Genomic DNA, 72,089 nt, shown 5'->3' with positions numbered 1-72,089 from the left:
CCATACAAAGGTCTTACCTGTACCACCATATCCATATAAAAAATATACACCACCAGAGCAACTTTCAACACTGTTCATAATCTTTTCGTACACAGACAATTGTTCTGAGGTCATCTGTTTAATCAATGTATTGTGCTCTATATGCAAGGAGCTTCTATCATATCCAAGCTCGTCAACTATCAAACGATTCAATGAATTAGAATAAGGATCCCAACTCGACATATTGTCTGAAGGAAAGGGCATCGTATCCCAATCTTTTAAGCTCCTGTTGTTAATGTTCAAAATTTTCTCAATTTCAATAAGGGTAAGGGTTTCAACTTGAGAAGTGGTTAATTGCAAGCCTGTAGAAAATAAAATTATGTTAAATCTATATCCATATAAAATGATATCTAAATAATATAATTAGAAACAAATTAGTAATTGGTTGATTAGCATGGTAAAATTATAATTAATCCATATAAGTTATGAATACCTGGATGGTTAAGTAGTTTCCTTTGATGGTGGAGGATGTCCTCAGATAATAACATCTTTGTTTCTTCCCATACATATTCAGGTCGTTCAATTGATTTTGAGAATAACAATGTAGCAAATAGATTTCTTAAGTAAGGAGCAGCACCCCACTGACTGGCTTCTTTTATTGCATCAATGTATTCCTTGTCATCATCCAACAAACCTCGTGCATAACATGCATCTCTGAAAGAACCATGAGTGATACCATTGTGAAAACGAATGTCTGTATAACATGTGGGTCCCTTTACCAAATTAAGAAGAACTCTTAGGTAATACAACTCTCCAGATGAAGGTGGCACAAAAAAAATACGACCTATGACATTGTGCGAACGCCTGGGCGTCCATTCCCTCTCTTTAGCGTTCCATACAAACTTTGAGGGAAACTCAACATAAGTGAGTTCCTTTGCAGAATCGTACTTCTTGTTTGCTTCAAACCATGCTAAGAACATTGACTCTTTGACAGTTGCCTTTTCTTGCACTTTATCGAGAGTGACGTTGTCATCAAAAACTACCGTTTGTTCCTCTGGAAGATGAAATGATAGTCGAACAACAGAAGGATCTCTATAGTGGATATCATATCCAATGATCCTCCATGCAGCTTCGCATGGAGAAATGTATCTACAATCATAATATATGCTGATCTCATCTATAGTATCCTGGTTGATATCTTGTGAAGAACTCTGATAAAAGGAAGCGGTTACCCGATCATTTCCTTTGTTTACATACTTGAATAGATATTTGATTGATCTTGATTGGTTACACCACTCAACATTTATGTGAGCACCATACCTCATAAGTAACAACCTATTGTGAGGAACAACATAGCGATTGTCTAGATCGACACCATTTATGTTGATAAATCGACCATCATCTCTGCGACGATATACCGGATATCCTTCATCGTCAAGGGTGGTAGATTCAACATACCTCTTGGGAAAGTTACGAATGCATCTTCCATCTTCCATGCAAGGGGAGTCTTTGCGAATGATGCCACATGGTCCGTGCATCATAAGGGTCTTGACAGCTTCATAATACTCAGGGTCTGCTGTTTGATGTGGTATTTCTGCTGAAATGATTTGATCAATATCTGTACCAGTAGGGTATTTGTCTTGCTGATGAAGGAATAATAGAATGTGTGCATGTGGGAGACCACGCTTCTGGAACTCAATGGTGTATACAACTGTTGAAATGAATAGTAGATAAGTAATTGATAATTAATAAATGAAATAAGGGAATTATAATATATGGTTAATGTATAATTAAGAGTTTATTATTACAGATACTCACGTGCACGGACTCTACCAAAAAGCTTGTTGACACGAAAGTCCCGTAGCATGTGGTCAAGCTTAGCCTTAAAAACCCTGCATACGATGTCTGGACGATCTCCTGCCTTTAATCCACGATTGCAAACATGATCTTGGATTTCTTGCCACTTAGGATTGCATGTAAGTGTGATGAACAAATCAGGGTAGCCTACCACTCTACATATAGCCATGGCATCTTGATAATTTTGGATCATATATCTAGCTCCACCTGTGAAGGAAGCTGGAAGCACTATACGCTTACCCCTAGAAGCAGGTTCAGTCTCTCCATTCAGAACTGCTTCACGAATGCCTTTATACATATCACAACGAAGTTCTTTTTGTTTGTACCTAATATAATTCAAACGACATGTCTCAATCATTGTATAGGCATCTACTATGAACTGTTGGAACAACCTTCCAGAATATAGTAGAGGGGACGCGTCTGCAAACCTATCTTGTATCCTATATGCAAACCACTCCCGCATTGTAACATACTTGTCATCTTGGTCATCCTTTTTATTAGGAGTATTCTTCACTATATTCTCTCTAAATCCGTCGTCACCGTAGGGAAAAAGCAATGGGTATTGCAGAGGCAGGTAAGCTGGGTGTAGCTCGGTTATCCGCTTGAGCGCTCCAGAACGGGACTCAACTACTATGTCCCTCTCTAGTCTGGATGAATCGAAATCTCCAACAATTAATGCTGCAACTTCTGATACGGTCGGTAAGTTGTATCTCCTTCCATCCTTCCGTCTTTTTCCAATGAGTTTTAACTTGATGTTTGTTTGTTGACCATTATGTAGTGAATCTCGAACCATGCGAAAAGACTTAACTAACACATTGGTATTGTCTAATGTCTCCTTAAGAGACTGCACAATAGATGCATGGATCGTGTTTGATGTTGTTGACTCACTGCATATAAAAGAAAGAATCATTATAGTAACTATGCATTCGTGCATTAGAATAAAGCTTTTATAGTAAATAAGTATTTTTTAGGTGTGTACCCCATGACATGCATTCGATTCTCGATCTCATTCTCTGTATCATATATATACAGTTGTGCAAATTTAGCAGGTGATCCTTCAGGTGGTAATAAGCTACCCATGAGGTGGTAATTCTGACCACCTAAAATGAAAGTTGGTGGTCCTTTACTTTTTCTCGTCCCTTTCTGAACTCTACCACCCATAGATGTAAATGCAAACATGCTATTGTACAATCTGACTTTCTCCCGAAAATGCTTGCTTGGTGTGTTACGACCAAAAAACAACTCGTTGAGAAACAGAGGGTGTTCCTTAAATGGAGGTAGTTTGACCTGACCACCCCTACAACAAAGAGTATATTTGGGATTGGTAGAGTTGGTATGTTTGCCAATGCGTTCCTCGTACCAAAAGAGTGCATTACAATGTTGACACTCATTTGTGGCTTGCCCCATGTGCCAATATTCTGCAAGTATAGATGGTCATAATTAATTAGTTTGTTATGTCATTTATGGAAAATAGTTAACAATGTGCCACAATATGTTTAGATCATTTGTACATATTGTAATTAACATGTTTAAATTAACTTTGTTTACCTGGGTTGTGGCGCTCCTGAAGTGGTTCATCTTTTTCCCCTTTAAGAACAAATTTCAAATATGAATTGATTGATTACTTTGAATAAATAATTGTTCTTGGATATTGTATGATTTATATTGATGCTAATCTAAGCTATTTATTTATATTTGTTGTTCCTAATTGTCTTCAATTGCTGCTAAAAATTGATCAATCGATGAAATAACAGAAACAATTTGAAAATTATAATATAATGTTTTATGTAATATAATTTTATGATTTTTTGTTAACTATGAATGTGATATGTTGTGAAATAAAATTAGGAAAATACCTGGATCATTACAATATTCATCTTCCTCGTTAATCTCTTCTGTGGCCATAATGTCATTGAAGTAAAATTTGTTAATAATAATATAGCAAAATAGCTGGTTATTTTTTCTTCAATAATAACTCTTAAAATAATAAGCAGAAGTTAGATAAAGTTACTTTGTATTTGGTTTGTGTGCATAAGCTAATGAAATGGAGAATTTAATGATAATTATAATAATATTATACCTATATGGTTCTATTTAGGCAAGTACATTTGGTTGTAAAAGTAAATACTTTTCTTTTTATAATGATTGACTGCCTTAAGATGTAAAGATACAGCACCAAGTTTATTTGTTATCCGTTCGGTGTAAATAGAACCTACATGGAAATATCAAATATATGATCTAATAATTCATGGGGGTTATTTACCTTGGTATAGATAGTCTACTTCATTGTTGTCCTCGTGCATAACGTGATCATGATCTTTTGGTGTTAGGTTATGAAAGCACAAAAAGATTTTCATTATTAAAAAGATTGATACTGGGTAGAAATATAAATGTAACTAAAGTTTTAAATAATATCTTAGTTGGCTGATTTAAAACACATTAAATTTAAAGTTTTAATTTATTCCACATGTTAATATTGATAGGAAGATTCAATTTATTTCCATTATATATAAACGAAATATCCTTTCAACATACCTGGCTCATTGCAATAGTCATCCTCCTCGTTGATCTCTTCTGTCACATTAATGTCATCAAAAAAATATTTGTTAAAAATTTTCCGTTAATAGAAATACAATATATAGCAAAATAGTTTGGTTAAGTACAATGAAGGACAACTCCTTTAAACTAATAAGCATAAATACTATTATGTAAAATACTTTGTCGAGGTAGTTTTTTTTACTAATGGGAAATAGTATAATTTCTGCAAATATGTATGAAATTGTAGGATATAATGCATGATAGTAGTGGTAATTATTTACCTTGATATACATAATTTGACTCATTGTGTTCATCGTCTATGTGGTCATCAATTTGATTTTCTGCTGTTAGATTATGAAAGCACATAAGTTTTCTGATTGTTAAAAGACGTGGTATCGTGTAGAGGTATATGTAACTAAAGTTTTATATAATATCGTGGTTAACTAAATTAAAGAACATAAAAAAAACTAAATGTTCTTTCTTTCAATTATATATAAATAGATATCTCATATAAATTTGGAAGGGTAACACCTGTTAGTGTATTTTTAGCAGTATGCATGTGTATAATATTCAATTATATAGATTTCATTGAAGAGTAATATCAAGAGTGCTACATAAAATAATGTCCGTATCTACGTTTATTCCTTTGTATAGAAAAAGCAAAATGATTAAGTATTTTAATAAGAATAATAGATTCTATAATAGAATCGAATAACCTTATTACAGACACTGAATTTTATATTCTTGTTTTGCTTTTAATTGAATATATTCATTTGAAAAGGTGTTTCTTTCTCTTGCCAAAATTTGTTTGACGTTTTTGAAAATTATAATCCACTTATATAATATTGTTTGAGGTAGGTATATATATTTGATACCTTGCCGTGTATTGGATTTGTCCCTATAAATTGGGGATTGTGAATCTGTAGCTTGGCCATCTAGTGGTTGGTAATGATACTGTATTATATTTCTGGAGCGAACATCACATGAGATAGTTTGACCAGAGATGTTCTTTGTAATTATGGAATGAGTGGATATGGAGTGTTGTCCTGGACTTAACTTTTTCATTCTTGATTCAATCTGGTTGATTAAATGATCACCAACGGTTCCTGAGTAGTATAGTCAAATTAGATTTTCTCTAATAAATTAGTTTTATATAGTTGCCACATTCTTAGGTGATAGATGGGACAATTAAAATGGTTGTTGAATTTGTATTGAAAATAACATATTAATAATATATAATCCATAATTAATGTTTGGTTAGACATGTAACCTATATTGAAAATAACCTGTTGTGTTGATGGCATGATCGTCAGTCCTCGAGTTACTGTTACGTCTCTTGGTTCGCCGCACATTTGCTCTAAATTGTCGAGCGTTCATACTTTCTGATTTCAAATATGCATTTGAATATGGAATTTACTTAGTTTATCAGAATTTGATAAGTTGGAGTTATAAGTGTTAAAGAAATGAAGTTGATTAACCTGATATAGTTATTTCGGCGACCGTGTGATTGTCTTCAATGGATTTAGTTACTGTTGTAAGTTTGTTTGAGTTAAACTCCTGACGCATAAATTTTGAAGAGGAAGTACTGGCATCATTCGGTAGCTTTGAACGTTGATGCATTGAGGGAATACATATTAACGTATTCTGGTGGTGACTCCTTAAAGGGATCAATGATTGTGTTAGGTCTATTGATCTTTTTCTTCTACCATTGTTAGATGCATTTGTATTCTCTTGACTATTCTGATCGAGCTCTGAGATAAAAAGTATGAAATATATTACAATAATAATGTCAGAGTATATGATGGCAAAAATTACAGGGGATAAATGTAAAATGGTTTATACTAATATCTGAAAATAAATTTTCTTTATTTAATTAATTAGTAGTACTGTAATAACTAATAGTAGTTTGAAATATACAACTAAGATGAGTATTGAGAGGTATCTAAGAAAGAATGACAGTACTAAAACAAAATAAAAGCATGTTTAGTCTTTTCATAAAAAGTGTAGTTCTATAAATCATAATTATATGTCTATTAAACTGAAATTTTGTGTATTGTTAAATATTCAATTTAATTTTTATATGAACAATATATAATATAGCTTATGGACAAATAATAAATTACATTTATTAGCCTTCAACTGGAGTACTGATTTTTTATATCTACAACATACTTTGTTTTTAGGTGTGATTGCTTAAGAATTCAGTTATGTTTTGTTTCGTCGTTGGCATATGTGGTTAGATAAATAGTTTTTTATGAGTTGTGAAAGATTGGTAATGGTTATTGAGTCACCTTAAAAAAATTTGATACTATGTTTTTAATATTATCCTCTTATATTAGAAGTTTGAAGTATGCTTAAAATAAGAAATTTATTTTTAGTTAGAAGTTTGGTAGTTTCTGAATCCAAAGTATAAAAAATCTATTATATTTGGTTGAGAACCCTTTAGTCGTTAATTGTTACTGAATTTTTACCGTCTAAATTTACGGAGCACCTAAGAAAAGATTAAGTACTTTGGTAATTGAAAGAATTTTAAATCTTATATATTTATAGTGGTTCAATTATGATAAATATTTACTTGTAGACTTTCTTGAGATGTTAAATATGTTGCTTAAATTCTTTTTTAGTGTTAGATACATTTATTTTTTTTTCAAATAATGGGATATATTTTAATAAACTATGAGAGATAGAATTTTGAATCCATATATTTTTGGTTGTGTTATCTTATTTCTAAATTAAAATTTGACATTAACGTAATATTTAAAGACTATGAGATTACCCATGTCTGACATATACGAATGTCTTTATGAAATTAAAATAATTGAATGATAAAAATGTCTAATTTTAAGAATCTAAAATAATTAAAAATGAAATTTCAGAGTATATAAATATAGTATTGTAATTAATTTTTTAAATATCTATATTCTTGATAGGATATATGTAAAATGGTTTATAAAGATCTTTGAATCATAGTAAATCCTTTATTTAATTAATTAGTGGTACTGTAATAAGTGATAGTAGTTTGAAATCTAAGAGTAAGCTGAGTATTAAGAGGTATGTAAGGTGAATGGCGTCAAAGAAAATAAAAATATGATTAGTCTTTTAATAAAAAGTGTAGTTCTAAATCTCACAATTATGTCTATTGAACTGGACTTTCGTGTATTATTAAATATTCACTTAATTTTTTATATGATCAATATCTAATATAGCTTATGGAATATTCTAAGTTTTTATAATATATTATATTTATTAACCTTCAACCGGAGGACTCCTTTTTTATACCTATAACATACTTTATTTTTTGTATTGGTTGCTTAAGCATGCAATTCTTATGTGTTGGTTACTCCTTATAAAAATATAGTACATCTTTTCTTTTGTTGAGAACTAAATTTTTGGACCGTCGAAGAAAACTTAAGTATTTTGATAATTGAAAGGATATAAAAATTTTATATATTTATAGTGGTTCAATTGTGATAAATATTTACTTGTAGATTTTGCTGATGTGTTAAATATGTAGCTTAAACTCTTTTTTTTTTTGTTTAAACTATGGTTTTTTTTCAATCGATTAACAGGAGATATTTTAATTAATTTTGAGATTAAAGGGTTTGAATCCATATATTTATGGCTCTGTTATCTTATTTATACCTTAGAATTTGACATTATGGTAAAAACTATTAGATTCCATTCATTTGACAATATAAATGTATTAATTCCATTTAAAATTATCTGCATGATAAAACTATCTAATTCCCATACAAAAAAAATTCACATCAAATATACATTAATTGAAGATAATAGATTCTATGATAAATAAATTACAAAATTTCATAGTATACAAATGTAGTACTGTAACTAATTTTTAAAATATCTATATTTAAGTTGAATAGATGGTGATGACTTTTATATATTACAAAATCTTTCACTCATTCATTTATCATAAGTTAAGAAATGTAGAAGTTTGTTATGTTCAATAACTTGAAGAAAAATGGAAATAAAAATAGATATTTAATAATTTGTCATCCTGGACTTCAGCTTCTTGTGAAGTGTGTTTCTTGGAGAGAGTGGAAGATGAGGTGTTTGGTTAGAGGTTTTAGAAGAATAAATTAGGCTAAAATATTTACCAACCTTCATTGTAGAAGAGTGTTGATATAGTAAATTCAGGTTGAAAAAATACAAAGTAAAAGTAATTTGTGGATGAAAAGTGTAATGTTCTTACTTCTTACACATGAAGGTTTGAGTTAAAGTTATTTGATACTTATATGGAAGAGTTGGAGTTATATTCTAATGATAATAGAATACTGATTTCTATATCTACAACATACCTTGTCTTGGTGTTGATTGCTTAAGCATGCAATTATTATGTGTTGGGGGCATTATATTAGTTGAGGAGCTAATGTCTCGAAATATCTTCCTTGTTTGAGCTGTTCTTGATGCTTCAATAAAAATTAAAGGGTATGTGAGAGATTAAGATAACAATTTAGAATAAAAAATAAAATATTCACCATACATGTCTTTTTTATTATGTTAAGAGTGAACTCAGGTAACTGAAAAAAAAATTCTTACATCGGGATATTGTAAGGTAGTTTCTTCGTTGTTTGATTATTGCCATTCTATTTTTGCGAGCAGTTCTAGTTACAGATGGATCCATTGGATTGGTTGAACTGGTGTTAGCAATATTGATGGAAAGAGTATAGTGTATGATTTATGCAGCAGATTTTAAATTGTATGGATTCAAGAGGGAGGGAAGATTGATGAGGGGATGTAAGAAAGGCATAGGCTTACTACAATAAAGGTAAAATGAAGATGAAATCTAACAAAAATTGAGTTCCAGCTAAGTTAAATTCTAAAAAAATATGAATTTAGATTTTAAAATTGATTGAAAAGAAACCTACCAATAGGGTGAATTTTTTAATAAATCACTAAAGCTACAGTTATTACTACCTAGCTTTTTAAGACATATAGACTTTTGAGGGAAAAAATATAATAAATAGTTGGGATAACCTAAGTTTGTGTTTGTTGATTATTTTTATTATAGTTATAGTAATAGTAATACTCCAGTAATAGTAATAGTAACATATAAACAATAAATAGATATAGGGAGTCATGTTTTTAATCAATATAAACATAGATGAGGATATATGTAATAGTAGTACTTGATACTGATTATTATAATCATGGGATAATATGGAAAGGATAAAATAAAACCATAAAAGACTATCAAGCAATATACTTTAAATCCGGATAATTAACACTGATCAATAAATACATTTCGTGCTTTGGATAGTGCATCATTAATTTGTGTTAGTTTGATGTCAAAGTTATAGTTCAAATCTTTTAAAATAAGAGGATAATATATTTATTTTATTGAGTTGAATTGTTAACGATATTTTAATATGTGAAAATATTTGAAAATTGAAATTATATAACATGATGCGAATATAATCAATAATTTGATATGAATCTATATGAAACATAAATATTGTTAAAAAAGAAAGATATAGGAGATATTAGCATGAACCCTTGTCAATATCATATTACCAATTGAAATTTAAAAAAGTGTGGGGTGTTTCGGTTGTTACCAATGCTTATATTTATATTCTTGTAAATAGTGATTAAAATATATGGCTAAAGTTATTTGTATGTATTAAATATATGGCTTTAACTAATCGGAGATATTCTATTATTGATCTGTTTTGAAAATGTAATAAGATGAGAAATGGTACGGTCACAGTTTTTTATATACATGCTTACTCAATGAGTGCCATAATGGAGCCTGAATTTCAAACTTGTGTATATTCTCTGGAATTTTAGTTTGGTTTATTACAAAGTTAAGCGATATATATATATTGGCATTATGTCTAGTGTTAATTACTTTATCTATTAATTATTTCGATATTTGACTGAAGTTTTTGTATGATTAAATATAAATTTTATTAACAAAGACATCATGACAAAATGACTGCAACTAATGATTTAAAATAGATGAAGGATAAATCTAAAACTATCACTAAATTGTAAAGACAATTGTTAACTATTTGGTAAAAATTACTTATAATTTGGGTCACCAAATATGTAGTTCAAAGGAACTAAAGCTTATAGTGAAAATAATCATAAATTTTAAAGCTAACATATATAATAGAAAGATGAGGAATGCAATAATATAAGGAAAGTACTACATTTGAGAGGGAAGGGTGATTGCATATATAGAAAGAGAATATTTTGAGTGCTTAAGGGTCAAACATTCCATGGCTATAGGGAACCAAAGTTTTGAGTTGAACTTGACGTTGCCAAAAGTTGTAGTACAACAACCTTCGATTCCACGAATTGCTATCTACCATAGTGATTGCAATTTCAGAGGTTGCTCTATCATTGGCTCTCTTGAGGCTTGAGTTATGCTCATGCACTAAGATGAGATCTGTGCCAAAGAATATGTCTGGATGGTCACGAATGGCAAGACCAGCAAGCATAGCATATCTCTCCCATACAACACCTTCCGGGGAATCATAGTAAATCTTCCATACCATAATGTCCCCAATTTCACTTGCATAGGAGATAAAGCATAATTCATCTGAGTAATTTGTAAGAAATTGGAACCTATTCTTTGCACATTCTGGAATATCCATCTTCACAAATATGTGATCAATAAGTGAAAATTTTACAACATGTTTTGGTATAGTGAAGTTCTCACCTACCCAATTGATCCAAAATGCATTTGCTCCATCAATGCATGTATTGTGTCCTAACTTCTTTATTTGAGGATCTTTTAGTGTGCCTATCTGCCATTGTTCCAGGTTAGAGTTATACAATCTGAAGTTGAGGAGATGTTGGTTGTTGTCTATCTTGTATACATGAAGAATGTAATAATTGATACAGCTAGGATCCCAGATGAAACTATAAAGATCAACATCATGGGGGAAGAATCTTTCAAATGGATCATTTATGTTTCTCGTGCGTCTTGTAAGTGGGTTCCAAGTAAGTATGTTGTTGCTTTCACCGTCTTCACTGTGTCGGAGAGCTACAATTCCATTTTTTGAACCAATTAACTTCCACCAACCAAGAGGGTGGTTAAACTCCAATGGAAATTGTGGAGGGACTTGTGAACCATTCGTAGTTCTTATCATGGTGATCCAATCTATACTTAATGTCCAGAATGGATATCCTAGTTGTAAAACCATATGCATGGTTTTGTTCTTGTTAAACCGAAAATTCTGGTTGTAGAAACCAATTGTAGATAGTCGGTAGTGCCAAGTCTTGTTGAGACACTTGCATCTTGCGGCTGTCTTGGGATCACACCTGACCATAACATTCCATATTATGTCATCATGGACTTCAGCTTCTTGTGATTTGTGTTTTTTGGAGAGTGAAAGATGAGGTGTTTGGTTAGAGATTTTAGAGAAATATAATAAGCTAAAATATTTACCAACCTTCATGGTAGAGAAGTGTTGATATAGTGAATTCAAATTCAAATCTAAAAAATAGAGTGAAAGTAATCTGTGAATGGAAAATGAATTGTTCTTAGAGATGATTTGAGTTAAAGTTGTATGATACTTATATGAAAGAATTGGAATTACATTCTAATAGCAGTTGAACAAAAAAGTTGGTAAAGTCTATATAAGTATAATAAATGCATATTTTATAATGTTTATTTTTCACTGATGAAAATATTAGTGAAACATTGAAATAATACAATAAAATATTAAGAGAAAAATCTAATAATACTGTTGGGTATCAAAGTGTAGAAGATCTTTTTTCTGTTGAGAATCATATACTCATTAATTATGATTGAATTGTTATAGGCTCAAATTTATAGAGCATCTGAAAAAAAAAAAGTAGGACCAGTGCTACACATGAAAAGATAATTTGTATTGGGTTAGTGGTATCAAGTGCGAGTTATTAAAATCTACATGTATGTGAACATAATTCAGATGCCCCAATATTTTCATGACTTTTGAAAAGCCAGTGAATATATAACATAAAATTAAGAACTTTTATATTTGAAACTATATAAATTTTATTTGTTTAGAGTGCTTCAATTCATATCAATATTTATATTTGTATTTTTCTGGAGGTGTTAAATATATCTCTTAAATCTTTTCTCAATTTTATACAATATTTTATTATTCTTTGATAATATTTGGTGATCTCATTTCTTTAGTGATAGTGCTATCATGTAATGCATCTTTATAACTTGGAGTAATGATTAAGACTAAACATAAAAAGTTAGAACCTCATATATAAGAAATAGATTGTGCTGTAATCTACCGTACTTTAAAATATATATGTCAAAATTTGTCACACAATTTGAATAAAGTTAGGAGCTATATATTCTTTAACATTTAATTATTTTTTAGTTCTGCATTCAATGTTATTTTTATTGAATCACATCAATTAAAGGCAAGATGAATGCTTAAAGCTGGCATGACATATGATAATCTAAAGAAAGATATTGTAGGATACTAAACAATATTATAGTATTTGACTCAAGATACTTATCAATAATCAATAAATGCATCTCATACTTGGATAGTACATGATTATGAGTGGACATTTGATTGCATTGAGCCTCAAAAAAAATTAAAAGTCTAGTGCCTTGGAAAACTTACTATGTGGTGATTTTATTGGTAGTATCTAAATTTCCTGGAGTTAATATCTAATATATTGATGGACTATCAATTAAGATACATCAAATTTTGGAAGTGCTTCCAATAAAGAATGCGAATATATTAAACTGACAATAGAATGCCATACCCTGTGTGATTAAATTAGTTTCTTCCTCCATTGGTTTTTTTATATAAATAATATATAGTAAAATATATTATATCTAATTGTACTTAATTTATATGTATTCAGATGTTATAAGGATTATAACCATAAGACACTCATTTATCTCACTGAATGACAATTAATTTGGTATAAGGATACATGGAATATACTATTGCACTTTACTTTATGAAAAGAAGAAAATAAAAAGAAAATATTAGATTCATCATACTATGTATATGTGACTTGATAATATTTGGTATTTGAATTAGCTTTCATAAATACATTATTATATCTATTTAATTCATTTATTAATTTTATATTTTAATGAAAATGGTTCATATTAAATTTTTGTCTTGACAATTATATTATAATAAAGATTATTGTCTGTTTGTTCAATTTTTAGTAGGAATCAATTTTTTTGAAAAGAATATTTGGCAAATGAATTAAATATTTAAAAATACTTTGGATATATTTCATTGCTTTTAAATAAAAAATATATCTAACACGTCTTTTAAATAATTGATTATTGTAGAAAAAAAATTGGATTAAATTATGAAAGCATAAAAGTTGTATTCCCTTCAAGTAAAATTTAACCACTAAATATCTATTCAGTTAGAGTAGTGCTTGGTTAGCTAAGGTTGCATATGTTTGTAGGCTAATGCTTGATCCAAAGACGTAAGGAATAATAATTCATATTCATAATAATTATTAAAATTAAATAGTGCATTATTCTTATTTTTAAATAATAATACCACTATTCTTTTGTTTTTTTCCATATATATTTTATAAATAATAGTTCATTATGTAGTCATTGAATGCTCTCTATTATTTTCATATATTTGTGTTTTTTTTTTATTTATGCTAATTTACTTGTTGCCAATTAATTTCATTAATTAATTTAATTGTACTAATATGAAATTACATAAGATAAAGATTTAAAAAGTGAAAAGTGTAGTTATATTTTGGTTGAGTTGGTTATATTGATGGTATTGTGATTATTATAATAAAAAAAGCAATGATTTAAAATAGATAATGAATCTAGATATCTAATTTTAAATTTATTTACATCTATTTAGTGGAATAGAAGATGTTTTGTTTAAAAGATATTTATTTTAGCTATAAGATGACAATTAAAGTAATATTATCTACATGGTTAATTTAAACATGTAGAGAAATTTGGTCAAAAGTTCTTTGAAGATGGAATGAAGTAATAGACATTGAGCAATTTTCTTTGGTATATGATTTTCTAATAAGCAATATTGATTCCATATATAATTAAAAAACCTAATGCATATATTCGATTTGAATAGCTTTATAAGATGGATTAACATGTAAAGTAAAAATGTATAACATTATAAATTTCATAAATTAAAATTTTTAAATAACACAAAAGCTGGTGATACAACATATTACAAAATCATTAGATATTAAAAGGAATAGATTAACATGAGAAATATAACTAAATCTATTCTAGATACCAAAAGTGAATATATAAGTATTTTTAATTTGTAATCCTAGTTTTTAAAGGTGAAATACAACTTAGTCCCATTAATACCATGACATATGTAGTGGAATAATCTTGTAGATTATGGAGTAAGTAGGCCATGATTATGCACTATTAGAGAATTCAGATGAACCTCTTCATGCCAATGCCTATAGAAGATGTGCTTTAATTCTTCTGTATATATATTTAGGGTAGTAAGAACAACTTCTGTGGTCTTTCTATCATTGGCTCTCATGAGATTTCCACTATGCTCATGAAGCAACAAAACATTATTACCAAGAAATAAATCTGGCTTGTCACCAATGCTAATCCCGCGAATCTGTAAATGCCTCTCCCATAAACCAATGGAACCTTCTTCAGGATTTACCTTCCACAGCGTCAGCGAGGAATTAGGGAGTCCAGTGGCATAAGATACATAGCACAAATAACCTCTAAATAATGTTATATAATTCAGTTGGTTCTTGGCAATACTTGGAATTCTAAACCTCTCTATAGTCCTGTACTTCAAATTGAACATCACAATTGAATGAGGGGTATTGAATGATGGACCAACCCAGTTAATCCATACTGCATGTCCCTTGTACATCAAAGTTGTCGGCCCAAGCTTTTGGATACTATGTTGATCAAGAGAGCCATCCTCCCAAAGATCATCGATGGAGTTATAGACTCGCCAATTGAGCTCGTGATCAATGTTTGTGTTCTTGTAGACATGGCAAATATAGTAGGCCTGTGAGTCTAGATCATATGTGAAACCAAAGTTGTTTGTATCCATTTGTATATCCCTCCCAAAAGGATCAGCTATATGCCTTTGTGCACCAGTTAAAGGATTCCATATGAGAAAATCAGAGCCAACACCATCAGTGCTGTAGTTGATGGCAATAAGACCCTTGTCAGAACCAATGATGGACCAATCAAAGATATGAGGCCCCTGTATTGGGAGTTGAGCATCAAGTGGCACTCCGGATTCTGCATATAACATGCTGATCCAATTAATAAGTTGTATGAAGTTAGGATACCCGAACTGTAGGACAATGATCGTATTGTTGTGAGCATTATGAGTAGTGCTTTGTTTGGCAAACTCAGGTGATGATATTGATTGATTCCAGACTGAATTTAGAACCTTACATCTACTTGCAGTCTTGGGCTCACACCTCACAAGGATCTGCCATATGATTTCATCGGGCAATTCTGGCAGTTCTGTGAGATGGCTTGTGGATGGAGTATTAGTCATCTTTGGAAGAATGCAGCAAAAGTTCAGAAGTTTATTATATTTCATAGTGTATTAGAAAATGTTTGTTAGGAAAGTTGGAGGATTTAGTGTAGTGAGAGTGAGTTAAAAAACTATGAACTTGTGATGTTTAGAGGACATAATGGAGAATTGTGGATAGCATCTGATGGTATCTTTATAGGGAAAAGTTATATAAAATTCACCCATTCTCTTGTACTATGAATATTATTGTAATATTTTATATTTTATAGTTGATGGTTGCATGTTAAAAATTAATGGTGATGTCTTCTATTAATTCGTTAGATTTATAATAGATAAAAGATATACTTAAAAGTGTAGAAGCCGATTATATGATCCTATTGAATTTTACATAGGGTAGTACTAATTTATTATTTTGGATTGTGATTAATAAATGCATATCCTTCTTCGATAGGAGATAGTATATGCTGATGTATAGTATCAAATTTGATTTTATTTATTTAGTAAGACTTAGTTGATAATGCATCTATGTAGCATAGAGTTATGATTAAGACTAACACTCATGTATTAGAACCTACATTATAGGAAACCTTTTGTGCTATAATATAAAAAATGTTCTGCATGAATATGATATTTGAATTAGGATATTTTTCACTGATAAAAAAATGCATTTCATGCTTGCATAGTACATAATTAATGAGTTCACCTTTCGACTGTATTGAGCCTCAAAAACATTAAAAGGTCTAGTGTCATTGAAAATGAAGTATGTGTTGATCATATTAGTAGAACTTCTTGGAGCTAGTATCTTATCTAGCAATAGTACCGTGAGGTCATGATATTGGATTTTGATTCACAAAATCTTAGTCTTTATTAAGAATGATCTTTTCTGACCTATTAGATAGTTCAGAAAATTTATTTCATTCTTCATTCATGAAGGACTGTAACTTAGAACACTGTAAAGGGTGGTTGATGAAAGAAAATGTCATTTCACAGCATAATCCAATAAATTGGATTGAAGATGTAGGAATAACAGGAAACAATATATATCTATACATCTTATATGTCAAATTTAGTGGCACAATTTGAATAAAAGTAAAAGCTATAGATACTTTAACATTTATTTTTTAAATTTTTTCATTGAATGTTTTCATTGAATCACATCAATTAAGGAAAAGCTTGATGCAAAAAGTATGATTAATATATGATAATATAGGGAAAGATACTGTAACATATACAGTGCATGATTTATGAGTTGACCTTTGATTATATTGAGTCTCAAATAGAATAAAATGTCTAATGCCATTGATTAAATTAGTATATGATATTTTATTAGTAGTATATGAAGTTCTTTGAGTTAATATCTAAAATATTTATGGACAGCCATTAAGATACATTAAATATTAGAGGTGCTTTCTTATAATAATAATAATAATAATGGAGGTAGATTCATTAGTTTCGTAATACACCTAATTTTTTGTATTAATAGAGGTGGATTCATTAGTTATGTTAAAAGATTCTACTAACATTGTTTAGGTATATTAGTGTGAGGTCATGACATTAGAATTTAATTTACAAAATCTTAGTCTTTATTAAAAAATCTCTTTTTTGACCTATTAGATAGTTGAGGACATTTATTTCATTATTCATTTATGAAAGACTATAGTACATAACTGTCAAAGACCATTTATGAAAGAAAATGTCACATCACAACAGTAATCTAATAAATTATATTAAAGATATAGGTATAATAAAAAATAGTAATAAGCCTATCATCAAATAAAATAGATAACTAAATTCATAGTTAGCTAAAAATTAATGAAGAAAAATTCTTGTGACATAAAATAGTGTTTATATATTTCTTTAACATATACAAAATAATGTAATCTGTGTCCGTATTGTTTTTTTACTTTGTATGCTCAAAATTTTTTTCTTACTCTAAGTTAATTGAATTGTTGCATATTAGTTTTAGTTATTAATTGAATTGTAGTAATTTTATATTATTGCCTGTGTAAATTATATGGTTTAATTTAATTCAATTATTGGCATTTTAATATCCAAAAAATTATAAAGTTGACAAAAAAAAATTTTGGAACACAACATATCAGAATTAAAATTTTTTTAAATATTTATACTTAACTTGAATGATGTAAATTTTTAAATATATACCTCAAAATCTAACACTAATTCATTTGTTGTGATATAATTAGGGAATGTTATAAATAAATTATGCTATAAAAAAATAGTTTTAGATAAATATTAATAAATTGAATTTGACTGAACAATATTTTCTCATCTTGGTTCTAAATTTCATTAATTATAAAATTTGATGGTATTTCTAATAAATCTTTTTTAAATTTGGAGAATCATATACTTATTAATTATGATTGAATTGTTATAGGCTACCAATCTAAGGAGCAACTAAGAGAAAGTGAGACTTATATTAAATATGGATTAGACATGAAAAGATAATTTGTATTGAGTTGGTGACATTAGGTGAGAGTACATGTGAATATAAATTAGGTACTCTAATATTTGAAGCTATTTAAATTTTTGAAAAGCTAGTGAATATATACTATAATATATAATATCAAGTTCTTTTATATTTGAAATTATTTAAATTTTTTAGAGTGCTTCAATTGTAGTCAATATCTACATTTATATTTTTCTAAAAGTGTTAGATATATACTTTAAATTCTTTTTTAAATTTTGTACAATATTTTATTATTCTTTGATAGGATTTAGTAATTCTATTTCTTTGGTGATACAGAGACAATTAAAACTAATGAGAGACATATAAATATTAATAGGTAAAGACTAATATTTGATGTTAATACATAAACAGCCAATTAATTGATTCATCAAATAGTTATAGATTTAGTTCTAAAAGGAGGTTACATAAAACAATAAAAAAAACAAAGATGATAAACATCTTATGCTAAACTTAATAATAGTCTAGCTTGAATAAGAAGTTACTAATAAATTCTAAATTATGTCTTCAAATTAAAACATAAAGTAGTGCTAATAATATCTTAAAAATTAAAGTTCTGGCTGTTGTCATAGTACTATCATAGTAACATATTCAATTTTTAGTCCTTAATTTTCTTATCCTTCCTCTTTAACACTTTTGTAGCCGATGCTTGCGGGTATCTGTCTTTGTCAAGATCAACAGCAACTTGTTGTATAACCTCACTTGAAAGTCTCTTATTTGATGACCTAAGGCTATCGATGGTAATGGTTTCATTCACTGACTCCTACAATGATAATAGAAATGTTGAGTTATTTTATTTCACCAAAGAAAGATAAATTATGATTTGTGTTCTTATCTAAAATTAATGTAACTAAAGATGAAGATAAAGGTACATTACTTGGCAAAGAGAAATAGAACGATCATCTCCAAGACTATGAATAGGCTCAAAAGAATTGTTAGTTAAACTATCGTCCACCAACTGTAACATAAATGAATAGAATAGTTAGAATATTGACATTTTTACAAAGCGAGCATGATTCTAAATGCTAGAAAATATTTGATGGTACAAAAAATCTTACAGATCCAGAATCTTCATCAAGCTCATGAGTATACTTTTTTATAGTATCATGGTCATCACAGATCCTTGTAACATTATAAACCACATCAGTTCCAGTGATATTGTTAGCTTTAATATTGATCTTGAACAACATCTTCTTGTCCAATATTACATCAAGGTCGCTGGGATAGTTATTGGAGTTATCTTCCTACATTGATGTGGGAAATAGTCCAATTAAATTTATGAATATTAATAATATTTTCTAACTTACATTGTAGCTGGATTTTAAAATGATGGTACTATAAAATCATTTGTTAGTAAAGTGTAATTGACCTGGCATTTAGCTCTAACAGTTTTGGCTTCCATTCCAACTATTGATTTGGCCTCATTCTCCCAAATAACAACGCATAGGCTACCACTGCCATCGGTAACATATGCTTTTAGCCTATATCTGAGAAAATTTGAGTTATGAGAAATTAACATAAATAAAAGGAATATGCGAACCTGAAAACTGAATAAAGTAATTCAAAAATTTGGACAAAAAGGATAATTTATTGCATAGATATTGTATATTAAAGAGATACCTCAAAGATACAGGTACTCCTTCCTTCACACAAAAATCACAACTAAAGTGATCTCCTATTGGTTTAGCTTTTTTCTGGCACACTATGCAAGCAGCGTAAAACCAATCATCCTTGCCAACATCCAATGCAACAATTGGACCAAGAATCCATAATACACCTCCCTGATATGAAAAATTTAGTTGAGATCCAATTGTGTATTCTGAATTCTACTTGTAATTTCAGCATACATGTAATTTGCTAATTGTGATGCTAGTGATAATTACAATAATACATACATCTGTAGAATTCAGGACATCCTCGATTCTCTTTACAGGGACCAATCTTTTGCTAAGCTCTTCAATTGGCGAGTGGTAAACTCGAGAGGATATGTGACTGATTCTTTGCGATTCAGATGACCCAAAAGCAAGTAATTTCTTCTTGAACTCATTAACCTCCAATATTGGAGGATTGATATGTATGTTAGATGCATAAAATGAACTTTGAATACTCCTGTTGCCTAAAATTGAAATTTCAAAAGAATTAGCTTTTACCATATATATGGGTTGGTGATCTAACAAACTTTAATTAGGAGCATCTGTGGAGTATATTACCTTTGTAAATGCGAGGTCGAAACAATTGGAAAACTACAATTAGAGGTTCAGGAGATTCTCGTTCAAGAAAAGGAGAAATACGGTCAACTAATTCACCAAATAAAGTGCAACTGATAGTATTTTTACTGCAATGAAAAAGTTGTTTGTTAACAATTAGTGGATTTATTGTGTTGTTACTATTCATTAAAGAAACACTGGTTTAAGAATTGAAGAAAACACACTCTATGTCTTCCAACAGTAGGACCAAGCGCTTGCTATCCTTTCCATTCTTTGTCACTAATTCTCTTGGGGTTTCTTTGCCAATTACCTCAGCAATAACATCTGATATTGTTTTAATGAGTCCATGTATAAATGAGGGGTAGCAATTAGAAACATATAAATTTTTATGAAATAGTATAGCACATAAAAGAAACATGAAAAACACAATTGAATACTAACCAATGAGTTGATTTTCATGAATTATGTCGGCTTCACAAATTTGGCCAATTGATGTAAAATCAAATTGCTTAAAAGGAAGGTCGGTTCAAAGACATGCATAACTGTGGTCCTTTGGAGAAATATTAATCTATGTGAGTGTTGTGTGCTCTTAATCCAAAGGTTATTACAACCGACGATAAAATTCTTCATGCAATACATTTCACCCTCCTTAATGACATGGATGAAATCTTTTGATAATGACCTGGGTACTGAAGCTTGTATCCTGTTACCCTGAAATAAGTTTAGATAATCATATTAGTTCAAGGTAATAATAATATCTTCCAAAAAAACTTGTAAAGAATTTGTTACCTCATAATCACATAGGACCATTTCTATAGTGGAAATTGAATTTTGATCTTCTCTTTGAGGAACAATCCAGAGTCTAGCCACCCATACATTAAATGACCAATCTAAATTTTTAGCACTAACAGCCTGCAACATATCATATTTGTTGGCCATGTTTAAAAGGAAAAAAAGCTTGAAAAAAATGATATTTGTGTTTTAAGATTTGTGTTTTAAGAATTCGAGAGGAATGGTAATAAGAAGAGCATATGGATTGTAATCAAATGAAAGGTGTTCATATATTTATAGCCATATCATATTAAATTTCAGTGGCGGGATCTTTTGAATTCAATGTTTTTGAAATTTTATAAATAAAGATATTTGAAGAATTTATTGTATATATAGGGTTAGTTGTTATTTGCATTAAAGTTGAAGATATAAAAAAGATATATAATATGTTGGAAAAATTGGAGGGAAGTTAGATGGATATGTGATCGACACGTGGCTTAATAGAATGATTCAATGCATGGCCATTCTATATTAGAGAGATGTTTTCGCAATATATTATTACCTACACTCTGCCATTTCGTAGGATTGGTGGTTGTGAATATCGTGATGCTTCATCTATTATTATTACTTATTGTTTCTTGTTAAACAAAAAGAAGGCGATGTCTGCAAATTCCTCAAGTTTTATCAGATACAAGCAGTTGTAGCAGTATTCTAAGTACGGTATTTGAACTATTAACAAATAACAATAGCAAACTTCTCATTTATTTATTAGGCCCATGCCTTGACACATGATGACAAACTGTGACCACCTTTTGTTCAATCACCAATTTAGGCGAGCATTAAATATTCTCCAATTATTTTTCATCTCTAAATTACTACCACTGGTTTCTATACTTCCATATCTAGCCGTAGGTGAAGAGAAGGAAGGAGACACGCGTATTGTTTCATTGTTTATTTGTACAAAAGCACACACGTGCTAATTAATGCCATGGATTTCATATATATAGTATACTTGTATGGATTATGCTAGAAAACTAATTATTTTTTTGAACGATATGAACAATCATTAATTAAATAAAAATATACTATATTTTTAAATTATTTATCTAAATCTTAATATTAGAATAATTATTCGCACACCTAATAAAGTGAACATCCGATACATCCATTGTTTATATTATTTAGTAATTTCATTGTTTACCTATACTTTTCTTACTTGTATAGTTATATTATTCTAGACTGTGTTTGGTTTAAAATATGGGATATTGAGTCAAAAATATGGAAACATAAAATTGTATTTAATAGATGAAATATAGATAAAAATATTAAATTAATATATTTTATTTTTATTTTATTAAAAAAATATATAAACACTAATAAAAGACATAATTTATTTTTTATTTTTTATTATTTTTATTAATTTTTATAATTATATTTTATTATTATATTTTTTTCAAATTTTTAAATAAAAAAAATGAGAATAAATTGAACTTTTATAATTTATTCTAATTTATTACTAAACAAAATATAATAACACTAATTTTTGTATTTCTATCATTTATATCTTGTTCTCAATATCTTATCTTATCCTATTTTCAGAATCAAATGCAATTTTAATTTCTTTTTTTGTTTTGTCAAGAGATATACCATAAATTTTGAAGTTAATTCCATGGTGGTTATTACAATGATATGAAATTTTGATAATACTTAAAAAAAATAAACACCTAAATTGATATTTAAACTTGCCAATAAGTTATAACTCAAATGACATAGTCTTTTTATATTCACCTAAGAAATCGTGGGTTCGAGTATTCTCATTTTCGAAAAAAAATGAAAATAAATTAAACTTTCATCATTTATTATTTTTTATATTTAGTTTATCATTAAATAAAATATAAAATAACTAATTTTTATATTTTTTCACTTGTGTCTTGTGTTCTTAAAATTAAATACAACCTAAAAATTTTCAGATCAAATATCTAAGATCTTTATAAATTTTTATTCTTTAAAAGTCTTCAAAAATTTGATAGGTTCTTTTGTCCTTTTGAAGGGTCCGTAATTTTCATTGTAGAATTATGCTAGCTAGATAATATTACACAAATATATATTTATTTGTAAAAGTATATACTAATTTCCCTCGGAAAATTTGATATCCAATAATCCTGCTACGGACATAAGTATTTGAAGCAGGAAAAATATTATACAAGATACGAATAGATTCTCTCAATTTATAGTTACATTAGCAAACACTGCAAAGCCAATAGGACTAATAAGGAATACCAAACAGCATTCTTGGATGATGATGAACCATTGATCACCCTCACCCCTGCCTCTCTTTTTTTTCCAACAAAAAATTGAATGGAGGTTGTGTTAAATTCCCCTGCAGAAACATTTCAGAAACAACCTTATACATTGCCTCAGTTAAATGAACACCATCCCAATTAATGTAATGTGAAGGGCTAATGCATGCAGTGGCATTTGGTGTTCCACACGTGGCATAAACACTGAAGTTGTAAGGTGGTTCTCCATATCCACAACACACTTTGAAAACTTCTGTGAAACCATACTTGCTTGGGTTCTTCATTACGGCGCGGTACGCGTTCCAGTAATCGGCATAAACTATGATGGATTCAGGGTACTGTTTCCTCAACTCTTGAATCTTTTCTTGCAGCACAAGGTTGTGGTTGTAGCTCTGGTTGTTAGCGCTTTTGACACATCCTATGTCGTCCCTGTTGTCCGGCGAAGCGAGGTACATTGCCAGTGGCAAGCAACCAGTGAGTGGCAGACCCTGCACAACAATGTACTTGGCACCCTTCTCAAGCAGACTCTGCACACACACATTGTTTTAAACGTGTTGATGGATCTGCTTAGTAACTATATTTTACCCCAAAAAAGCATGCTTTTGGGTTATAAAAGTTGGTATAAAACCATGTAATTTGTAACAAATTCTTTAGAATAGCGAAATTCTAAATCAAGCAAAAGAAAGAACTGCCATAAGCTATTGACTACAATACAAGTTTATAAATAATGCTATGTGTATACTGTATACAAAAAAATCAACCTTCATCAACTAGTTATTTTGTATTTTAATATATATTTTATAAGAATAACTAATTTTTTGATTAATTTTTGTGCCACCTAAAATTATTAAAAGTTTATTATAATATTTTTCAATTTTTATGACACAGATAATCATATTCATATAATAATTGTTGTTGTAACTGACAAGTGTCTAAAAATATTAATATTACTGAACTATTTTGAATATTAGTATATTCAGAATATTATAAGCTTTTAAAAAAGTTATATGAAGATTTTTTTATTTATAATATCTTTAATAAATGTCCCCTTCAAATTATTATCCTGCAACTACAGCTGTGGTTGCAGTGTACTAATTCAATAACCTAAACCATCAAATGATAAGTGGGTACAAAAAAGGAGGTCAAGAGGGTTGCTATTTAAGTATTTACCTGCAAAACTCCAGTGGTACTACTGATTGCTAGCTTCCTTATGGTATCATCAGGAATATTGGATCCAAGAGTGTAAGCATAGTCATTCACTCCAATCTCACCAAACCAAAATAGTGTCTCATTGAAATCAGTGCACCCTGATTCTACTCCTTCACATCCTTGGCTCTCATTAAGGTATCTGTTACCAACCGTATAAGAACAGAAACCAATGAGTAAAGGTACAATGAGATTTAGTTTGCATACTATTTTCTAGACGTGTTCTTAGTGATGTTTGATTCAGTTCAAAATACTAATTTTATTTGTGGTACATTTTGGATTGAATGATTTAAAAAAAACAAATTCGATCTAATTTTAAAAGGATTGAATCGAATTTACGATTTTATAAATTAAAAAAATTAAATTTATATAATAAATCTCAATTAAATTATAAATAACTAACAATAACTTAATAAGTCTTAACAATATCTTAAAAAATCAACAATAACATAACAATAAAAATATAATTATAGATTAATTAAAATAAATAAATAAATAAATAAATCTCATTTTAAACATAAAATATTTATTAAATAATAATAATACATGAATAATATAAAAATATATAATAAATTAAATATATTATAAATATAATAAAATAATATTATAGCACATTATTTAATTTAGATTGGATTGAATTGGTCTTAAAAAGTATATTCGAAATCTGATCTATCTCCATACATTTTGCAAGAAATAAAATCAATCAAAGCCAAAATTAATACGATTTTAATCAATTTTTTGTTTGAACTAAATTGGATGAACGATCTAATTTAGATCGGTTTAGATTTGAACACCTTTATTTTTTCCTAGATAGAAATAGAGGTTTGGAGTAACCGTTAAACCACTAATATAATTAGATATTTGCTAATTGCTATGATACCTAAAATTATAGTGTAAATTGTCAAAAAAAATTAAATAGTTAATATCTAATTTAAAAGTATAAAATTAATAAATTTTAAATATTTAAATTTTTTTATAAAAAAATAAATTCGACAAAAATTTGACATCAAATAATAGACACTTGGTTATGTAATTATAAAGTTATACGATGTACATTACACTTTGAATGCACATGACGACAGAAATACAAAGATAAAAAAATACACAAAAATTAAAGAATCATTCATTCATTTGTATACTCTCTTCCATTATAAAATTTTATATTTTTTTGTAACACTAGAGAATCTAGTAAGTTTTATAAGATTGCACCTCTATAAGCGTACCTGTTAAACCAAATAAGCTGTGATTGTATAGATTGAGGGGTAACATCAAGAGAAAGATTGTTCCTCACAAAGAATGCATGGTTTATTGCTGTGGAACCAGCAACAGCAAAGTTAACACCAAAAGTGTCATTTTTACCCTTCTTCAAGTGCTTGTAAGGCGGCAAATACGGCATTGAGAGTGATTCAGTTACAAAATCTATGACAAGTCTTCCATCGCTGTATCTGTTTGTGGAATGGTTGAAGAAGGTGCTGCCGTACGGCGCGTTCGACACGTGGCCGAATCCGCTTGGGCCGTTGGCATTCTTGGTGTTGCCGGTGTCTGTGAATGAGTCCCCAAATGCATAGATCTTCTTGAAGGGTCTTGTTGTTGTGGCAGAAGTACTTGAAATCATGCATATGGTGGTTATTGTTAGAACGACGAAAATTGGCAAAGAAGAAAAAGATCTAGAAGATGCCATTTTCAAATGGCTCAACTATTTTGTTTTGCTTTCGGTGAGTAGTTGGAAACTTGATTTTTGATGTTGTGTTTAGAAGCTTATCTATTTATACACGTGACTTTGAGATATGTATACAATATGTATTAATATACTATTATACTATATACATACACATGAAATCAGAATAATTTGTACATACATTTACAAATCATAATTGTGTTTTTTATTTTTTTTTTCTCTGAGTATTAACTAAATATAGTTAAATATACTACTCCTGCATCTAGTAGCTGCCCATACTGAAGAAAATTAAAAGACTAGGCAAAAATTAAAGAGGACTTATTTATATATATCGCAGAGGTTACTTATATTAAGGTTGTGAAATTCAATTAAAAAAAAATTAAAATAATATAGCATGAAAATTGTTTTACAATATTCAGATTTCAGACATGATAAAAATTGAAACATTAGATAGAAATTTAAAATTTTTATAAAATTTAATTTTGATGCACTATATAAAATAATTTTATACGTATATCTAATTAGATAAAGTTATATGAATAAAAATAACTATTTTTTACATTATCCGTATGAATGATCATCCAAAACAATACAAATGCTTTATACCATGTACATCAAAATTAAATTCATTTTTTATAATCTGCAGAGTTTTATTTTTTATTCGGTTTCAGATTACGTTAATAGGCCTACTAACACATGGTAGGAGAGAGTTTGCTGTTGTTGATTTATGGTTTGATACATAAATAGATAAACGTATTTAAATACTGCACATCAATTTTCAAATAAATAAAGGTGTGGTTGATAAAAGTATAAAACGGAGCAATTTTTCCTTAAAGAATTGAAATAGCTGAGGCCTTAATAAATGAACATGTGCACACACCAACGGTTTTTGAAGGTGATTTAGTGCAACATCAGAAAAGCGTGGTAGAGAGTGCAGTGATGAGCGGTGACAAGTAGTAATAGTGGCTGGGTAGTTCTTATCTTATGGTATGTAAGGTGAATTTAAATTTGCTAGCAAATTTTGGTTGAATTTTTGTGTGCGTCTCATTAATGGCCACCAACGACCACTGTATCAATTACTCCTATTGATTAAATGAATGAATTGGGATGTGTGTGCTTCATTGTCCCAACAACATAGTCAATATTATACAAAATTACAAATAAAACAAAAGTAGTTTGTAAAATTTTCTGAAATAAATCCACGAAGTCCATTGAAACTAATAAATTCGTTCATTGATGCGGCGAATTTGTTTATATTTCTGTACAATTTAGTTCGTAATTTTTTTTTTTGTTTAATTTATATAATTTAAAAGGTCAAGACAACAAGGATAAAAGGCCTATAAAAAAGGATAGTCTCTACTGTATATCCGACCTCTTTAAAGAGGTCGGGCACAACGCTCTACTTGTCCAAACAAGTAACTGTCTTCGCGAATCTCTCTAACTATCTCTATCTTTTTCGAAAGATAAATTCTAACAAATTCCTAAGATAAAGAGAATGATTATCCATCAATAAGGGTGTAACTACTCCAACAAAAGTGGTTAACAACTCTACTATAAATATACTAACATCTTTCAGGTTTATACACGTTTTAACCTACTAAAAAACCTGCCTAAAGCCCTTGCTGACTTAAGTATCGGAGTCTCTTACAGGTACCACCCACCACTTCCTCACAAGGAACTCGGACGGCGGCACCTCAGGGTAAGAACAAGTCGGATGCTGCCTCAGAAGGAGTCTGGACCTTATGTACAAACCCAAAATCAACATTTCAGGTAACTTTTTGAACATTAGCACCTTTGCTGAGACCTGGAGCCCTTCGACAATGGCAGATAATCTGTCTGAAGACGGCCATACAGCGTCTGAATTAGAACCCGAACCTCAACGAGACGACCTTGCACTTTCAATACCCCACCATGCAAGAGGATGCACATTCCTCACGGAGAAGGAACATCTGGAAACCCACAGCTGAGGCGAATTCAATAAGAGATACATCCACCGGAAGAGGAAGAACCACCACATTCCACGGAGATACTAGATTTGGTCCACAGCCATGATGGACGACTGGAGCAGCTCGAGCATGAAGCTAAATGTCAACGGCAAGCAGAATGAGAACTGCAAAGAGAGGTACGACGTCAAATGGAACTAGAAGAAAAGCTCTTAAAATTGGAAGTCGATCTTATAAAAACGGAGCACTCGAGATTAGTTTTGGCATTGGCCTTTATGAAGCATTGGCCCATACATCAGTTGGATGTCAATAATGCTTTCTTACATTGGGATCTTTCTGAGGATGTTTATATAACTCTGCCACCCGGATTTCCATCTGCTCAACCGAATCAATGTTGTAAGCTACTAAAGCCACTGTATGGTTTACGACAATCTAGTCGTGTGTGGTATGACAAACTTTCTCATCTTTTGCTATCTCATGGATATCTGCAAACCTCATCTGATTATAGTTTATTTGTTAAATTTATTGGTGATCAAATTTCTATCCTTTTAGTCTATGTTGACGACATTGTTCTCACTGGTAATTCCATTTCTGAACTTGCTTCCATTAAGTCTATTTTGCACCAACACTTCCGAATTAAAGACTTGGGCCCATTAAAATATTTTTTGGGTATTGAGGTTGCCCAATCAGAGAAGGAAATTTGCTTATCTCAGAGAAAATATTGTCTTGATCTTTTGGAGGATTCTGGTTTATTAGGTGCTAAACATGCCTCTGTTCCAATGGATAGTACCACAAGACTATATCAAGACAAAAGTCCCCTGCTATCCGACCCTTTTGTATATCGCCGTTTGGTTGGTCGTCTTATCTATCTCACCACTACTCGACCGGACATCATGTATGCCACTCAACAATTAAGTCAATTCATGGCATCTCCTACTGAATCCCATCTTCAAGCTGTCAAACATGTGTTACGATATCTGAAAACTAGTCCCGGCAAAGGACTTTTCTTTCCAAGGGAATCAGAAATTCAGTTTCTCAGCTTCAGTGACTCTGATTGGGCCGGATGTCCTGACACTCGACGATCTTTAACAGGTTATTGTTTCTTCTTGGGCAGTTCTTTAGTCTCTTGGACCAAGAGACAAACCACCGTTGTGCGTTCATCCACGGAAGCAGAATATCGTACACTTGCCAACACAACTTGTGAATTTCAATGGATACTAAATGTGTTACAATTTTTACGCATCTCTCCTATCGCCCACCAGTTTTATATTGTGATAATCAGAGTTCTCTTCATATTTCTACTAACCCAGTTTTTCATGAATGAACCAAACATTTAGAGGTTGATTGCCACTTGGTTCGACAAAAAGCTCAAGCTGGAGTGATGAAACTTTTCCCAATTCCCTCTTCTGGGCAACTAGTTGACATCTTCACCAAGCCTTTATCTCCTCAACCCTTCCATCTTAATCTGAATAAGCTTAATGTTCTTGACATCTTTCATCCTCCAGCTTGTGGAGCGTATTAAACCACTCTTCCACCTTAGCCCATGACAACAATAAAGACGTCTCACGGTCCACAAATTCAGCCCAACAGAATATACAAATTTAATTGTAATTTTAGTCTTTATCTTATCTTATAGTTATCTTTATCTTTATCTCTATCTTATCTTTATTTATTTTTATCTTTCATAGGCCAATATTCTATATATACTTAGTTTTACCTTCATAATTTACAATTCAATTCAATCAGTCAACAATCAATAAAAGTTCTTTTCTCGTCTTTTCCTATTCTTTCACAATTTTATCAAGAGAAGAAACTAGGAAAGAGAGAAGCGAGATAGAGATAGAGGAAGAGGTATCTAGTGAAAGTAAAGATGACGAATTTGAAAGTAAAACTACCAAAACTTGGAGAATAGAATCGCAACTTAATCTGACTTGCAGCGATGATGAGATTGTTGTGGATTACATTAGGAAGAATCGGGATGGGAGAAATACTATGGAGGATACCAATTTAACCACAAGGGACAGAAGAAGGAAGAGAGTGACGAAGGTTTAGTAAGCGAATTTATCTTAGTTTTGCAGGAGAGAAGCTCAACAGTTGAGGACATAGATAATAGTCTTTTTGGTGTTTATGATCCGAAGTCTTTTGTTGTTTGTTTTGATTTTTAGCCTTTTTTTTATCTTCGGGATAGAGTATCCGGATGGACATTTGGTTTTTTGCTCGGTTGGTTAGGGCCGTTGCTAATTTTGTGTTTGTCGAAGGTGATCGTTAGCTTGTTTGTTTTTGTAAGGTGGTTTGGTGTTGTTTTATTGTCTTGACTTGATGTGTTTCGTCAAGCTTAAGAACACTACTCTCCATATACACAATTTCTAATAGAATATCAAATCTTTAAAATAGTAACTTTGTCTTAATTTAAATAAAATAAAATAAAACTGAGAATAAACTGAAATTACTATAAAATGAGGTCCTATTGCTTTCTTTAAAAAAAAAGGAAAAGGAAAAACAATAAAAACAGTAACAAAAAATATAGTGCGAAAGGTTGTCATGGATACTTGCCTGGAAACAGAAACTAAACTGAACAACTGAACCTAAAATTAGAAAAAGCAGCAATGGCGCGCACTAACGAACACTATACTGTTTTTTTTTTCTGCCTTATGGGTTATAACTTATGAACAATTACGCGTAGGGCTTACTTGTTCTTTCAAGTTCCAACAAAGCGATTTGTTATTCTTCCTTTGCTTCTTTCCCTCTCTTTCTCCTAAACATTTATATACTTAACCATTATTCTGTATCACCAGAATCCATTCAATTTTTCTTTGCTTTCTCTTCTCTTCTAAACTCTTTCAACATCTATCATCTTTTTCGTCTGATTCTCAGCATCCATGGCCACGGTACAATTCACAATCCTTGCTTCGCTTCTTTTTTTTTTGTTTAGATACATTAGTTTTCAAGTCTACTATATATATATAGTCAATGTGGGTTATAAGCCCATGAGTTAAGAATTCAATAAAAACTTCCTTCTTGTTTATTAATTATTTATGGTTTTTGTTTCCATTAAAATTTTTTAAATCCTTGAATTGTTCAGCAAGAAAGAGGTAGGCCATTGCCGAAATTCGGAGAGTGGGACGTGAACAATCCGGCAACAGCAGAAGGTTTCACAGTGATATTTAATAAAGCAAGAGATGAGAAGAAGATTGCAAAAAATCTCCCAACAGAGAAACTTGCCACCCAAGAAAAGAAATATAATGCACCTCACAAGCCTGTTGCTTACACAAAACATCCCCAAAAGCAAAAGGTAATAACATCTTCAAAGAACACCTATGTCTTAGTTCTTATTATGAGCTTTTAGTTTTGTCTGATTTTCTGAAATGATATTTTAATGCAGAGTAAGTGGTTTTGCTGCGGTTAATAATCCAATAAGGCGTGACAGGGGAATTGGATTCCGAGAACGACTATTAGGAAAGGGGATCCTTGTACAAACCCTAGATGTTGGTTTACGGGGACCAGATTCTTGAAAAAAAAATCCCCAATTGTTGTGATCCTGCTTTTTAGCATTTCAACCTTTTTTTTTTCATTTATCTTGTTTTCTTTTCAAGTTTTCTTTTTTCTTTTTTCTTTTTGGTTGTTGAAAGTTTACAAGATATTGTATTTGTAAATTATAACACTGGAAAGAAATAAATATATGTGAACTTATAGTCTGATACATTGCTATGTTAGGTGCTAATTATTTATTTATTTATTATTTCTTGTATTTTACATTAGACACTAGATATAGTTTTCTAATTTTTTTTTTACATGAAGAAACTCTTTCATCAAAAGATAATAAAAATAGGAGATAAAAATGGAAGTGTCTCAACATATCTGTAGGGTATAATTAGGGTATTTCGAAAATGAGTAGAACATATACATAGTCATATTAATTTTAGGTGCATATTATGGTGAAGAAGAAAAATGAATGATAAAAAGATAAAGATTCACTCTTATAAATAATTAAATATTTATCTAAAAAACTGTTATTTTAATTTTATTAATTTTTTAAAATAAATTTATACACTTATTTTCATTCTCTTCATACAAAAAACATCTTTCTCGTAGAATTATCTTTAATTTTAGTACTCTTTTCTTTTCGGATAACTGTTGATCTAAGTTGACTTGATTCTTACTTTCCAGGAGAATTATAAGTGCCGAAATGTGGAGTGAAATAATATGCAAGAAAAAATAGAGAAGTATATTTTCTAGAGGAGTGCTACACTTACAAGTCATTTGGTTTACAAGTCATACAAGTTGGGAGAAACTTAACAAAAAACACGCCGGCCCATATACAATTTCCATGGCGTGCTTCGCGTTCCTCCTTCTCCTCATCCTCTTCCTTCTTCTTCTCCTTCTTCTTCTCCTACTCTTCTTCTTCTTCCTCCATGAAAACGAGTTTCTTGTCAAATTTGTTCGATCTCCTTCGTGCATTCTCTCTTTGCCTTTTCATTCGTTGTTTTATATGCGTTTATCATTGGTATTCTTACTTCGTTTTTTTTTATTTTCATGGTTTCTGAAATCAAGCTTTGAAATTGTTTTGAAGATAATAGAACTTCAGAAATATACCTAAACGATTACAGAAATACACCCAAACGATTATAGGAATTCACCCAAAAGATTACAAAAATACACCCAAAATTCGTTAAAGTACACCTTATGCATAATTCAGAACTCTTCCTCTTTCTCCCCCTCATCTTCTACTGCTTCTTCTTCATTTCCTTATTTCATATTCTCATAATTCTTTTTGGGAGGAAAAAATCAAACAAAGAAAAAAATACATAATGTTGCAAAATCAAAAGAAGAACGAGGAGAAACACGACGATGAAGATGAAACATTTCAAAAACGAAGAAGAAGAAGCACAAAAAAAAAAGGAGAAGAAAAAGAGGAGGCATGAAGAAAGAAAAAGAAGAAGAAATAAATGACTTGTATAACTTATATGGAAAAAGACTTGTATGTGAAAAATTCCTCTATTTTCTATTATGAATATGAAAAATGTTAAGTAAATAAATTATTTTTATAACCAAGTTTAATTTAATTTTTTTTTCTTCAACTAATTTTTATTGTGTTAATAAATTATTAGACCAATTTAATTGAACTTGCTTATTAAAATAATTTGATCATGTGACATCACCATATTAATAGATTCCAAGAGTCCAGTTATTTAATTCATCGGTAAAAGATATATGTTTTACTATAAATTCACAAAGTGTAGCAGTAACTCACCTATAAAGCTATGTATCTGTTAGGATTCACAAATGCGCAAAATATTACTCTTGGAAAGGTATCAATTTTATTTGTAATCTGGCACCTTATGGAAACTAGAAAGTAATCCGCATTCACATCCAGTTTGAAAGATTACCCACCAAAAAACCAAGTGAGTAAACAAACAAGATAAAAAAAAAAAGTAGACTAGAGAGTAGAGACTACAAATGTTTAAGTTTCTTGTAAATACATAAAAACATCCGTTTGCCATGTGTATAAATATATTGGTAATCCGTAAAAGCTTGTAACTAGAGGAAGAAGCTTAGAAGGGTATCATGTTCATAAAGAAAACTACAACTTCTAAGTGAAGAGTTGCTCAAAGGAAAAAGAAGGTCCCTTGACAAAGATGCTTAGAGGTGTTACTGAACAGCACCTCCATTTCCACCCATCCCATCAACTTCAACACCAGTTGGGGGCACTGGGTTTATCGGATGGTCATACTTACAAGCCGGTCCAAACTTACAGAGTCCGTATCGTGTGTAATGCATGCAGGCATTCTTGTCCTGCATTTCATGATAAACATAATAGAAAGAAACTAGGTAAATATTGCTTCTAACTGCATATGGCTCTATCAAATTAGAGGTACTAATCCTTTAATCCATCATCGTCACTTGGTGTTAGATTTTTGAAGCCAGATACAGGATCATCACTAGGTTACACAACCATGTCAATTCAATTTTAAAAGCACTTATATTTATTTACCCACCATAGGTTAAATAATATTGAGAAAGAAGAACCATTTTCAAGTTTCTACACAAGCGGAAAAATAGTGGTATAAACTAACATAAAATGATGATAACAACTTACAGGTCTAAGAGGCAGGCCTTTGTCATTGAGGTTGCATGGAGGTAATGTTGCTATCCGATTCTTTGGATGGTGAAATTTACAATTGGATTTGAACTTGCAATCCCCAGTTTTCAGGAAGTAGCTGCATTCAGGTTCACCAGGTCTTTCAGGAAAGTCATCAAGTTGAATTCTTTTTTGTGGGTGTATATAAACATTTGTTTCGATCACTGGATTGTTCATGACATATGGTGGAGGTGGATGCATACTCCTCTCAGATAGGTAGGTAGGTGCCTTTACAAACCAGAAACAAGTCAGAGTGATGCAGAAAGTTCAGCCAGCATGATAATTAACTCTAGGAAGGTGAGAAAAAAGAAAACAAAAAGGACCATGCTGTACTGCATTCAGTGCATTGCACAATATAACTCACAGGTCAAGAGTAATAGGTACAAATCGAATATTCACTTCTAAGTTTACAACTAAACGTCCACCTCATGAACCTCAAATAGCTTAATAATACTCATTCAGCTTTCCAGTATGTATTCACTGCTAATGCATTGATATGTCTGCAACACTCAAAAGGTGACAATATCTCACCATATAAAAGGTATTTCAAACCAACGGTAGAATGAGATACAGTCAGATAAATGAAATAAATATATAGCCTGATAACAATAAGTTAATAACATTGCATGACAGGGCATTGGCAAAGTCAATCATCTATCTAGCATAAATTCTTGTATAATAAAACAGCCACTATTAGATGGCTACTAATATTGAATCTTAGGATATACCTGATATGCATTCCAATCAGGACTTGGAGGCGAAAGCATCATTGGCACAAAAGGAGATGTTTCATTTACTGTTCTTGGAGAAGACCATGTTGAGACAGACTGCTGCGATACACCATGTAATGAAATAGATCCTCCATTACTATACCCTGAAGAAGTATTAGATCGTCCATTACTATACCGTGAAGAAGGATCAGATCCTCCATTACTATACCCTGGAGATGATTCAGAACCTCCAACAGTTGTAGGGTCAGGATGATTAAACTTGCAGTTTGCTCCAAACTTACATGAGCCGGTGCGCATGTAATAAGGACATTCTCTCTTTCCCTATCATTTAAATCAACCAAAATAATATTTCCCTATCATTTAAATCAACTAGAATAATATTTCAGAGGTAACTATCTTTGGAAGCTGTAAAAACAGATAAAAGATGGTATTATGAAAGAAGCTTCATATATACATACCAGACGAATAGGCAGACCGAGAAAATTGAGTTCTGCCACCTCCTCGGTTGTTAAATCTTTTCCTTTTGTATGGTTATATTTACAATCTTTTCCAAACTTACAACCCCCGGACCTTAAATAATACTGCCATAACACCAGGAAAAACATTTATTAAGAACATTTCACATATCATTTAAAAAAAAGCTTCAGAAAGAAGCTATGTCTGAAGAGCAAAATCTATTCATTTAATCACGCCAAAGAAGCTGCCTGACTTACCACCCGATAGAGATTCATTCGTATTTTAACTCAACAATTGATAGGGTAGTGCAAAAAGCTTTTCCTTTTTTCTTTTGCATTTTCCCTGTTCATTTGTTTTCGTATCCACTACTATTACATATTGATGTATGCAAGCTAAATTATGAAGATAATTATTAATTTATTATTGTTATCTTGCATATGAAACTATCATCCCTGTCACTAATGTCATTATCACATGCTTCCTGGAATGCGGCTTGACTGAAAGAACCAGAACAAATATAATGTTATGAAAAAAAAATAAATGAAAAAAAAACAACAACAATGTCCTTCCTTCTCCACGGCAAATGTAGAAAAAGGAATTCATATAATTCTATTATCTTTATATCTCTTTGCAAAAGATATTGCTACGTAATAATTTGAGGGTAGCCAAAATTGATAAACATACAAGATTATATGCTAGATCAGACCTTCTTAAACTATCCTTATCCACAACCTTCTATGTAAATTTAGGAATACGTATTTTAAGTTTTCAATTAAACAACAGAATGTGCAAATTCTAAATTTACAATGAAATTTATTTAGAAGCATAATTTTGATAATAACCTTGCATTCTGTCTGTCCTGGTCTCTCTGCTTGCTCTTCCTCTCTTTCTGCTGGCCGCTCTTTAACAGCCTTCAAGTGAAACATCTTAGAGTAGAAACTTTTAAGATGTGAACAAAATATAACATGTTTGCAGTCATGAAAGGCCAAAAGCCTTGTTATATGCTCAATCACATATCCCTAATTCCCTCTTAACTGTATTACTTTTTCTTCCATTTTTATCACAGTGAAAACTGTGAAATCCTTTTGTTAATAGATAATATCATGTCACCTCACCTAATACAACTTCAAAACAAAATTGGGCCAAAAAGACAACATTGTACATAATCAAGTCCTAAGCCAAACTTGAAATCTAAAAAAATTGCAAAACTTCAAGAAAGCGCACAAAAAAGGGCCAAGAATACCTGGTTTTTCCTCCTATTAATGGGGTGATTGAACTTGCAATTGATTCCAAATTTGCAATTCCCAGTCTTCATATAAAATGCACAATCCTGAGCATCAGGCCTCCAAGGGTACTGGTGTTGTGCCCTACCACCACCACTTTTCTCTTCCCTATTCTCAACCCCATCAACATCATCACCCCCATCAGCATCAACATATCCATTAACTAACCCGTCATAATCACCATCCACAAGACCCACATTGACATTCTCCTCTTCCCAACTATTGGTCTCCCACCCCCAGTTATCCCCATCAGCACCACCACCTTTAAAACCCTCATCACCACCATTTACAACTTCATCGTCACCATTAGTAACACCCCCATCATCAACACCACCACCAACTTGGCCAAAGTTTGAAACTTTATCCCCAATCTCGCCACCCTCTTCGCCCACACCTTCCAAACCCTTCAAATCCAGCTTACTCTGAAGCTCAGCCGAGAGTGAACCATCCTGAGCCGTTTGATAGAGATCTGACGGCTGAGGATCGTCGGTGCCGTGATTGGAAGAAGGAGCAAGTTGAGGGTCTTGTTGGGTGGCGGTGATGCAGTCACCACCGCCATTGGGAAGTGAGGAAGAAGCAGAATCGGATTCAGTGTGTTCCATTCTCCCTCCACATTTCAAACCCTAATAATGGTTCTATAGTACTTTGTTCCACTCACGCGCAGAGGAAAAGGGCTAATGTGGTGGTGGTGGTGGTGTTTAATTTATTTAAATGTGTGAATGGGGAATGGAATTGGGGAATCAGCAAAGTAAAGAAAGAAAAAGCAGTAGCAATGTGTGTGAAGAAAAAGGTGAATGGGGAAAAAGGGGGGAGGGGAAAGTGTGCAACTTTGTGGCACTGTGAGCGAGCGAGTGAGTGGGTTGTGGGTATAGTGTAGAGAGAGTGTAGTATGCGTGCTTTGTTTGGTGCACTGCACCCATTATATATGAGTACATGTATCTTCCCCCAAATTTGCCATTTTGCATTTTTTGCTACTAAGATCTTTTTCTTCTTATATTAGTCTAAACCATTATTTAGTCTATATAGTGAAGTGATAGATTTTTAAATTGAGTGTTGGGTTTAATTTGTATACCAAAATAAATGATTTTATAGAACATTTAATGTTGTGTTGGCATATTAAAAAAAATAGTAGACCTAAATAATTTTTATACTTTTTTTTTTATAAGAGATCAAAGAAAAGTAAAAGACAAAGCTAGAACAAATTACAATATGTCTTGCTAAAAAGATTTTTCTAACCTCTTCTAAGACTGCAGGAGCTCAACTTGAGCGCTCATGTTTATAACATCACATCTTGCCATGGCGTCAACAACATTGTTGGGAGTCCACTGAATAAGATCAACACTAGCCCTCCATTTCCACTTCAAAATCTTCTGAATTTTGCTAACCATATCCTTGTCCAAGTAATGTGCTCCCATGTTTTGATCACTAATAAAATTAAAGGCCTCCAAGCAATCAGTTTCATAGAAAAACATCTCTATGACTAGCCTCCCACGATAATAGTAATCTCTGCCAGATCACAAATAATTCACATTTGAGCACTCGCACATAAGGGAAAGATCCCATGCAACCTCTCAACCATAAACCATCTGAATTTCAAATAACACGGTCAAATCACGCCTTACTAATATCATCAAAGATATTTCCATCACAGTTTACCTTAACCGAATCTTGTGGAGGAGTCGTCCAAGTAAAGTTCATGGAATGAGCAGCATGAAGAACCTTCTTTGAAAAAATATTCTAAAGCTCATTGTTTGAAGCATAGATAAGTCTCTCCACTTTATCAACGGACCAGACTTCATTGAAATTGAATGCATTATTATTCCTATCCCTCCAAATCCACTACAAGCAAGCAAAAAATAGGAATACATTAGTATTCTTATCTAAGAAACCATGTCCAAGTGCTGCAGAATAAAATTCAACTTCTTCCAAATGTTTCAAGCCTTTCGATGGTCCCTAAAACAATGCAGAACGGTTTTCGGCACAAACTGACACCTCCGGCAAAGATTGGAAGTTGCAAGGTTTCTTTTAAATCTAAATTTAGCATTTGGGACCGCATCATGAAGGAAAAGGCAAACCAAAAATTTAATTTTTTTTCAAAATTTATAACTGCCACAGCCATAACCAATTCTCATGCTCATCCTAACCGAACCTGCGCTTACTTAACCATGTGTAACCACTACTAGAAGAGTACAATTTTAAAGTTGAAAAGGTTCAACTCTAACCCACCATATCACTAACATCCCAACTCAGATTAAAGGCCTCAAGACGCTACTTGAAGTTATCAGATAGCAGGGTAGCAACATCAACCAAATTCCGAGTACCATCTCTCTAGAGATCGCCAATACAAAGCTTCGTATCCCATATGTGAGATAATTCAGTTCCTCTGCTATAGTACCATCTCTCTCCAGTTGTCGAACCATAAAACCTGTTGAAGTGGGCCAATACGCCATGAATAACTGTCCCTAAGAGCATTGGATTCTTTGCAAATACTCTTCCAAGTTTGAGAACCCTTCATCATATTAAACAAGAAAAATTGTTTAAAATTCTTATTGTATTTAGCTACCAAAAGTTGCACCCAAAGCTTCTTTGGACAATGTAGAAATTACTAAACTAGCTTGCCTAAAAGAGCTAAGTTAGCGCAAGCTAGATCTCTAACCCCCCAAACCCCTAAATGTTTTGGTGGTTACCATATTTTTCCAATAGGTAAGGCTCATGTCCCTCCCATCCACTTGGCCCTTTACAAAGAAAATGATGCATCAAGGAGGAAATTTTGTTCGTTGAGCAGCAAGGAAAATAAGAGACTTGTATTTGGTAGATTGGAAGAGATGAAACAACAGAGTTAACTAGACAAAGTCTATCGCCTCAGTTCAAGGGTTTTCCCTTCCAACTTGCTAGTCTTCCTCAAATCTTATCAATCACACCATTGAAAAATACTCTGCTAACTTGAGAGTGAGAAATATTCACTCCCAATTATCTTTCTAGTCTTAAGTGAAACGAATCTAAGATACCCCAGTAAAGATTTCTTTCCTTCTAATTGGTCTGAAATCCTTCACCAAGGTTGGAGTGTCAACTTTGGGGATCAAGACTATCAAGGTCTCCATTATCTTAGGGCAAGTGTAGCCTTCATCAAAAGCATTTCTCATAAAATTCCACACATCTATACCAAGAGTGTCACAATATTTTTTGAAGAAAAAAAACTTGAAATCCATCCGGCCCAACAGTTTTAAAAGAATTCATACCAAAAACTGCTTCTCTAACTTCAGCCAAGGTAATCGGGACAGTAAGTTTCCCACAAGAACTGAGACTTAGCATGGACAAAGGAACATCTCCAAGGTTGTTCAAATCAACATCTTCCAAAGAACTAAAAAGCTGCTTGTAATAAGACAAAGCCTCCATTTTTAAAACCTTAGGGTATGTTGACCAAGAACCATCATTTACAAAGAACCCATTAATCTTGTTGTGTTTCCTACATACCAAAGTTTAAATATGGAAAAATGTGTATTTCTATCTCCGAATATGATCCATTGTTCCTGAGACTTTTGGTACCAACAGTTCTTCTTGAAGGAGAATACAATTATAATCATCATTGAGTTCTTTCTCCTTTAGCCTAAGAGACACGCTGTCTATCACTTCCAAATGACATTGAACTCCCCTGATTTTGTTTCTCAAGCTCTTTTTTCTTGGCAAAGATATTTTTCCAAAGACCTTTGCATTAAACTTCAATAACCTATCTTAAACTTTCTTTAAATTTTCAACAGTAGTTCTAATTCTATGTCTCTAAGAATATTGAACCATGGCCTTGTAATCTAGATGAGTGGCCCATGCTGCTTGAAATCGGAAATGACGCTCCCTTTTAGGCAGACGAGCACCATTACAGCACACAAAAATTGGACAATGGTCAGAGTGTAGCCTACTAAGAATCTCTGAATAAGCATCAGGGAAGAGAGAAAATTAGGCTTCATTATTCAAGACCCTGTCCAGTTTTTAGCAATATTAGTACTATTCTGATTTCTTCTATACCAAGTATAGCTTTTGCCAATCAATTGAAGATAAAAAGACCACAATCATCAATAGTGGAGGCAAAGAGCTCAGCTTGCCAAGGAGAAAAAAGACCACCTTTCACCTGATACGTTTGGATCTTTAGTACTTTTTCTTTAGAATTTCATTCAATGAACTAAGAATTAGTGCAAGATAAGCAATGATTTCATGGTTAAATGAGCAATACTATGAGTTAGTGTGCATTCCTTAATTACATGAGAATTTAGAAGAGAATTGGAAAAAGATCAAAGAGAAAAAGGAGGCCAGAAAGCACTTTGAGCAAGAAAAACAAGAAAGAGAAGCAACTCAGAGAATTCTCTGGATAAAACAAAGAGCTCCCTGGACACCCATTGATGAAGAAAGCTAGCCGTGCACCGTGGGCATTTAGGCATGGCACGGCTAAGCTAAACAGAAAGCAATTGAGGCCAAATACATTGCTTGGCCGTGCAACGTGGGTAGTGAGGCGTGCCACGGCTGGAGCAAAAGAAGGCATCATGCGTACGCATCTGGCATGCGTACGCATGATAATAGTGGCATGCAACATGAGTCTCGAGACGTGCAACGTGAAGAGAGAATCAAAGGGATTTATGCGTACGCACGAATTGGGCAAACAAAGAAAATCATGCGTACACATGATTAAACCCATAAGGAGCATTATGCATGTCTCTACGTCCAACGTAATCAAGACAGAAACCATATTGGACTAAGATGAGGCTTCGCGTGCAATGTACAGGAGCTCACGTGTAACGTGAGATATGGCCACCTCCCAGGGACTTTTATTCATCCCCTAAGTCTTCCAATTCTTCAAGACTTAAGTGATTCACTCAAGGCTCAACTTAAGCACTCTAATCACAGCATTAATTGAGGATTTCAAAGAAGAAAAGATCCAGAGCTTGGTTAGAGGAAAATACTTATGAAGCAGATTTGATTTTTGTTTTAATTTGATTTTGTTTTAAGTTTTGAATTTTAAATTTATTTAGGGTTAGTATTTAAGGGGAGAAAACACAACCCTTTTTTCTTCTTTGACACATTTACTTTTCATAATTTTATATTTTTCCTGAAGATATGAGCAATTAAATCTCCTTGGTTAAGATTAGGAGCTCTATTGATTTCTATGGACTAATATTCTAACTTTTCTACCTTTGATTAATGCATTAGTATTTCCTTAAGAAAAAGTTTTCGTTCTTCATCCAAAGGATTTGAATGTATCAGGAAAAATTTCTCTTCTGAGTTGAATTCTTTTAATTTCTTGAAAAATTTAATTAATTGAATTAAGCTTAAAAACTTATTCTCACAATTTTCAGGTTTTGAAACTAGACTTGATAAGTGACATCGAATCAACTAGGGAAGAGTCTTATGAATTGTGTGACTTATAAATCAGTGAACGTGTTTCAACTCTTTTCTTAAGTAATTGACTAAGAGATTAGCAATTAATTTGGTTAAAGAGAAATTGAATTACCAAGGGATTGGGGTTTGATTAGTAATGATTTGCTATAGATGTATCTATGCATGATCAAAGTGGAAAGTGAAAAGTATTGATCCAGAAGTCTCAACATCTCTAAAACCTTAACTCTTTTAATTATATTATGAAGGTTGTGGTAGGCTTAGAGAAGGAGGTTGAATCTATGCCTTCTGGTGGACGAAATTGTGATCATTAACAATGGCTCCAAAGACTTGGTGCTCTCAAACATAAATCACAATTTGTCACAACTTCGCACAACTAACCAGCAAGTGTACTGGGTCGTCCAAGTAATACCTTACGTGAGTAAGGGTTGATCCCACAGAGATTGTTGGTATGAAACAAGCTATGGTCATCTTGTAAATCTCAGTCAGGCGGATTCAAATTGATAGTGGTTTTCGGAAAATATAAAGAGATACTTAATTAAATAATAAAGGATAGAAATACTTATGTAAATTCATTAGTGGGAATTTCAGATAAGTGTCTGGAGATGCTTGTCCCTGTTGGATCTCTGCTTTCCTATTGCCTTCCTTCAATCTTTATCACTCCTTTCTATGGCAAGCTGTATGTAGGGCATTACCGTTGTTAATGGCTACATCCCATCTTCTCAGTAAAAATGGTCCAAATGCTCTGTCACAGCATAGCTAATCATCTGACGGTTCTCGATCATGTTGGAATAGAATTCCTTGATCCTTTTGCGTCTGTCACTAACGCCCAACAATCGCGAGTTTAAAGCTCGTCACAGTCATTCAATCCCGGAATCCTACTCGGAATACCACAAACAAGGTTAGACTTTCCGGATTCCCATGAATGCCGCCATCAATTCTAGCTTATACCACGAAGATTCTGATTAAGGAATCCAAGAGATATGCGTCCGGTCTAAGGTAGAACAGAAGTGGTTGTCAGTCACGCGTTCATAGGTGAGAATGATGATGAGTGTCACGGATCATCACATTCATCAAGTTGAAGTGCAACGAATATCTTAGAACAAGAATAAGTTGAATTGAATAGAAAGTAATAGTAATTGCATTAAAACTTGAGGTACAGCAGAGCTCCACACCCTTAATCTATGGTGTGTAGAAACTCCACCGTTGAAAATACATAAGTGATGAAGGTACAGGCATGGCCGAATGGCCAGCCCCCAAAACGTGATCACAGGATCAAAAATACAATCCAAGATGAAAATACAATAGTAAAATATCCTATTTATAATAAACTAGCTACTTAGTGTTTACAGAAGTAAGTAATTGATGCAGAAATCCACTTCCGGGGCCCACTTGGTGTGTGCTTGGGATGAGCTTGAATGTTACACATGTAGAGGCTTTTATTGGAGTTAAACGCCAAGTTGTAACGTATTTCTGGCGTTCAACTCTGGCTCGTGACGTGTTTCTGGCGTTTGACTCCAGAATGCAGCATGGAACTGGCGTTGAGCGCCAATTTACATCATCAAATCTCGAATAAAGTATGAAGTATTATATATTGCTGGAAAGCTCTGGATTTCTACTTTCCAACGCCATTGAGAGCGCGCCATTTGGAGTTCTGTAGCTCCAGAAAATATATTTCGAGTGCAGGGAGGTCAGATTCCAACAGCATCAACAGTCCTTTGTCAGCCTTCTTATAAGAGTTTTGCTCAGGTCCCTCAATTTCAGCCAGAAAATACCTGAAATCATAGAAAAACACACAAACTCATAGTAAAGTCCAAAAATGTGAATTTAACATAAAAACTAATGAAAACATCCCTAAAAGTAGTTAGATCATACTAAAAACTACCTAAAAACAAAGCCAAAAAGCGTATAAATTATCCGCTCATCACAACACCAAACTTAAATTGTTGCTTGTCCCCAAGCAACTAAAAATCAAATAGGATAAAAAGAAGAGAATATACTATAAATTTCAAAATATCAATGAATATTAATTCTAATTAGATGAGCGGGACTTGTAGCTTTTTGCTTATGAACAGTTTTGGCATCTCACTTCATCCTTTGAAGTTTAGAATGATTGGCTTCTCTTGGAACTCAGAGTTCAGATAGTGTTAATTGATTCTCCTAGTTAAGTATGTTGAGTCTTGAACACAGCTATTTATGAGTCTTGGCCGTGGCCCTAAGCACTTTGTTTTCCAGTATTACCACCGGATACATAAATGCCACAGACACATAACTGGGTGAACATTTTCAGATTGTGACTCAGCTTTGCTAGAGTCCCCAGTTAGAGGTGTCCAGAGCTCTTAAGCACACTCTTTTTGCTTTGGATCACGACTTTAACCACTCAGTCTCAAGCTTTTCACTTGGACCTTCATGACACAAGCACATGGTTAGGGACAACTTGATTTAGCTTCTTAGGCCTGGATTTATTTCCTGAGGCCCTCCTATCCATTGATGCTCAAAGCCTTGGATCCTTTTTACCCTTGCATTTTAGTTTTAAGGGCTATTGGCTTTTTCTGCTTGCTTTTTCTTTTTCTTTCTAAATTTTTTTTGCCCTTTTTTTTTGCAAGCTTTTGCTTTTTCACTGCTTTTTCTTGCTTCAAGAATTAATTTTCATGATTTTTCAGATTGTCAATAAGATTTCTCTTATTCATCATTCTTTCAAGAGCCAATAATTTTAACATTCATAAACAACAAGATCAAAAATATGCACTGTTCAAGCATTCATTCAGAGAACAAAAAGTATTGTCACCACATCAATATAATTAAACTAAATTCAAGGATAAATTCAAAATTCATGTACTTCTTGTTCTTTTGAATTAGAAACATTTTTCATTTAAGAGAGGTGAAGGATTAATGAAATTATTCATAGCTTTAAGACATAGTTACTAACTACTAATGATCATGAAGTAGAGACACAAAACATAGATAAACATATAACATAAAAACCGAAAAGCAGAGAAAATAAGAACAAGGAATGAGTCCACCTTAGTGAGGGTGGCGCCTTCTTGAAGGACCAATGGTGCTCTTTGAGCTCCTCTATGTTTCTTCCTTGCTTCTGTTGCATGATCCCTAGTGATTTTGGTGCTCCTATCCTTAGTTGCTCCCAATAATTGTGTGGAGGAAAATTTATCCCCTGAGGTATCTTAGGGATCTCTTGATTTGCAGTCAAATGTTCTACCACTGAGTTATAGACCCTTTAGATGAATCTCTCCATCTCCTATGACTCGGAGGTGGAAGCTTTTGTCTTCCCTTTCCTCTTTCTAGAGGTTTCTCTGGCCTTAGGTGCCATCAATGGTTATGGAAAAACAAAAAGCTATGCTTTTACCACACCAAACTTAAAATGTTGCTCGCCCTCGAGCAAAAGAAGAAAGAATGGAAGAAGATATGGAGGAGAGGGAGAGATGTTAATGTTTCGGCCATATGGGTGGGATTGGGTGGGGAAGAGATGGATGGATGTGAGTGGTGAAGGGGTGATGGGGAAGAGAGATTGAGGTGATTGGTGAAGAAGAGAGAAGGTGAGTTGAGGTGGGTGGAGATCCTGTGGGGTCCACAGATCCTGAGGTGATCCTGTGGGGTCCACAGATCCTAGAGTATCAAGGATTTACATCCCTGCACCCATTAGGCATGTATAATGCCTTAGCATACAATTCTGGCGTTTAAACGCCGAAGTGATGCTCATTTTGGGCGTTCAACGCCCAATTGTAGCATGTTTCTGGCATTGAATGCTAGTTCCATGCTTCTTCCTGGCGTTCAACGCCAGCTTTCCTCAGGGCATATTCCTGGCGTTCAAACGCCAGGATGATGCTTGTTTCTGACGTTCAACACCAGATCCATGCTCTGTTCTGGCGTTGAACGCCAGCCAGATGCTCCTTACTGGCGTTTAAACGCCAGTAAGTCCTTCCAGGGTGTGATTTTTCTTCTGCTATTTTTGATTCTGTTTTTAATTTTTGTATTTTTTTCGTGACTCCACATGATCATGAACCTAATAAAACATAAAATAACAGTAAAATAAAAAAAATAAAAAAATAAAATTAGATAAATAAAAATTGGGTTGCCTCCCAACACTAAACTTAGAGTTTAAATGTGGGGGCTTCTCAACACCAAACTTAGAGTTTGGTTGTGGCCTCCCAACACTAAACTTAGAGTTTGATTATGGGGGCTTTGTTTGACTCTGTATTGAGAGAAGCTTACTGTGCCTCTTCTCCATGTTTACAGAAGAACACCCTTGGGTCTTAAACACAAGGTAGTCCCCATTCAATTGAAGGACTAGCTCTCCTCTGTCAACATCAATCACAGCTCCTGCTGTGGCTAGGAAAGGTCTTCCAAGGATAATGCATTCATCCTCCTCCTTCCTAGTGTCTAAGATTATGAAATCAGCAGGGATATAAAGGCCTTCAACCTTCACTAACACGTCCTCTACCAATCCATAAGCTTGTCTTACTGACTTGTCTGCCATTTGTAATGAGAATATGGCAGGCTGTACCTCAATGATCCCTAGTTTCTCCATTACAGAGAGTGGCATAAGATTTATGCTTGACCCCAGGTCACATAGAGCCTTGTTAAAGGTCATGGTGCCTATGGTACAGGGTATTAAGAATTTGCCAGGATCTTGTCTCTTTTGAGGTAATGTTTGCTGAACCCATGTATCTAGTTCACTAATGAGCAAGGGAGGTTCACCTTCCCAAGTCTCATTACCAAACAACTTGGCATTCAGCTTCATGATAGCTCCTAAATATTGAGCAACTTGCTCTCCAGTTACATCTTCATCCTCTTCAGAGGAAGAATAGTCTTCAGAGCTCATGAATGGCAGAAGGAGGTTTAATGGAATCTCTATGGTCTCTATATGAGCCTCAGATTCCTTTAGGTCCTCAATAGGGGACTCTTTCTTGCTCAGAGGACGTCCCAGGAGGTCTTCCTCACTAGGATTTTCGTCCTTTCCTCCCTGTCTGCATTCGGCCATATTGACTATATCAATGGCCTTGCACTCTCTCTTTGGATTCTCTTCTGTATTGCTTGGGAGAGTACTAGGAGGAGTTTCAGTTACTTTCTTACTCAGCTGGCCCACTTATGCCTCCAAATTTATGATGGAGAACCTTGTTTCACTCATGAAACTTAAAGTGGCCTTAGACAGATCAGAGACTATATTTGCTAAATTAGAGGAGCTCTGCTCAGAATTCTCTATCTGTTGCTGAGAAGATGATGGAAAAGGCTTGCTATTGCTAAACCTGTTTCTTCCACCATTATTAAAGCCTTGTTGAGGCTTTTGTTGATCCTTCCATGAGAAATTTGGATGATTTCTCCATAATGAATTATAGGTGTTTCCATAAGGTTCACCCATGTAATTTACCTTTTCCATTGCAGGGTTCTCAGGATCATAAGCTTCTTCTTCAGAAGATGCCTCTTTAGTACTGTTGGATGCATTTTGCCATCCATTCAGACTTTGAGAAATCATATTGACTTGCTGAGTCAACACTTTGTTCTGAGCCAATATGGCATTCAGAGCATCAATTTCAAGAACTTCCTTCCTCTGAGGCGTCCCATTATTCACGGAATTCCTCTCAGAAGTGTACATGAATTGGTTATTTACAACCATGTCAATAAGTTCTTGAGCTTCTGCAGGCGTTTTCTTTAGGTGAATGGATCCACCTGAAGAATAGTCCAATGACATTTTGGAAAACTCAGATAGACCATAATAGAATATATCTAATATGGTCCATTCTGAAAACATGTTAGAAGGACACTTTTTGGTCATCTACTTGTATCTTTCCCAAGCTTCATAGAGGGATTCACCATCTTTTTACTTGAAGGTCTGAACATCCACTCTAAGCTTGCTCAGCTTTTGAGGAGGAAAGAATTTATCCAAGAAGGCCGTGACCAGCTTATCCCAAGAGTCCAGGCTATCTTTAGTTTGTGAGTCCAACCATGTTCTAGCTCTGTCTCTTACAGCAAAAGGGAAAAGCATGAGCCTGTAGACTTCAGGATCTACTCCATTCGTCTTAACAATCTCACAAATCTGCAAGAACTTAGTTAAAAACTGGTAAGGATCTTCAGATGGAAGTCCATGAAACTTGCAGTTCTGTTGCATTAAAGCAACTAATTGAGGTTTCAGCTCAAAATTGTTTGCTCCAATGGCAGGAATTGAGATGCTTCTTCCATCAAACTTGAACGTGGGTTTAGTAAAATCACCAAGCATCCTCCTTGCATTATTGTTGTTGGTTTCGGCTGCCATCTCCTTCTCTTGTTCGAAAATTTCAGAAAGGTTGCCTCTGGATTGTTGTAATTTAGCTTCTCTTAGTTTCTTCTTCAGAGTCCTTTCAGGTTCAGGATCAGCTTCAACAAGAGTGTCTTTTTCCTTGTTCCTACTCATATGAAAGAAAAGAGAAAAAGAAAAGGATGAGGAATCCTCTATGTCACAGTAAAGAGGATCCTTATTATTAGTAGAAGAAGAAAGGGGATAAGGATTAAGAAGAAGGAATAATCCAAACACAAGGGTAATGATAGAGGAAGTGATTGGAGATTAAGAGAGGTGAAGAGAAGTGTTAGTAAATAAATAAATAAATAAAGATGAGAGAGAGAATTCAAAAATTAATTTTGAAAAGGAGTTAGTGATTTTCGAAAATTAAAGATGAGATAGAATTAAAATTAAAATTTAAAACAATCAATTAATTTAAAAAAGAATTTTGAAAAAGGGATGAGATATTTTCGAAAATTAGAGAGGGAGAAGTAGTTAGGTAGTTTTGAAAAAGATAAGAAACAAACAAAAAGTTAATTAGTTAGTTGAAAAGAAATTAAAATCAAATTTGAAAAGATAAGAAGATAAGAGGTTAGATAAGATATTTTAAAATCAAATTTTTGAAAAAGATAAAATTTTGAAAAAGATATGATATAAAAGATATGATAAAAAGATATAAAAAAAGATATGATTTTTAAGAAAAAGATATTTTGAAAAAGATTAAATTTTTAAAATTAAAATTAATTACTTAACTAACAAGAAACTAAAAGATATGATTCTAGAATTTAAAGATTAAACATTTCTTAACAAGAAAGTAACAACCTTCAAATTTTTGAATCAATCACATTAATTGTTAGTGTAATTTCAAAAATTTGAAATAAAATTAAGAAAAAGATTTTGAAAATAATTTTAAAATTTTCGAAATTGATAAGATAAAAATGAAAAAGATTTGATTTTTGAAAAAAATTTTGAAAAGATAGGATTTTTAAAATTGAAAAATTGACTTGACTTATGAGAAACAACTAATTTTAAAAAATTTTTACTAAGTCAACTCAAATTTTCGAAAATTAGGAGAGAAATAAGGAAAAGATATTTTTTATTTTTGAATTTTTAATGATGAGAGAGAAAAATAACAAAAATGACTCACAACATGAAAATTATGAATCAAAACTCATGATGCATGCAAGAACACTATGAATGTCAAGATGAACACCAAGAACACTTTGAAAATCATGATGAACATCAAGAACATATTTTTGAAAAATTTTTGATGCAAAGAATACATGCAAGACACCAAACTTAGAATTATTTAATGCATGGATACTATGAATGCAAAAATGCATATGAAAAACAATAAAAGACATAAAACAAGAAAACATCAAGATCAAACAAGAAGATTTACCAAGAACAACTTGAAGATCATGAAGAACACTATGAATGCATGAATTTTTCGAAAATGCATAATAATTTTTAAAACATGCAATTGACACCAATCTTAAAAATTGACTCAAGACTCAAACAAGAAACAAAAAATATTTTTGATTTTTATGATTTTATGATTTTTTTTATTTTCTTAATAAATTTTTCGAAAATATTCTTTAGAAAAACAAAAATAAAGAAAAAATTTTTTTTGAAAGATTTTTGAAAACTTTTTGAAAAGAAGATTACCTAATCTGAGCAACAAGATGAACCGTTAGTTGTCCAAACTCGAATAATCCCCGGCAACGGCGCCAAAAACTTGGTGGACGAAATTGTGATCATTAACAATGGCTCCAAAGACTTGGTGCTCTCGAACATGAATCACACTTTGTCACAACTCCGCACAACTAACCAGCAAGTGTACTGGGTCGTCCAAGTAATACCTTACGTGAGTAAGGGTCGATCCCACAGAGATTGTTGGTATGAAACAAGCTATGGTCATCTTGTAAATCTCAGTCAGGCGGATTCAAATTGATAGTGGTTTTCGGAAAATATAAAGAGATACTTAATTAAATAATAAAGGATAGAAATACTTATGTAAATTCATTAGTGGGAATTTCAGATAAGTGTCTGGAGATGCTTGTCCCTATTAGATCTCTGCTTTCCTACTGCCTTTCTTCAATCTTTGTCACTCCTTTCTATGGCAAGCTATTTGTAGGGCATCACTGTTGTCAATGGCTACATTCCATCCTCTCAGTGAAAATGGTCCAAATGCTCTGTCACAGCACGGCTAATCATCTGTCGGTTCTCGATCATGTTGGAATAGAATCCCTTGATCCTTTTGCGTTTGTCACTAACGCCCAACAAGCGCGAGTTTGAAGCTCGTCACAGTCATTCAATCCCGGAATCCTACTCGGAATACCACAGACAAGGTTAGACTTTCCGGATTCCCATGAATGCCGCCATCAATTCTAGCTTATACCACGAAGATTCTGATTAAGGAATCCAAGAGATATGCGCCCGGTCTAAGGTAGAACGGAAGTGGTTGTCAGTCACGCGTTCATAGGTGAGAATGATGATGAGTGTCACGGATCATCACATTCATCAAGTTGAAGTGCAACGAATATCTTAGAACAAGAATAAGTCGAATTGAATAGAAAGTAATAGTAATTGCATTAAAACTTAAGGTACAGTAGAGCTCCACACCCTTAATCTATGGTGTGTAGAAACTCCACCGTTGAAAATACATAAGTGATGAAGGTCCAGGCATGGCCGAATGGCCAGCCCCCAAAACGTGATCACAGGATCAAAAATACAATCCAGGATGAAAATACAATAGTAAAATGTCTTATTTATAATAAACTAGCTACTTAGGGTTTACAGAAGTAAGTAATTGATGCAGAAATCTACTTCCGGGGCCCACTTGGTGTGTGCTTGGGCTGAGCTTGAATGTTACACGTGCAGAGGCTTTTATTGGAGCTGAACGCCAAGTTGTAACGTGTTTCTGGCGTTCAACTCTGGTTCGTGACGTGTTTTTGGCGTTTGACTCCAGAATGCAGCATGGAACTGGCGTTGAGCGCCAATTTATGTCATCAAATCTCGAATAAAGTATGGACTATTATATATTGCTGGAAAGCTCTGGATGTCTACTTTCCAACGCCATTGAGAGTGTGCCATTTGGAGTTTTGTAGCTCCAGAAAATCCATTTTGAGTGTAGGGAGGTCAGATTCCAACAGCATCAGTAGTCCTTTGTCAGCCTTCTTATAAGAATTTTGCTCAAGTCCCTCAATTTCAGCCAGAAAATACCTAAAATCACAGAAAAACACACAAACTCATAGTAAAGTCTAGAAATATGAATTTAACATAAAAACTAATGAAAATATCCCTAAAAGTAGTTAGATCATACTAAAAACTACCTAAAAACAAAGCCAAAAAGCGTATAAATTATCCGCTCATCACCTTCCTTTTTTAAGTTGCTGTTATGACCCTTTAAAACAAACTTTCAATTCTGATTCTGTTTGTACTCAGCAGTGGAAATTTATGAGACAATTTATTTTTGTCTCATGAATATCAGAAAACAAAACACAACAGAGAAGAGAAAAGCTAACACCAGCATGTATCCTGGTTCAGTTGCCTTGTGCTATGCAACCTACGTCCAGTCTCCTCCACAACAATGGAGGAATTTCTACTATAGTTAAAAGTATTACATACACCAATTCCACAGGATTGACCCAACCCTTTTACACTCAAGTTCTAACCTAACATGACATTGGCTATGCTAATACCTAACTCTTCACTCTTAGTGCTAACCCAACTAAGAAAGGGATACCTAACAGGTACAAGATACAAGACACTTAATTAACCTAAAGAAATCAGAAAATAACTCTAGACTTTTCTCTCAAGTGTATTACTCAGCCTTTTTCCACTCATGGCTTTTACTTGAGCTCTCTCATAATGTCTTCTCACTCAAGAAATTACAGAAAGTTAAACATAGAAAAGTACATTAGAATCTGTAAAACTTGAAGGAGATTGACTTCATCAACAGCCTCTTTGCTATGTGATAAACTAGATTTGCAAACCTCAGATTCAGTTCTTCAGTATTGGCCGAATACTTCATTGAAAGAAAGCATTATCCAAGTATATGAACATCCTCAGGGAGAACTTCTCAGAACAGAAACTCAATACTCTGGTTATCTCTCCTTGCTTTGAATGAACAGAAAATCTTCTTTTATCTCCTTGCATGTTACTTGGTTGCTCTTCCTAGGTCAACTTCTTGATCCTTGAGCTTCACCAACCCACTGTCTCACCTTTTCCCATTAATCCTCACAATGGAAATTTTACTTCTGACTTCCCTATCTTGACCGAAAGCCACAGTATCAGCAGAAAGGGATTTTTTCAATGATAAACCCAGATTTTGACCATTGAAACATAACTTGGTCCCCAAGACATATTCTCAGCAGTTGATGCACAGCAGTGAGGAACCGAAATCTTCTTTTCCATATAACCCAAAATGGAGTGGCAGAGAGTTGAAGAAGAAGAGAAGAAAGTGTGATGCAAGTAAAAGGAAATGGGTTACCTTTAACCTAAGCTGCATTTGGTTTGAACTTGCTGATTTGACCTCAGCGTTTCTTGCCTAACCTTCTCTTTCTTTCCTCTTCTTTGAATAGCTTAGGAACTAACCACTTTCTCTTGCTTCTGTGATTTGACATGGTCAGAGAAAAAAGAACGTTGAGTTGGTGAAAGCAAGTGAGAGAGAATTCGCTTGCTGAATATCAACTCGGGCTTGGATCGGATTGTAATTTTCTTGGCCCGTTTTTATTTCTTAGCTTTGTTTCCTTTTGGGCTTCGTTTATGTCATTAACTCATCAGCCTTGTTTTATTTTCCATTCCATTTGGGCTATAATTTAAATTTTGGCCTGCAACATTTAATAAATAATTAGTAATATACAATTATCAATAATCAACACTAATTATTTATTTTGCCCAAAAATAATGTTTATCATCACTAATTAATTTCAGTTAATTTCTTAAATCAACAATCTCTCCCTTGATGACAAACATATTTAAGCAATAACCAAAAGGAATTGAATTTTAGTAAAGTTAGAAAACTTCCCTTTGATTGATGTTTCTTGCTTTAGTGTTGCTCCCCTTTTCCTTTTCAAAAGTAGCTTCCCCTGAATTTATCCTCTTTCCTTTTTATTCCTGTTTACATTAAGCTTACAAAAAGAGCTATACATAATGTAACTTGACTAAGAAATACTACATAACCAGCAACACAGAGTCAGTCCAGTATTTATCATATCATGTCAGCAGCAAAAACAAAGTATCAAGAATAATCCAGGGCAAACTAATAACAATGAAATCAAGCAGCACAGTTGCAACTCAAAATTTATATGTTCAACACTATCAGCCGCATCAATAAAAAATTCACAAATAATATCACACAAAAAATTAGCAGCAGCCAAAGTATCAAAAGTCAATTCAGCAGCTATTACTCCCCCTTTTGTCATCAAGGGTGGATAATAATCAAGATCAACTAAAACACCACCCTATTTCCTGCAAGAAAGAGTTAGTGCATAGTCCAAAACATGAAGTAAACTAAGATTAAGTGCAGCAGCATTTAGAGTATTACAGTCATCCAAGACAACAACAAAACTAGTCAAAAAGTAGCAAAATAAACAGAATTTATGAGACAAAATAAAACAGATAGCAGCAGCTTCATGTAGCAACCCTAGGCATCAGAACCGTTTCCTTCGGAGTCAACTTCTTCATCAGCGGCATGGCAGGGTCTTCATCCTTTTGAAGGTTATCAATGAAAGTCATGAACACAGCCACTCGATCCGTTGATTTCCGGAGGAAGTTTTCACGCTTGCTCGCTAGCCTCCTTTGTACCTTGCTCATTGCAATCATGTGATTAGACTGGGAGACAAACTCTACAACAACATCCTTGACAATATTTAGCAAAGCAGATTTTTGGCCTGTAGAGATGGAGGTACCCTCGGTGGAAGGAGGAGGAGATTCCTCACGGACAAAGTCATCATCTTCATCGTCCAAGACCACCCTCTCAGATCTAGTGGGTCCTTTTTGCTGTTTCACTGCACCACCTCCTTTTAGATAGGAATGTCTATTTTGATAATCCTCATTGGTCAAGTCAACATCAAAATACTCAAATATACAAGTTAGAAACATGCCATAAGGAAGTGCTTTATCTTTTTCACTCCTAATAGAGTCAAACATGTATCTAACCATCAAATATGCAAATAAAATTTCAGTTTTGGTGAGAAGGGCATATAAAACAAGAGTATCAATATAGGAAACCCTTTGATATAAACCACTTTGAGGAAGTATGATGTGGTTGATCATTCGGTGCAACTGAGTACGTTCATATCATAGGGCTTTGTGAGTGGGTGTAATGCCATCAATTAAAGAAACATTTTCACAAATGTGAGCCAATGCATCATTGTAAGATATACCGACACCTTCATCCCATTGAGCTGAAGTGTAAGCACAAGGCCCAACATCAGTATACTTCAATGCATCACTGATTATTTCATTGTTCAAAACTATGTCTCGACCTTTAACATATGAGTGAACAGTTCCTTCAAGATATGTCATGTTAGCATAAAATTCCTTGACCAATCAAGGATATACAGGCTTTTTGATGGAAAAGAGATGATGCCAGTCCAGAAATTCAAAATTTTCAACAAAAGGAAAACTTTTTCTTTTCAAAGTTGGCAAATCAGCAAGAAAGAATGGGCATAGGGTACGATACTTAATAACTCCATCATAAAAGTCATTATTCATGACAGATTTGAATCTATAAGGTTATAGTTCGAATGAGAGGTCAAAAACTGAGATTTGTAATTAAAAGGTCCAACGTCTGGTTCATTAACATTTTTAAGAGGAACTCGAGTTTTACCTCGCTGGGAACGCACAGGAACCGACCTAGATTTAGGCTGAGTTGGCTCGGGAACTGGTTCCTCAGCCACCGGACGTTTGCCTTTGGAAGAGCTTGGTTTTGAAGAGCCAGATTTTGAGGGAGGAGCCTTTGGAGGCGGCGTCGGCTTGGCAGAGGCAGGATATCTGGGAGCAGTTTTGGTTTGTGCCATGGGGTCAGTTCTTGGAGGAGAGGTAGGAGGAGAGGGAGATGGAGTGAAGGTTTGGTCTTGGGAGCAAGTTGAGGGTTTGGAGGAAAGCTTGTGGATTTTCTCACGAGGAGGCCTTTTAGCCAGTGTTTTCGTCCTTATTGGTTTGGTTTTAGATTTCGAGAAGAGAAGTGGTAAAAGTAGTGGGAAGAAACTGAAAGGTTTGAGGAGAAGTTAATGGAAAGAAGAGAGGGAGTGTTGGTAACCGTACCCAAAAGAAAGTTTCTCAAACCATGCAACTACATTACCTTTTGATATGTGTTGAAAAGATATGACTTGAAAAGACATGACCTCATAAAAGAAAGATTTTATTTTGATTTTAAAATAAAACAAGAAATCAAATTTAAATTTTGAAAAACCTTTTTTGGACATGAAAACATTAAATCAAAATGAAAACCTTTTTGGACAAAAAATTTGAAACACACAGGTTGACAAAAAATAAACATGTAACATTCATATTGGGCCCAGAGATCATTGGATTTAAGAAAACACATTGGACCGCTTCAGATCTGAAATATTTGAGGTTGGTCCATATCAATTTTCACTTGCAACAAGCCCAGAACTCGCTGATTGAAGGGAACGTTCTTCACATGTCCAGAATTGTCTCATACCTGTTTATGAGACAAAATGCTCCAGAAAACACATTAGCAATTTTCAAAAATTGAATCATAACTCAAAATTCCAAGACTAGTCCTAAGCATATAAAATCTGTCCTTAGGCAGTGGTTTAGTGAAAATATCTGCCAATTGCTCTTCTGATTTAACAAATTGAATGCTAATATCCCTTTTTTGAACATGTTCTCTTATTGAGTGAAATTTCACTTCAATATGTTTAGTCCTAGAGTGCAAAACTGGATTTTTAGAAATATTAATGGCACTCATATTATCACACAGCAAGGGAATATTTTCAACACTTAATTTGTAATCGGCAAGCTGTGTTTTTAACCATAAAAGCTGAGAGCAACAAGAAAAAGCAGCTATATACTCAGCCTTTGCAGTGGATAAAGCCACTGTTGGTTGCTTCTTACTTGACCATACATTTAAGGACTTTCCTAGGAAGCAACATAAGCCTGAAGTGCTCCTTCTATCAACTCTATCACCAGCAAAATCTGCATCACAATAACCAACTGCAGAAAAACCATCAATCTTAGGATACCAAAGACCAAAATTAGATATGCCATGAACATATCTAATGATCTTCTTAACTGCAGAAAGATGTGACTCTTTAGGTTTGGATTGGAACCTTGAACACAATCCAACACTTTGCACAATATCGGATCTAGAGGAAGTTAAGTACATAAGAGAACTAATCATTCCTCTATACCTAGTCTCATCTACATCTTTCTCAGTTTCTCCCTTATCTAATTTTGAATTAGGGTGCATGGGAGTTCCCATGGGTTTGGCATTTTCCATACCGAATTTCTTAACTAATTCCTTGGCATATTTCTCTTGATGAATGAAAATACCATCTTCAGTTTGTTTAATTTGCAGCCCAAGGAAAAAATTAAGTTCACCCATCATACTCATGTCAAATTCACTTGTCATGAGTTTTCCAAATTCAATACAAAGGGATTCATTGGCTGATCCAAAAATAATGTCATCATCATATATTTGGACTAGAATAAAAGAATCATTAGAATTCTTAATAAATAGAGTTGTGTCTGTGGTGCCTCTTTGAAAACCATTTTTCAAAAGAAAATAGCTAAGCCTCTCATACCAAGCTCTAGGAGCTTGCCTTAAACCATAGAGAGTTTTTGATAATTTGAAAACATAGTTAGAATGCTCTTTATTTTCAAAACTGGGTGGCTGCTCCACATACACTTCTCTATCTATCACATTATTCAAAAATGCACATTTCACATCCATTTGATATAATTTAAAACCAAAAAATGCAACATATGCTAAGAGAAGTCTTATGGCTTCCATTCGGGCAACAGGGGCAAAGGATTCATCAAAGTCTATTCCTTCTTCTTGGTCATCGTTATGCCACCAGCCTTGCCTTGTTTCTTACAATGCTGCCATCTTCTCCTAACTTGTTCCAAAATATCCACTTGGTGCCGGTCACTTTCTTTCCACTTGGCGAACCAAAGTCCTCACTTGGTTCTTCTCAAACTCAAGAAGCTCATCCTTCATTGATTTAACCCAAAAGGAGTCGCTAAGGGCTTCTTTGACATTCTGAGGCTCCATTTGAGAGAGAAAGACAATGTTTGTCTCTTCATTGGCCTTTCTAGTTGAGGACCGAGTTCTATCCCCATGAGAGACGTCCCCAATAACAAATTCCTCAGGGTAATTCTTCAAGAATCTCCATTCACGAGGTCTAGTGGACTTGGAGGCAGAATTAGTTACTAAGGGATTTTGGGTACTGCTGGTTTTCAGGATCTTCTTCAGATTCATGAGACAAAATGGAATTGTCTCTCGAATTTTCAGTTGCAGTTTCTGGTTCAGTTTAACCAGAATTTTCATTTTCATGATTTTGAGCAGTTTCATTGTCCTTTTGAACTTGATTCCATGCATCACAATCTTCCAACACACTTTGCACCAAGTTAGTATCACAAAATGTAACATGTATGGACTCTTCAATAATCCTAGCATCTTGATGATAAACTCTATATACTTTATTAGTTGTGGAATATCCTACAAACAAACACTCATACGCCTTTGGATCAAATTTTCCCAAATTATCCTTGTTATTTAAAACAAAACATTTCCATCCAAAGATGTGCAAGTAGTCTAAGTTTGGTGGGTAACATTTTTAAAGTTCATAAGGGGTTTTCTTCAAAAAATTTCTTATGATTGTTCTATTCAAAATGTGGCAAGTGCTGTTGACCGCTTCAGCCCAAAGGAATTTTAGGACATTACTCTCACAAAGCATAGCTCTTGTCATCTCTTGTATGCTTATATTTATTCTTTCCATAACACCATTTTGTTGTGGTGTCCTTGGACAAGAGAAGTTGTGAGATATTCTAAATTTCTCACAAAAGGATTTAAATAAATTATTTTCAAATTCAGTTCCATGATCACTTCTTATAGAAGAGATCTTTAAATCTTTTTCATTTTGAATTTTCTTGCAAAAAGGTTCAAAAGCCGAAAATGCTTCATTTTTATGTGCAAGAAATAAAACCCAACCAAACCTAGTATAGGCATCTACAATCACTAAACCATAATGTTTACCACCTAGACTTTGTGTTCTTGTTGGACCAAATAAATCAATGTGTAGCAACTCAAGTGGCCTTTTAGTAGAGATGTCTTCCTTTGGTTTAAAAGAACTTTTTGTTTGTTTTCCCATTTGGCAAGCATCACAAGTGATGTCTTTATCAAACCTTATCAAAGGAAGACCTCTTACTAACCCTTTCTTTACAAGTTTGTTTATTTGAAACATACTTGCATGGCCCAATCTCTTGTGCCATAGCCACTTTTCAGAATCTTTAGAATGAAAACAAGCTACATTTTGATCCTTTAGTTCATCAAGGGTAAGTCCATACACATTATTAAAATGCTTGGCAACAAAAAGTACTTTATTTGTTTTCTCATTAACAACACAGCATTCAAGTCTTTTGAAAGTCACTAAATATCCTAAATCACACAGCTGACTTATACTCAAAAGATTGTGCTTCAAACCACATACCAAAAATACATCATCAATGAAAGTAGATTGTTCATTACCTACTTTTCCAACAACAATAATTTTACCTTTACCATCATATCCAAAGGTCACAAAACCTCCATCATACTTGTTTAGTTTGATGAAGTAAGTTGACCTTCCAATCATGTGCCTTGAGCATCCACTATCTATGTACCACATGTCCTTTTTGTTCTTGGATGCTAGGCAAATCTCATCAAGATTGTTGTTTCCAGCAATGAAGCAGTCTTTATCTTCACCTTCAGATTCTTCTTCTTCATTTGAGTCATTCTCAAGATCCTTCCAAGCTGCCATGAGCACTCTTTTCCTTTTTTTTCTTGCCTTTGTCCTCCTTTTTGAGCTTAGGACAGTTTAGCTTGAAGTGTCCAACCTCCTTGCAATGATGACACATCACTTTGCTCAAGTCCATTTTGTGTTCCTTTGAACTTGAACCCTTGTACTTGCCCTTGTTCTTCATCATTCTTCTAAATCTCCTAACAAAAAACATGAGTTCATCATCTAAAATACCATCACTAGACTCACTCTCTTTGGTTTCTACTTTTGACTTGAGGGCTATTCCCTTTTTCTTTGAGTCTGGGTTTGTGTGTGTGGTTTCATAGGCAAGGAGTTTTCCTCTTAGCTCATCATAGGTTATGGGGCTTAGGTTGTTACTCTCAGTTAGGACAGTGGCAGTAGTTTCCCATTCTTTTGTGAGACTTCTAAGGAGTTTTCTCACCAAGGTTGTTCTACATAGTTTGTACCATAGCATCAAGGTTGTTGATTATGATTGAGAATATCTCAAACACTTCATCAATGCTTTCTCCATTCTTCATGTTAAACATCTCGTACTCTTTTCGCAGCATATCAATCCTTGTTTCTTTGACTTGTTTAGTGCCTTCGTGTGTAACCTGGAGTTTTTCCCAGATTTTTTTGACTGTCTTGCATTAAGACACCTTTCGGTATTCTTCAAAGCTGATAGCACAGTGAAGAAGGTTGATGGCTTTATCATTAAGCTCCATCTTCTTCTTATCGTCTTCATTCCATTCAACTTCTTCTTTTTGAGTTATCACTCCATCAACACTTATTTTTGTTGGGATCTTAGGACCGTTCACAACAATCTTCCATATGTTGTAGTCAATGGACTGGATGAAGATCCTTATCCTCTCTTTCTAGTAGGCATAGTTCTTCTCGTTGAAGAAAGGTGGCCGGTTGTTTGACTGGCCTTCAGTGAGGGTGTATGCAACTGTGGTTGTGCCCAAGTTGTTCGCCGTTGGATCTTTGATCCAAGAGGTTAAGCTTGATTCATGAGACCTTAGATCTTGATACCAATTGAAGGTTGTGGTAGGCTTAAAGAGGGGGGGTTGAATCTATGCCTTCCTTTTTTAAGTTGCTATTATGACCCTTTAAAACAAACTTTAAATTTTGATTCTGTTTGTACTCAGCAGCAGAAATTTATGAGATAATTTATTTTTGTCTCATGAATATCAGAAAACAGAACACAGTAGAGAAGAAAAAAGCTAACACCAGCATGTATCCTAGTTCGGTTGCCTTGTGCTATGCAACCTACGTCCAGTCTCCTCCACAACAATGGAGGAATTTCTACTATAGTTAAAAGTATTACATACACCAATTCCACAGGATTGACCCAATCCTTTTATACTCAAGTTCTAACCTAACTTGACATTGGCTATGCTAATACCTAACTCTTCACTCTTAGTACTAACCCAACTAAGAAAGGGATACCTAACAGGTACAAGATACAAGACACTTAATCAACCTAAAGAAATCAGAAAATAACTCTAGGCTTTTCTCTCAAGTGTATCACTCAGCCTTTTTCCACTCATGACTTTTACTTGAACTCTCTCACAATGCCTTTTCACTCAAGAAATTATAGAAAGATAAACATAGAAAAGTACATTACAATCTGTAAAACATGAAGGAGATTGACTTCATCAACAACCTTTTTGCTATATGATAAACCAGATTTGCAAACCTCAGATTCAGTTCTTCAGTATTGGCCGAATGCTTCTTTGAAAGAAAGCATAATCCAAGTTGATGAACATCCTCAGGAAGAACTTATCAGAACATAAACTTAATACTCTGGTTATCTCTCCTTGCTTTGAATGAACAGAAAATCTTCTTTTATCTCCTTGCATGTTGCTTGGTTGCTCTTCCTAGGTCAACTTCTTGAGCCTTGAGCTTCACTAACCCACTGTCTCACTTTTTCCCATTAATCCTCACAATGGAAACTTTGCTTCTGACTTTCCTATCTTGACCGAAAGCCACAGTATCAGTAGAAAGGGATTTTTTCAATGGTAAACCCAGATCTTGACCATTGAAGCACAACTTTGTCCCCAAGACATATTCTCAGCCGTTGATGCACAACAGTGAGGAACCGAAATCCTCCTTTCCATATAACCCAAAATGGAGTGGCAAAGAGTTGAAGATGAAGAGAAGAAAGTGTGATGCAAGTAAAAGGAAATGGGTTACCTTTAACCTAAGCTGGATTTGGTTTGAACTTGTTGATTTAACCTCAGCCTTTCTTGCCTAACCTTCTCTTTCTTTCCTTTTCTTTGAATAGCTTAGGAACTAAGCACTTTCTCTTGCTTCTGTGATTTGACATGATCAGAGAAAAAAGAACGTTGAGTTGCTGAAAGCAAGTGAGAGGGAATTTGCTTGATGAATATCAACTCGGGCTTGGATCGGGTTGTAATTTGCTTGGCCCATTTTGATTTCTCAGCTTTGTTTCCTTTTGGGCTTCGTTTATGTCATTAACCCATCAGCCTTGTTTTATTTTCCATTCCATTTGGGCTATAATTTATATTTTGGCCTGCAACATTTAATAAATAATTAGTAATATGCAATTATCAATAATCAACACTAATTATTTATTTTGCCTAAAAATAATGTTTGTCATCACTAATTAATTTAGTTAATTTCTTAACTCAACATATTATCTTTTCAATACTTACTGTTAGCCCTTGTTTACTTCACTATTTATGCCAAAGTTTTCTAAAACCTTAAATTTTGATTGTCTGACTAGAATAATCAATTGACTATTGCTTGCTTAATCTGTTAATCCTCATGAAAATGATAACCCACTCCCGTGGTATTACTTAGTACGATCTGGTACACTTGCTGATAATTTGTGATTTGTAAAATCCACATCATCACATCTTCTGACCACAAAATCTCATTAAAATCACCGGGCGTTAACCAAAGACCATTTTAAAGAGATGATAAATAGATTAAGTGGTCTGAGAGGCCAATTTTTTTTCAAAATTGGGGTTGCCATAAATAGCACTACAATGCCACTTATTCATACCAAGAGAAATTTTCACCGTAAGACACTTATCAAAGGAATCAATAACAGAACAACAAGCATTAGGTAGAGAAGAGAGAAACCAAATTCCTCCCTATGATCCATAGCTTCCACAGCACCAGTCGGATAATAGCCAAAACACTCCCAAAAAGTCTTCAGATTATTAAAGAGAGACTGAGTTTCTACAATAATAAAAAAGGAAGGGTGGTATTTTTTTTACCGAATTCTTATAGTAAATCTGTGCCATCTTATTCAATGCACCGCTGATATTCCATGCAATAATGTTAAAACTATCCATAAAAACCAAACGATATAAGAAGAGAACAAACTAAAAATTCTAAACCCAAGCCTTTGCTCCGATAGTAGGGGTGGCAAACGGGCCTAAACCCACCGGGCCGGCCCGCGTAATCCGCCAAAAAGGCGGGTTGGGATGGAAAATCGGGACCGCCAAATAGCAAAAGCCCGCCTAACCCGCACCGCTTAAACCGCGAGCTTTGGCGGGCCTTGGCGGGGCGGGGCGGGCTTCCCCGCCGGGCTAAGGTTTTTTTTAGTGATGAGGTATTTTTGCAATTTTTTTACCAAAATCTAACTTCCCCCAACCTAACTTACAAGAGTATGAAGATAAAAATTGAGTACTTTGAATTATTTTTATGTTATTTTGGAGACAATATTTATAATTATGTTTTGGATTATGTTTATTTTGTTTTGGAGAGAATATTTATACTTATATTTTGAATGAAAATTTGGTTTATAATTATATTTATTAGACATTTATAATTACAAAGACTTTAATGTTTGTTAATATAAAAAATATAATTTTTTATGCCATTATAAATTATAAATTTATTAATATGGTTGTGAAATTATATATATTACTTAATAGTTAATAGTAAAAAAAAAAAGAGGAGCTTTGGCGGGCTAAGCCCGCCAGCCCGCAGTTAGGCAGGGCGGGCTAGGATTCTAGGACCGCCTCACTAGGCGGGACGGGGCGGGCCAGCCCGCCAAAGAGCGGGCTTCTGGCGGGACGGGACGGGGCGCGGCGGGCTTCCCCGATTGCCATCCCTATCCGATAGAGATGTTTGTCCCTTGGTTATGGCTATTTTTTACAACTAGGGAGATTTAAAGTGACACCGACCTAATTCTCTTCTATGAGTAGCCAAAGAGTGGGGTACGATGAGAGTAAGAAACTTAGCTTTGCTTTTGGACTAAAGGACCTGACCCTTCCTGAGTTTTGGTTGTCTTTGAGTCCTCTTTCTCGATTGTGGAATTTCTCACTTCATTGTTTTCTTAATCAAGTTGTTGTTTCAAAGAAGGAGTGGATTTTGAAAAACTAAGTCCAGATGCATGTCCAACAAGAGTCTTCACCTTTGGGCCATTAATAGAAAATCCTTTGACCATATTGAGCTTTCTCTATTTTTCCTCCACATCAATTCACTCCTTTATTAATAGCCATTGATTTGTTGTTTGCTTTACTTTTATTAACTTGGACCCACCCTTCATTGAAATTCTCTTCATGAATCACATCATTATCTCCATGCAATGCATCCATCATGACATTTAGAGTTTCCTTATTCTTTTCCGTATGATTCTCGTTGTTGCCAAAAACAAATGCAGTTTGGATTTAAATTTGACTTTCATCTTGTCCCTGCTCCTCTCCCACCTCGATGGCAGTCTTTCCATTAGGTTCAACTGTTTGGTTTTCTTTTGGTGATCCGAGCTTTTTAGGACAGTCTACTTTAACATGCCCAAAGCAATTACATTGTGTACATATCAACTCAAGGCTTTCATATTCAACCTTATACAAAGAATCATCGATAATTACCTCTATAACTACTAGCAATCCCAAGTCCACCTAGATATAGGCTCCAGCAAATTTTCCTCGTTCAGCTTCTTTAATAGCGAAATCTATTTTAATGGGTTCCCCAGTTATCTTACACATCGCCATCTCATGATAATATCAGATATTGAGCCAGTAATGCGCATCTAAACAAGTATTGTCTCGAAGGTCTCTTCATTAGGCCGAAACTCTGACGTCCATTGCTTCATGGCTAAGTAAAACTGGCTGATCTTATAAAAGCCTCTGATGAACCACTATTTTATGGTTTATATTGTGTTTAATTGAGTGGTTTTATCAAGCTTTTCACCCACTTATTCATATGATTAGCATGTATTTACAATTCCTTCCCAAATTGTTCTATGATTGAAAACTTGCTTCCTAAAGATCTTTTAATTGTATATTTTTATTCTCCTTTATACCATTCGATGCCGTGATATGTGTGTTAAGTGTTTCAGGCTTCATAGGGCAGAAATGGCTGAGAGAATAGAGAGGAAGTTTGCAAAAATAGAAGGAACACAAGAAATTGAGGAGATGTCCAACGAGAAGCGACACGGGCGCATGCCTCACACGACCGCACGAAATGGAAGAAATCACAGTGACGCTTGATGTGTGGAAAACGATCCAACACAAAACTCACCGGCAAGTGTACCGGGTCGCATCAAGTAATAATAACTCACATGAGTGAGGTCGATCCCACAGGGATTGAAGGATTGAGCAATTTTAGTTTAGTGGGTGGTTTAGTCAAGCGAATCAAGTTTTGGTTGAGTGATTTGTGTTTATCAGAAATTAAATGACAGTAAATGTAAAGGGGGAAGGGAGAAATGCAGTAAAATAAAGAACAGAAGAGTAAAAGTGCAGAAACTTAAAGAGCAAGAAAGTAAATGACTGAAACTTAAAGTGCAAGAAAGGTAAATTGCAGTAACTTAAATGGCAAGTAATGTAAATTGCTTGAATGTAAAAGGGAATTGAGGAATGGGATTGCAGGATCTAAACGAAAGAAAAGTAAATTGCAGTAATGAAGGTAGCAGAAATTGAATTGGATGCAAGCAAAAATTTAAACAGCAAGGAAATTAAAGTGCAGTAAAGGTTCACAAAGGAACCAAAAGTGATCTCAGGATCCCAAGGGCTTAGGTAGCAGAGCCTAAAACCCAATTTCCTTCCCAGATCTGAAGTTACTAAGCAATTGACAGAAAATTAAAGATGAAGCAGTAGAAGAACAGAATTTGGATTGAATTATGCAGAAAATATAATGCAAAGAGTTTGAATGGGAATTGGGACAGAATTTCCCCAATTTCACACATCCACAACTCAGAAAACAGAAGAGTAGAATTGCCCAAGGGAATTGAGGAAGGAGATCAATCAACTCTCCCTTGATCCTCTGAAGTCTCGGCCAATTCTCTCCAGAACAATTCCAAGAGAGTCAAAGCTCCAAAGGAATGTGAAAATGAAAATTCAAAAGCCAAGGTAAAAGTAAAAATTCAAAAGTGAGCATAAAGGTAGCTAAAAAGTCCTAATTACATCAAACTAACTACTATTTATACACTTTCTATTCTTGGATTTTGGGATTTGGATGGGCTTTTGGATTGGTGAAGAAATGAATTCAAATTAATTTTTAATTTGAATTTTGGCCCAAAAAATCCACTCCCAGGAGGCTGCCCTGCCCTTGTGGAGGGCAGGGCAGAAAATTGATGCTTGGGCTAGCAATTGGTGCGGCCATGATGCGTGTTGGTGCAAGTTTGGCATGAGTGTGGTGCGCCAGAGGCTGCCCTGCCCACGCCAAGGGCAGGGCGAGAAAGGTTGATGCGCCAGGATGAGCGTTGCGCGCGGATGGTGCTGCCAAGAAGAAAAATTGATGCGCCAGGAAGAAATTTGGCGCGCTAGGATGCGCTGGTGCGTGGGAGGCTGCCCTGCCCGCGCCAAGGGCAGGGCAGGATCGGTTTGGTGCGCCAGGGATGGGACGCGCGCGCCAGGATCGTGCCAAGGAAGGAATTGGTGCGCGCGTTGGTGCTTGTTGATGCGCCAAGTTCAATTGCCGCCCTGCCCGTGCCAAGGGCAGGGCAGGGTCCTTCCTTCACGCCTCGGGTTCGATCCTGGGAGCTTGCAAATACGCCACTTTTTCTTTTGATTTCTTGGCACGCTAGTTGGTCTCAAGGCTTGGCTTCCTCATGGTTCTTGGTTCGAACCTTGTAGCATGCATGGGTGTCATTTTCCCTTGAATTTCTTTCCTCATGGAGCCCGATCCTGCTCTCCACAAGGGCAGGGCAGAAATTGCTTCTCTTGGTTCCAAGGCATTATTTTGTGCTCCGCCCTTTGGAGTGGGCAGGGCAGAGTTGCCTTTCTTGGTTCGGTCACTTAATGCTGCCCTCCTAGAGGGCATTCTGCCCTTGTGGAGGGCAAGGTTGCTTCCTCCATTGTGATGCGGCACGCTATTTCTTGATTCGGCCACGCTTTCCTTTTCTTGGCTACACTTTTTATGCCACGCTTTTCATTTTCTTTTCTTTTCTTCACCTATAATAAACCAAACAACCACTCAAAGTATCACTAAATTCAAGAGGCTTATAAATCAATTAAAATGCAATTAAAATTAGCTTAAACCTCATGATTTATCATTAATTTCATAGTGGTTGCTTGATTTAGAGAAGTTATGCATTTTTACTCCAAATCACTAACTTAGGATGCAAGAAAGTGCATAAATGCTAACAAAACAAGTGAAATTAGCTTGAAAAATGGGTATATGATGACTTGTCATCAACGCTGGTGCACGAAATTGTGATCACTACAACTTCGCACAACTAACCAGCAAGTGCACTGGGTCGTCCAAGTAATACCTTACGTGAGTAAGGGTCGATCCCACGGAGATTGGTGGTATGAAGCAAGCTATGGTCACCTTGTAAATCTTAGTCAGGCAAACTCAAATGGGTATAGTGATGAACGAAAATAACATGAAAGTAAAGATAGAGATACTTATGTATATCATTGGTGTAAGAGCTTCAGACAAGTGTATGAAGATGCCCTCCCTTCCGTCTCTCTGCTTTCCTAATGTCTTCATCCAATCCTTCTTACTCCTTTCCATGGCAAGCTCGTGTAGGGTTTCACTGTTGTCAGCAGCTACCTCCCATCCTCTCATTGGAAACGATTGCATATGCTCTGGTCACAGCATAGCGGAATCCATCTGTCGGTTCTCAATCAGATCGGAATAGAATCCATTGATTCTTTTGGCGTCTGTCACTAACGCCCCACCCTTAGGAGTTTGAAGCACGTCACAGTCATTCAGTCATTGAATCCTACTCAGAATACCACAGACAAGGTTAGACCTTCCGGATTCTCTTGAATGCTGCCATCAGGTCCTGCCTATACCACGAAGATTCCGATTAAAGAATCCAAGAGATATTCACTAAGCCTCAGATGCTTGTAGAACAAGAGTGGTTGTCAGTCACTTTGTTCATGGGTGAGAATGGTGATGGGCGTCAATCATCACCTTCATCAAGTTGAAGAACAAGTGATATCTTGGACAAAGAACAAGCGGAATTGAATGGAAGAACAATAGTAATTGCATTAATACTCGAGGTACAGCAGAGCTCCACACCTTAATCTATGGTGTGTAGAAACTCCACCGTTGAAAATACATAAGAACAAAAGTGATCATTGGTTTCGGCCCCATAGAGGGAACCGGAAGAACCAAGATCTGATCTAAGAACTAGATGTCCAAAGATGAAAATACAATAGTGAAAGGTCCTATATATAGAAAACTAGTAACCTAGGGTGTACAGAGATGAGTAAATGACATAAAAATCCACTTCCGGGCCCACTTGGTGTGTGCTTGGGCTGAGCAATGAAGGAATTTCGTGTAGAGACCTTTTCTGGAGTTAAACGCCAGCTTTCATGCCAGTTTGGGCGTTTAACTCCAAATTTTATGCCAGTTCCGGCGTTTAACGCTGGAATTTCTGTAGGTGACTTTGAGCGCCGGTTTGGGCTATCAAATCTTGGGCAAAGTATGGACTATTATATATTGCTGGAAAGCCCAGGATGTCTACTTTCCAACGCCGTTGAGAGCGCGCCAATTGGGCTTCTGTAGCTCCAGAAAATCCACTTCGAGTGCAGGGAGGTCAGAATCCAACAGCATCTGCAGTCCTTTTGAGTCTCTGGATCAGATTTTTGCTCAGATCCCTCAATTTCAGCCAGAAAATACCTGAAATCACAAAAAAACACACAAACTCATAGTAAAGTCCAGAAAAGTGAATTTTAACTAAAAACTAATAAAAATATCATAAAAACTCAACTAAAACTACCAAAAACATACTAAAAACAATGCCAAAAAGCGTACATATTATCCGCTCATCAGACGCGCTCGCATACCTGATGCGACCGCGCGGATTGGAAGCTGCACAAATTATGTGAATGCATGGACGACGCGTACGCGTGTGGTGGACGAAATTGTGATTCCTTTGTTATTGTATTTTGTAAAATTCATTGCTTTTTCAACTATGTGTGGACACAACTCCGTTCAACTTAACCAGCAAGTGTACTGGGTCATCCAAGTAATACCTTACGTGAGTAAGAGTCGAACCCACAGAGATTGTTGGTATGAAGCAAGCTATGGTCACCTTGTAAATCTCAGTTAGGCAGATTAAATGGTTATGGGTTTCGAAAATTAATAATAAATAGAAAATAAAAAGGGATAGAAATACTTATGTAAATCAATAGTGGGAATTTCAGATAGGCGTATGGAGATGCTAGAATCCTTTCGAATCTCTACTTTCTCATTACATTCATCCAATCCTTCTTACTCCTTTCCATGGCAAGCTGTATGTAGGGCATCACCATCATCAATGGCTACTTTTAATCCTCTCGGGAAAATGGTCCTATGCGCTGTCACTGCACGGCTAATCGTCTGGAGGCATCACCCTTGTTGATAGCTACATCCCATCCTCTCAGTGAAAATGGTCCAAATGCTCTATCACAGCACGGCTAATCATCTGTCGGTTCTCAATCAGGTTGGAGTAGAATCCCTTGATTCTTTTGCGTTTGTCATCACGCCCAGCCTTCAGGAGTTTGAAGCTCGTCACAGTCATTCAATACCGGAATCCTACTCGGAATACCACAGACAAGGTTAGACTTTCCGGATTCTCAGGATCCTACTCGGAATACCACAGACAAGGTTAGACTTTTCGGATTCCCATGAATGCCGCCATCTATCTAGCTTATACCACGAAGATTCTGTTGGGGAATCTAAGAGATATGCGCCCGGCCTAAGGTAGAACGGAAGTGGTTGTCAATCACGCGCGTTCATAGGTGAGAATGATGATGAGTGTCACGGATCATCACATTCATCAAAGTGTTGTGCAACGTATATCTTAGAATAAGAATAAAAAAGAATTGAATAGAAAGTAATAGTAATTGTATTGAAACTTGAGGTACAGCAGAGCTCCACACCCTTAATCTATGGTGTGCAGAAACTCCACCGTTGAAAATACATAAGTGAAAGGTTCAGGCATGGCCGAATGGCCAGCCCCCATGGTCTAAGGACTATGCGCCCCCAGATATTCCTTAGATCTAAAGTGATCAAAAGATGTCTAATACAATAGTTAAATGTCCTATATATACTAGACTAGCTACTAGGGTTTACATGAGTAAGTAATTGATGCATAAATCCACTTCCGGGGCCCACTTGGTGTGTGCTTGGGCTGAGCTTGATCTATCCACGAGCTGAGTCTTTTCTTGGAGTTGAACGTCGAGTTATAACGTATTTTGGGCGTTCAACTCCGGATCATGACGTGTTTCTGGCGTTTAACTCCAGACAGCAGCATGTACTTGGCGTTCAACGCCATGTTACGTCGTCAATTTCCGAATAAAGTATAGACTATTATATATTGCTGGAAAGCTCTGGTTGTCTACTTTCCAACGCCATTGAGAGCGCTCCATTTGGAGTTCTGTAGCTCCAGAAAATCTATTTTGAGTGCAGAGAGCTCAGATTCCAACAGCATCAGCAGTCCTTTTGTCAGCCTTTTTTCAGAGTTTTGCTCAGGTCCCTTAATTTCAGCCAGAAATTACCTGAAATTACAGAAAAACACACAAACTCATAGTAAAGTCCAGAAATGTGAATTTAACATAAAAACTAATGAAAACATCCCTAAAAGTAGCTTGAACTTACTAAAAACTACCTAAAAACAATGCCAAAAAGCGTATAAATTATCCGCTCATCACAACACCAAACTTAAATTGTTGCTTGTCCCCAAGCAACTGAAAATCAAATAGGATAAAAAGAAGAGAATATACTATAAATTCCAAATTATCAATGAATATTAATTCTAATTAGATGAGCGGGACTTGTAGCTTTTTGCTTCTGAATAGTTTTGGCATCTCACTTTTTCCTTTGAAGTTTAGAATGATTGGCCTCTCTAGGAACTTAGAATTTTGGATAGTGTTATTGACTTTCCTAGTTATACATGTTGATTCTTGAACACAGCTACTAATGAGTCTTGGCCGTGGCCCTAAGCACTTTGTTTTCCAGTATTACCACCGGATACATAAATGCCACAGACACATAACTGGGTGAACCTTTTCAGATTGTGACTCAGCTTTGCTAGAGTCCCCAGTTAGTGGTGTCCAGAGCTCTTAAGCACACTCTTTTGCTTTAGATCACGACTTTAACCACTCAGTCTCAAGTTTTTCACTTGGACTTGCATGACACAAGCACATGGTTAGGGACAGCTTGGTTTAGCCGCTTAGGCCTGGATTTTATTTCCTTGGGCCCTCCTATCCATTGATGCTCAAAGCCTTGGATCCTTTTTACCCTTGCCTTTTGGTTTTAAGGGCTATTGGCTTTTTCTGCTTGCTTTTTCTTTTTCTTTCTATTTTTTTCGCCATTTTTTTTTGCAAGCTTTCTTTTTCACTGCTTTTTCTTGCTTTAAGAATCAATTTTATGATTTTTCAGATCATCAATAACATTTCTCTTTGTTTATCATTCTTTCAAGAGCCAACAGTTTTAACATTCATAAACAAGATAAAAAATATGCACTGTTCAAGCATTCATTCAGAAAATAAAAAGTATTGTCACCACATCAATATAATTAAATTAGATGCAAGGATAAATTCAAAATTCATGTACTTCTTGTTCTTTTGAATTAAAACATATTTCATTTAATAGAAGTGAAGGATTAATGGACTTTATTCATAGCTTTAAGACATGGTTACTACACACTAATGATCATGAAGTAGAGACACAAAACATAGATAAACATAACATAGAAACCAAAAAACAGAAAGAAATAAGAACAAGGAATGAATTCACCTTTAGTGGCGTCTTCTTCTTGAAGGACCAATAATGTTCTTAAGCTCTTCTATGTCCCTTCCTTGCCTTTGTTGCATGATCCCTAGTAATTTTGGTGTTCCTATCCTTAGTTGCTTCCAATGATTATGTGGAGGAACATGTATCCCCTGAGGTATCTTAGGGATCTCTTGATTTGCAGTCAAATGTTCTACCACTGAGCTATAAACCCTTTAGATGAGTCTTTCCATCTCCCATGACTTAGAGGTGGAAGCTTTTGT

The 72,089-nt window shown here is 34.1% G+C and overlaps 5 protein-coding genes across 6 annotated transcripts in view; all 5 read right to left on the bottom strand.

Annotated features, from left to right (window-relative positions):
* The window catches only part of LOC130980660 (uncharacterized), a 5,085-nt gene extending 1,344 nt beyond the window's left edge, over positions 1-3,741 (bottom strand). The window contains exons 1-7 of the mRNA XM_057904322.1: positions 3,693-3,741; positions 3,385-3,423; positions 2,875-3,254; positions 1,798-2,719; positions 928-1,690; positions 473-774; positions 1-341 (exon numbers count right to left, since the gene is read on the bottom strand). The exon at positions 1-341 is cut by the window's left edge and continues 627 nt beyond it. Of these exons, the coding sequence (XP_057760305.1) occupies positions 1-341; positions 473-774; positions 928-1,690; positions 1,798-2,719; positions 2,875-3,254; positions 3,385-3,423; positions 3,693-3,741 (2,796 nt within the window). The remainder of the gene's footprint in view (positions 342-472; positions 775-927; positions 1,691-1,797; positions 2,720-2,874; positions 3,255-3,384; positions 3,424-3,692) is intronic.
* A 10,979-nt stretch (positions 3,742-14,720) lies between these two features.
* Positions 14,721-15,869, bottom strand: LOC130980652 (uncharacterized). The gene has a single exon (XM_057904314.1). It carries the CDS (start codon positions 15,867-15,869, stop codon positions 14,721-14,723), a length of 1,149 nt encoding a protein of 382 aa, XP_057760297.1.
* A 3,062-nt stretch (positions 15,870-18,931) lies between these two features.
* LOC130980644 (uncharacterized) lies at positions 18,932-21,479 on the bottom strand. Its single transcript, XM_057904305.1, has 9 exons — positions 21,330-21,479; positions 21,178-21,251; positions 20,544-20,668; positions 20,229-20,449; positions 19,954-20,114; positions 19,703-19,820; positions 19,392-19,577; positions 19,211-19,291; positions 18,932-19,096 (listed from the first exon to the last, which is right to left on the bottom strand). Exons 1-9 carry the CDS (start codon positions 21,477-21,479, stop codon positions 18,932-18,934), a joined length of 1,281 nt encoding a protein of 426 aa, XP_057760288.1.
* A 1,976-nt stretch (positions 21,480-23,455) lies between these two features.
* LOC130945994 (GDSL esterase/lipase At3g48460) lies at positions 23,456-26,522 on the bottom strand. Its single transcript, XM_057874678.1, has 3 exons — positions 26,041-26,522; positions 24,782-24,959; positions 23,456-24,138 (listed from the first exon to the last, which is right to left on the bottom strand). Exons 1-3 carry the CDS (start codon positions 26,496-26,498, stop codon positions 23,632-23,634), a joined length of 1,143 nt encoding a protein of 380 aa, XP_057730661.1. The 5' UTR covers positions 26,499-26,522; the 3' UTR covers positions 23,456-23,631.
* A 7,354-nt stretch (positions 26,523-33,876) lies between these two features.
* LOC130973044 (zinc finger CCCH domain-containing protein 43-like) lies at positions 33,877-37,938 on the bottom strand. Of its 2 annotated transcripts, none has more exons than XM_057897420.1 (6): positions 37,008-37,938; positions 36,607-36,690; positions 35,767-35,889; positions 35,306-35,629; positions 34,536-34,805; positions 33,877-34,231 (listed from the first exon to the last, which is right to left on the bottom strand). In XM_057897420.1, the coding sequence occupies exons 1-6, from the start codon at positions 37,647-37,649 to the stop codon at positions 34,088-34,090; spliced, it is 1,587 nt and encodes a 528-aa protein (XP_057753403.1). In that variant the 5' UTR covers positions 37,650-37,938; the 3' UTR covers positions 33,877-34,087. The 2 variants fall into 2 exon arrangements, with proteins under 2 accessions (XP_057753403.1, XP_057753407.1); XM_057897424.1 differs by having other exon boundaries at positions 36,607-36,675; positions 37,008-37,937.
* Between the last annotated feature and the right edge of the window lie 34,151 nt (positions 37,939-72,089).

This window comes from Arachis stenosperma, chromosome 1 (assembly GCF_014773155.1).
Source record: "Arachis stenosperma cultivar V10309 chromosome 1, arast.V10309.gnm1.PFL2, whole genome shotgun sequence".
Classification (NCBI taxonomy): domain Eukaryota; kingdom Viridiplantae; phylum Streptophyta; class Magnoliopsida; order Fabales; family Fabaceae; genus Arachis; species Arachis stenosperma.
The sequence above is the reverse complement of the archived record's forward strand: the minus strand, read 5'-3'. Positions and strand labels throughout refer to the sequence as shown.

What these genes read in the sequence shown, in the direction of transcription:
- LOC130980652 (XM_057904314.1), bottom strand. Translation starts at nt 15,869, where the DNA reads ATGACTAATACTCCATCCACAAGCCATCTCACAGAACTGCCAGAATTG.
- LOC130980644 (XM_057904305.1), bottom strand. Translation starts at nt 21,479, where the DNA reads ATGGCCAACAAATATGATATGTTGCAGGCTGTTAGTGCTAAAAATTTA. An exon ending in TGGTCCTATGTGATTATGAG is followed by an intron (nt 21,252 to 21,329) that starts GTAACAAATTCT and finishes AACTTATTTCAG; the next exon opens with GGTAACAGGATACAAGCTTC. An exon ending in TCGACCTCGCATTTACAAAG is followed by an intron (nt 20,450 to 20,543) that starts GTAATATACTCC and finishes TTTCAATTTTAG; the next exon opens with GCAACAGGAGTATTCAAAGT.
- LOC130945994 (XM_057874678.1), bottom strand. Translation starts at nt 26,498, where the DNA reads ATGGCATCTTCTAGATCTTTTTCTTCTTTGCCAATTTTCGTCGTTCTA. An exon ending in CAGCTTATTTGGTTTAACAG is followed by an intron (nt 24,960 to 26,040) that starts GTACGCTTATAG and finishes GGTTGGTAACAG; the next exon opens with ATACCTTAATGAGAGCCAAG. An exon ending in GTACCACTGGAGTTTTGCAG is followed by an intron (nt 24,139 to 24,781) that starts GTAAATACTTAA and finishes GTGTGTGTGCAG; the next exon opens with AGTCTGCTTGAGAAGGGTGC.
- LOC130973044 (XM_057897420.1), bottom strand. Translation starts at nt 37,649, where the DNA reads ATGGAACACACTGAATCCGATTCTGCTTCTTCCTCACTTCCCAATGGC. An exon ending in TTAATAGGAGGAAAAACCAG is followed by an intron (nt 36,691 to 37,007) that starts GTATTCTTGGCC and finishes TTCTACTCTAAG; the next exon opens with ATGTTTCACTTGAAGGCTGT. An exon ending in CAGGACAGACAGAATGCAAG is followed by an intron (nt 35,890 to 36,606) that starts GTTATTATCAAA and finishes GTGTTATGGCAG; the next exon opens with TATTATTTAAGGTCCGGGGG.